The sequence below is a fragment of the Rattus norvegicus genome, chromosome 1 (assembly GCF_021556685.1).
Source record: "Rattus norvegicus strain SHRSP/BbbUtx chromosome 1, alternate assembly SHRSP_T2T, whole genome shotgun sequence".
In the NCBI taxonomy this organism is placed as follows: Eukaryota; Metazoa; Chordata; class Mammalia; order Rodentia; family Muridae; genus Rattus; species Rattus norvegicus.
Genome location: NC_141534.1, coordinates 105317738 through 105387867, shown reverse-complemented (window position 1 = coordinate 105387867; position 70130 = coordinate 105317738). Strand labels below are relative to the sequence as shown.

Genomic DNA, 70130 nt, shown 5'->3' with positions numbered 1-70130 from the left:
ATCATTATATTTTGTGTGCCTCAACTGTACTCAGACCCTATTGTTGCCTCTCATTCCTCTTCACCCAAAAATATACTATATTTTCTTTCTTCCTTCCTTCCCTCTTCTTTCTCTTTCTTTCTTTCTTTCTTCCTTTCTTTCTTTCTTCCTTTCTTTCCTCTTTTTCTTTTCTTCTTTCTTTCTTCCTTGATTTTTTTTAAAACAAGGTTTCTCTGTGTAACAAGCTTGGGCTAACCTGGACTTACTTTGTAGACCAGGCTGACCTCAAACTTACAAAGATTCACCTGCCTCTGTCTTCTGAGTACTGGGATTAAAGGTGGGAACCACTGCACTCAGCCAATACTCTCTATTTTCATGTCTTAATTTCACTTGACAAAATACCATGCTGGGATTAAAGGTCTGCACCTCTGCACCTGGTTTTAAGGTCTGTTTCGTCGCGGTATTCTGGAGAGTACTGGCCGAGCGTGGCGCTGCACACGTTGCAGAGACTGGTGTTTCTAGGCTGTGTCACAATGCCTTTCTGAAACCTGGCTTGTCATATTTATTTCTCGGCAAACAGTGTGACTTCATTCTCCAAGTCTTAATAAAGCTACAGCAATGCACATACCACATTTTCTTCATCCACTCACCTGGATGAACTTTAAGGTTGATTCCACATCTTGGTTGTTAGTAGTACTGCCTCAATAAATGTGAGTGGGAAGGTGTCTTTGTGCTTTGTTGGCTTTGAATCCTTCAGGTATACTGAGATCTATTTTAGTTGGTCTGCCTGCCCATCTACCTTCCTCTTTTTTCTTTCTTTCCTTCCTTCCTTCTTTCCTTTCTTTCTTTCTTTCTTTCCTTCCTTCCTCCCTTCCTTTTCTTCTTTCCTTCCTTTTCTTCCTGGCTCAGGTCAGAAACAGGTCCTTCCTTTTCCTTCCTTCCTTCCTTCGTTCCTTCCTTCCTTCCTTCCTTCCTTCCTTCCTTCCTTCCTGAGCATTTTTGAGACAGGGTCTCATGTAGCACAGCCTGTCCTTGAACTTTCTGTGTAGCTAAGGACCACTCTGGGCATCTGATCTCCTGCCTACACCTCCCAGGCCCTGGGAATACAGGTATGTGCACCTACACGCAGTTGATGCAGTGGTAAGACTCGAACCCAAGGTGTCATGGATGCTAGATGATCAATCTACCAACTGAGTTTCATTCCCAGCCCACGTCTTTAGTTTCTTCAAGAATCTCCATACTGACTTCTGTAGTGACTGCCCCATTCTCATCAGCAGTAAACAGTAGATATTTTTAAAAGACCGAAATCAGTAGACACAGCCAGCAAGTTCCCAAGCCCAAGCACCTGTGTCTCAACGGAGTTCCCATGCTCACCTTCCTGAGGCCTCCCAAGTGTTTGCCAATGACTAGCCTTTCTGAACTTGGTCTTTAGGGGGTTAAGTTATTGGCCATTGGTGACGAATTCAACCTTAAACCAGAAGTTTCAGCTTTGAACTGGGAGGCTTGACCCTCTAATAACTAATCTCATACCACCTCAACTCTGATTTTGTAGGGATTTTTCCACAAACCTCTCTAGTAATGTATTTGGAGTATGGTGAAGCTGGGTGTGGTGGTGTACACCTGTAATCCCAACACTTGGAAGGTGAAAGGAAGATTAGGAGTTCAGGGCTAGGGCTGGAGAGATAACTCAGTGGTTAAGAGCACTGTACTGCTTTTCCAGAGGTCCTGAGTTCAAACCCCAGCAACCACATGGTGCCTCACAACCATCTGTAATGGGATCTGATGCTCTCTGCTGGTGTGTCTGAAGACAGCTACAGTGTACTCATATATAATAAATAAATAAATGAATAAATAAATAAGTAAATCTTTTTTTAAATAAAAGGAGTTTGGGGCTAGCCTCTGCTTGAGGTCAGCTTCAGCAATATAAGACTATTTCTCAAAACAAACAAAAAACACAAAACAAAAACTAAGTAAGTGCATTTGAACAGACTTGTGAGTATATTTTCCTGTGTGTCCCAGCTAATAGAGGGTATCTTCAGGAACCAAGGATGAAGGGACACTTTAAGGAAAACTTATTATGCATATGTTCAGATAGTAGTCATCAGAGTCTTAGAACCCATAAAGCAGGAATCAGACACCAGTCATGGTGGCACACTTTGTAATCCCAGCACTTGGGAGGCTCATGCAGGAGGATAAAGTTCAAGAGCTGCATAAATGAATCCAAGGCTATTCTGGGCTATGTAGTGAAAGCCTATCACAAAGAGAATAGAAGGTATACTTCACAGTATCCTATGTTCCTGACCTGTCTCTGTGTCTTAACGCTGTAGCCACTGATCATCCCGTGACTTTCCCAGAGAGATACTCTTCACACTTTATAAAACCAGCACCCTGGGACTGGCAAGATGGCTCAGAGATTAAGTGCAGAGTGGCTCAGGTCAGAAGCAGGGTTCTTGCCTACCCAGGGAAGTTCTCAAACCGCCATATTTGATCCCATAATGAAAACCCCATCCTTCTTTGCAGAAGTGACTCATTCCCTGAGTCCATAGAGATCACCACAACACATGACAACAGGGCAGCTTTCCAGCTGAGTGTCACACCTTGGATTTTCTCCCCCATAGATCAGCCACCTCTGTTTGGTCAGGCCAGTTATTATTGGTCACTGATCAACTCAACCGTTAGCCTCCCTCCTGCTGCAGGGAAGAACTTCAGCCTTGGAGCAGGTGGCTGGTTCTTCTGGAAACTGATACAACCCATAACCCATCACACATTTGGTTTTCCAGTCACACATTGGGGGTTGTTATTATTGTCCAGTATCTTTTTAAACTTTTTTTTAAAGGCAAAGTGTCACTTTGTATCCCTGGCTGGCCTGGAACTCTATGTTAAGCAGGCTGACTGCAAAGTCATGGAGATCTGACTGCCTTTGCTTCCCAAGTGCTGGAATTAGAGGCATGAGTCATTATGCCTGCCCTTTTTTTTTTTAAATCAAATTTATTTTAGGTGTATGAATGTTTTGCCTGCTTACATCTTCTTCTTCAAGAACAAGTACTCTTAACTACTAAGCCATCTCTCAAGCCCCTCTTTTAAATTTTTAAAATTACATTTGTGTGTATGTTTATGTTTGTATGTGTATGTGTGGTGTTGTGTGTGGCATGTGTATATGAGCATATTGGGCATGTATGTTGGGTATGTATGGCCTGTATGTATGTGTGTGTATGCATGGCATGTATATATATATTGGATGTGTATATGTGCGGTGTGTGTATTGTGTATGTGTGTATATGTGTGATGTGTGTATGTTGTGTGTGTGTGATGTGTGATGTGTGGCATGTGTCGCATGTGTATGTACATATTGGGTGTGTATATGTGTGATGTGTGTATGTTGGGTGTGTGTGGAATGTGTGTGTGTGTGATGTGTGGTGTGTGACATGTGGCATGTGTATGGACATACTGGGTATGTGTGTGTGTGTGTGTGTGTGTGTGTGTATGTGTATGAGTACGCATGTGGTATGTGTGTTATAGGACACCTGTGTGGAAATCAGAGGACAAGCTGCAGGAGTCAGCTCTCTTTTTCCACCATGGATACTTGAATTCAGGTTGTCAGACTTGGCAGCCAAAGCCTTCCCTGTAGAGCCCATTCCCTGGCCTCTCCTACTGTTGTTTGAGGCAGTTTTGCTTTGTAGCTGAGGCTGACCTCAAACATCAATTTCCTGCCTCAGTCTCCCAAGTGCTGGCATAACAGAGGTGTGCCACCACATTCAGGACCACCTCCTATTTTAGGAAATTCTGTCTTTCTTGTCACTTGGAATTTACACTCATGACAATGCTCTCAGGGTAAATTATTAACCCATTTTAAAGGCAAGATAAAGGAGAGGTGGTTTTGGGTGGCACACGCCTGTCATACTCACACTCTGCAGGGTGAGGCAGGAAAATGGTCATTAACATTCCTGTGGCCATCTTGGATTCTGTTGTCTCTCTCCCACCTCTTCAACCCATTCACATCCAACATGGCTCTTCCTTCCTGGTGTTTGGAGAGAGGGTCTCATGTAGCCCAGGATAGCCTCAAACTTCAAGGTCAATGGTGACCTTGAACTCCCCATCCTCTCCCTCCATCTCTCGAGGTGAGATGACAGGCATGCACCACCCTACCCTTACAATTTGCTTTCTTACATCTTACTCATTGCTTTTCACTTGTGTCTGCCATGGTGCCTGACCCTGGCTGGTGCCAATATTTACTGAACAAATAAAAAATTATATCTTTAGCACCCAGCCCAGTATATACAACCTACACTTTCTGAGACACTGCAAATTCAGTGGTGATTGTACAGGGTGACTATTAGAATTTACCCTTGTGACAATGCTCTCAGGGTAAATTATGAACCTGTTTTGAAGGCAAGAGAGCAAAGAGCTGGGTTTGGGTGGCACATGCCTGTCAGGCTCACACTCTGCAGGGGGAGGAAGAAGGACAGTCAGGAGACTTCCAGGCCAGCGCAGGCCATCAGCAAAACCGATGCGTCATTCAAAACAAACCAACAAAACGAAAAAGGAAGCAAGGAAGTTGTGAGTTTTATGACTTATTCATAGCAGGGATTAGCATTACGCAGATGCGGGATAATAGGCAAAGATTTGAAAGCCAGGACTGTTGAGTAAGGATGTTCGTGGGGACGATAACAGATTTGTGAGGTGATACGATCTAGGAGGGAGGCCCTTTGGGTCCTGTAACTATAGGAACCAGAGAGCTGTTGATCCATGTTGGTGGCAACTCAGAGAGGGGCAGAGTTGGCAAGGGCTGGGTCTTATAGAATGTAGGATGTTGTTTGAGTTAGGGCATCAGAGTAGGAATGGGTGCAAAGGGTGTAGAATACCTGTGGCGAGTCACCTTGAAGTACATAGGATGTGCTCCAGGCAGAAGATTCTGGACTAGAAAGACTTTTAGAATGAAATATCCCATGAGCCTAGAACCTTCTTGAATATAAAAATGCATTGTCAAGGGGTAAATGGTTTGAGGGTTCCTAGAATCTGTCAGGGAGGGTCGTCTACAGACTGCTGCTGAGGTGAGTTCATGATGGGGCTGAGTGGCACCAAGAGACTGGAATATGCAGCTATCAACGCCAGTTTATGGTGGTCATGAAGATGTAGCAGTGGACTTGGATGCCCTTTGGGTTGGAGCACCCAAGTTACTGGGGTGTTCCAAGGCTGGTGGAGGGAATGTTGCTGTGAATATGAGCCTGCTGTTCCAAAGGGGCACTTCAGGCAGAGGTGACAGAGAAGGGAGAAGCACACAGTGAGAGAGGCACAGAGGGGAGGGAGGCAGGCAAACGAACACAGTTTTATTGTGTGCCCTTTGTCCATCCCTGCTCCGGAGTGTTTCTGATGGTCCCCTGGATCCAACGCAGGTATTTTGAGACTCGTGTGTAAACGCCAGGTCGGTTGGGCTGTCCACATGGAAAATCCCCCCATGAGATGATGCCGTAGAGTTTGCCATTGCAAATCAGTGGACCCCCGGAATCACCCTGGGGTGGGGAGAGAAAGAATTGTTGATAAGGCTGAGCAGAAGGTAGAGATGAGGCAATGTGGGGAGGAAAAGGAAAGATGGAGAGAAACCAGCAGGAAGAGGGAGGGCCAGGGAGAGGGAAGGTCAGGGAGAAGGAGGGTCAGAGAGAGGGAGAGTCATGGAGAGGGAGAGAGACTCAGGGAGAGAGACTCAGGGAGAGAGAGTCAGGGAGAGGGAGAATCAGGAAGAGGAGGAGTCAGGGAGAGGGGCAGAGAGATAGAGAGTCAGAGGGATGGACTGCATGCCCTGAACGTTCTCCATGTCTTACCTCACAGGAGTCCTTTCCCCCTTCTTTGGTACCAGCACAGAGCATGTTGGCAGTGATCTTCCCGGGATACACCTGCCGGCACTCCTCATCTGAGCGCAGTTCAATGTTGGCGCACTGCAGAGTTTTGGGGTAATTCACTGGGGAGGAGAGAGACCATCTGAGGAGGCTTGTCCTGGATGTTAAAGAGTCAGAGTGGGTAGGAAATTGAGATGGGATGAGTAAGATGGCAGAGAAAGATGAGGCAGAAAGTGGTAAGGAGACAAAAATATGGAGAGAGATGTGGGGACAGCTGAGGAGAAAGAGGAGGTGTGGATAAGAGGGCTGAAACAGAGGGACAAGGGGTGAGGAGAAATGAGAACCTGAAAGTGGGAACTGGGGAAGTGGCCCTGTAGTTAAAGTGCTTTCCTTGCAAGCATGAGGTCAGAGGGCAGATTCCTAGAACTATGTAAATGCTGGGAGTGGGCACAGTGACCTGCCTATGTTTCCAGCCCCAGAAGGGCCTCCCCAAAGCAAGCTAGTTAGCAGTCCCAGCAATGACAGTTAGCTCTGGTTGAGAGCTTGGTTGAGAGACTGCCTCAATGAATAAAGTGGAAGAATGATCAAGGATGATTCCCAACATCAACCCTGAGGCTCTTAATACGCATACAGTCACATGCACACCACACATGTGTGAAATATGCATGCACACCACACATGTGTGAAATATGCATGCACACACACATGTGTGAAATATGCATGCACACCACACATGTGTGAAATATGCATGCACACCACACATGTGTGAAATATGCATGCACATCACACGTGTGAAATATGCATACACCCACCACATGCACACCACACATGTGTGAAATAGAGAGGGGGCAGGGGGGAAGAGAACTAGCAGGGGCGGGGGTCCCGGGAGTAGTGGGAAGAGAGCCAGAAAAACTCAGTGGTGGGGAGAGGAGTGTGACGGGGAAGGACACAGGAGGGACGGCGGGGAAGGACACAGGAGGGACGGGAGGGAGCGAGGGATTGCTGAGGAAATGCCTGCTCATGTACATTACACCATTGTTAGCCATATGTATAAAGCACCTGGAAAGCACAGTTTGTATAGTTCACCCACCTCCACAAGATATACTTACTAATGCATTACGTATGTTACAAATATTCAGGTCATAAATATATTTATTACAGTGAGTATATAATAATGTGTTAGATATTACATGATAGGTGTTTTCATACCCGTGTAGCTCTCTGGCTGTCTTTTCTGCAGCTTACGCTGCCCCTGAATTCATGACCCTACAGACTGAGTTTCCCAGGCGACCGACTGTACAGGGATGTGCCACCAGACCCACCTTATTACATACTCATTTATTCTGAGTCAGGAGAGATGGCTCAATGACTAAGAGTACTTGCTGCTCTTCTGGGGGACCAGAGTTTGATTCTCAGTACCCATGTCAGGCAGCTCCCAACTGCCTGTGACTACAGTTCTAGGGAATCAGGCCCTCTTCTGGCCTCTGAGGGCACCTGCACTCATACACACAAACCTATAAACACACACACACAGAACTAATATATATACATATATATATGTATGTATGTATATTTCCCAGTAAGTATTTGGGAGGAAGAGGCAGGTGGATCTCTGCAAGTTCCAGGCCAGGTCAGTCAGGGCTACATAGTAATACCCCCATTATATAGTTCATATATTCATATAATATATTTATCATATATTAATATATTATATATTCATATAATATTTGTGATATTAATATTAAGGAGATATGTACCTTTGTTTACTTTTATAAAGCAAGCCTAGGACTGGCAAGATGGCTCAGAAGGTAAGGTGCTTGCAGCCAACCCTGAGGACCTGAGCTTGATTCCCAGAACCCCAATGGTGGGAGGAAAGAACAGGAATCCTACAGTTTGTTTCCTGACCTCTCTTCGGATTGCCTTGGCACGTGCACCTTTCCTCCAATGCACACACACAAAACCAATACCAAATATAACACAAAACCAGCACACAATACAAAACCAAAATGTAATAAAAGAATCTTCTTCTGACTTCTGCTTATGGCTGCCTGTTTCCTCAGGCATCTGTGAGGACTCCAGCAACCATGTAAGCACTCACCCTGGGGGCTGGTGGTGGTGCCCCAGCCAGAAACACGACAGCAGGTGCCAGTGGGCAGGCAGTCGTCTGCCGAGAGCTGCAGAGTACGGACGTGGTTGCTGAGCTGGACAGGAGACTTCAACTCCAGAAGCATGATGTCATGGTCATGGTTCAGGTGGGTGGGGCTGACCTGGTATTCAGGATGGGGGATAGAGCGGACCACCTCCATTGCCTGCTCGCCATTCTCCACACGCCCCAGGGCATGCTTGCCCAGATGAACTGTGTACCCACTGTGGGTGCAGGAAGTGGTGGGTAAGAGACAGCAGATGAGCCCACCTCTATCCCCATCCCAGTCCCAGCCTCTTCCCCATCCCAAACTCAATGTCTCACATACTCTTTCCTGCAGTGAGCTGCTGTGAGTACCCATTTGGGGTGAACCAGAACCCCTCCACAGAGAAGTCGTCCACGGACCAGTAGAGCTGCCTGCCAAGGCTGAGAATGGGGAAGGCAGGTGTAGCCACCTGGGAGAAAACCACTGGTCCCATTGGTCCCATTGAGAATCTTGGGGTAGTCCCGGGAGATTCCTGTCAAAGACAAGAAACTTTTAGAGAATCTGGGCTAAGGAAGAAGAAAAGGCCGGAGTTATAGCTCTGGATTTGTGGAGAGGGTCAAATTATTGTTTTGGATAACCAAAGACTGAGGATTCATTTGCTGGCTTCTAAGTTGCCATATTCTATCCAGTGGGGATGATTCAGGTAGACATCTGTACTATAGAAATGCCGGCCTGTCTAATTGCACTGAGAGGAGAGCTTATGGAATGAGCAGATTGCCAGGAAGTAAGCGGGGTTCCCTCTCTCTCCATCTGCATTTTCTTGAGCTGAAAATATTGGCTTACCTATTTACCTAGATAGCATTCATCCACTTGTTCATTATGTCATCCACCTATCAATCCATCTACCTATCTATCCACTCACTCACCCATCCTTCCAGCTATCAACCCATCAATTTACCATCCATATATATCTAACCACCCATCTACCTATCCACCAACATGCCCACACACTCATTCATTTACATGTCCATCTATCTACCCACCCATCCCTCTATATAGCATCTACTCATCTATTTACCCACCCATCTTTCCATCCATTCACACATCTACCTGCCCATGTATCCATCCATCCATCCATCCATCCATCCATCCATGTATTCATATAGACATCAATCTTCCAATCTATCCATCTACCCACCTAACCACTAATCTACCTATCCACCAGCCAACTGACTCACATAATTCATCCATTTACTCATCCACCTATGTATCCATCCATCTACCTGTCCATACACCCATACACTTACCCATCCATCAATGTATCCATCTGTCCATGTATCCATATGTAGCTTTCAATACTATCTATCCACCCTTGTGCCCACTAATCTACCTATCCTCAGTCAATTGATTCACATGTTCATCCATCTACTCATCCATCCATTTATATCCATCCATCCATTCACCTACTAACCCAACCATCTATCTTTCCATCTATCCACTCACACACCTACTTCCATCTATCCATCCACTTGGATACTCATAAGGTGAAGAATGATAGAGGAAGACACCTAATGTTGATCCACTCACAAACACTTCTCAAATATGCCAGTAGTCCAGTTCACGCGCGCACACACACACACACACACACACACACACACACACACACACACACACAGAGAGAGAGAGAGAGAGAGAGAGAGTAAGATAGAGTGAAAGAACGAGCATCATTTAAAAACTTCTATGTCCAAATCCCTACCTTTCCTCTTGGTCCACTCTGTTCCACATATGTATACATACATACATACATACATACATACATACATACATACATACATACACACACACACACACACACACATACACAAACCTACCCATCTATTCATCCTCCCAAGCACCAAACCACCTCACCCATGTATCCACTCAACTACTACACATCCATCCATTCTTTCAACACAAATTTCTGGGCACTTTTCTTGTTCAAAGACCATCCACAGGTAGCCATGCCCAAATTCATATTTCTATCTCCAATCTTTCCAGTTGGAAGCTCAATTGCTATCAGTCTAAATAACTTATACGTATCATGATGTTTTTGTCTACAGACCGATCTTTCTTACCCAAACTGGTCTTTTCGGGCCTTCTCATCTTGATGTTCACCCCAAACCTGGGCATCAATCCTTGTTTCCCCTCCTCCCTTGATCATTTACAACAGTCTTGTTAGTTTGTCTCCTAAATACCCAGTTGAAAATGTTTACGATTTATTTATTTTATGTGTTTGAATGTTTTGCTTGCATGCATGTATGTGCACCATGTACATGCCTGATGCTTAAGGAGGTCAGAAGAGAGCATCAGGTTCCCTGGGACTGGAGTTATGGATGGTTGTAAGTCACCATGTGGGTGCCAGGAACCAAACCTGGGTCCTCTGCAAGAGCAGCCAGTGTTCTTAACTACCAAGATATCTCTCCCACCCTCCAATATCCAATCTTTGCCAATTCCCTGCCACCATCTTGGACCAAATTCTGCCTGAATGCTGAAATCATCCTAAATGTTTTGTATTTTTTTTTCCAATCCGGTCTTTCCAATTTAGTTTAAGGAATCTTCAAACAAGGAATGACAGTCCCTGTTGTTCCAACTCTTGATTTCCCCTAAAATGAATTCAACAATGCTGAGGAGAGGGCTATGCTGATAAACTGCTTGCTGCATCTGAGTTGGACCACCTCCCCTCTGTCAGTACCAAGGTTGAAATCTAGGACAATGTCACAAGCCTGCAATCTCAGACCTAGAGCGAAGAGGTGGGAAGCTGGGGTTTGATGGCAGCCAGTCCTGCTGAATTGGAAAAATCCAGGTCCAGCTGGAGGGACTGCCTCAGAAAATAAGGTGGAGAGTGATAAAGACACTTGATGTTGTTCTCTGGCCTACACACACACACACACACACACACACACACACACACACACACACACACACACACACACATCCTGTGTCACTTGGAAGATTCTTTGTCCAAATCCCCAGTCTTCTCTTGGCTCACTCTGCTCTGGCCTCATGCAACTGTTCTCCCAACACACTGGAGCTTCTCTTTGTACTTGCTGTTCTGAAGGGGAAACTTAAGGTTTCTTTGGAAAGTCAGTTCTGTTGGATGGTGTTTTGCTGGGGCCAATGCGTGAAGGAGTGTTTCAATGAAGCAGACACGGGTGAAAGGGTGTTCTGCTAAAGCAAGCATGTGAAAGGGTATGTGATGAAGGATTCTTCACTAACAGCATGTATGTCTTGGTTCGCCTTCCATTGCATAGCTGAGTTCTGTTTGTCGTGACTCCATAGAGAGAAATGCACCAAAAATCTTCTAGTGGGGTTCTGGTGGCTTCTTGCCATTTCCTCAGGCTTAGGCCAGTTGGCAGAGTGATGTCAACTGATACAGACTCTTGTGGAGTTTGCTAAGACTGACTCACATGTGGAGGCAAGACATATGCTAAGGCAAAACCCATGGAGGTTTGGAGGGAGTATAAACAGCCAGTGATGGGGGCTTGCTTCCATAGCTAGCTTTGCACGGCTTCATTGGTCTCGAGTCTTTGTCTTTGCTGATCTTTGCTTTATTGAGAGAGGCATGGAAAAGAACTTTTGGCATCCATGCTGGTCATGATCACTCCCACTGACTCGTGCTGAGTCAGCTGAGGCCTGGCTGTTTCTGCTAGGTCATGCCACTGCTGCTGATTCATGTTTGGTACCCCAACACTATTGAACTGGACTACTAGCATATTCGTGAAGTGTCTGCGAGTGGATCAAGCTGCCACTGTTGATATCTGTACACTGAACTGCTGCTTTCCTGACAGTGCAGATTAGACTTGTTCCAAAGAACAATTTCTAAACAGGTCCACTTCCTCCATATCCCAGGAACCTTTCTTTTCCATTACCTCTGGTGGGTGGTGGGCTAGAAAGGAGGTTAAAGCATTTAAGAACCCATAGTAAGAGTAGGTTTCGAAAAATTTAAACTACACTGCTCCCTCCTACTTAGGACTTCTTCTTTATGCCAAACTTATACCTATATGTTCCAATGTGTCAATTCTAGCCACATGTGGGTCTTGAAGTCAATTAAAACACAAGCCAAATCTCAGTTCCTTCGGGATGCCAACATGTCTCAGATATTCATTTATCCACATGGTCAGACACAAGGATGTGGTACAGATAGAGGATATTTGAGCTGATGCATGGAGAGTCCAGAAGGCACATGATAGGGTTCTTTCCCCTGTGAGAGCTAAGTCCCTATATCACTTTGTCAGCAAAGCTTCCTGGGCCCCTGGTCTAAGGGTTCCCCTCCTGGACCTCAGGCACCAGCAGGACATGTTCTGTAAAGATGTTTATCAAAGTTACAGCTATCCATCTCTTCAGGCGCTTGGTAACTCCCTCTTCCCCATCTCGTCCTTATCTTCCCTATCCACTCCCCTCTTCTCTCCTCCTCTTCACTTCTGCTTTTTCTTTCCTTTTCTCCATATGCCTCTCCTCTCCTCTTTCTCTTTCTCTCCGTTCCCCTATCTTCTTTTTCCTCTCTCTTCCCCCTCCTTTCACCCTTACCAGAAGCTCCACTGACAGCAGCCTTCTGAAACACTCTGTTCAGAGTCTCATTCCTCAAATCTAGCATAGGTGACGCAACAACGGAGACACAGCTGTGGGCGGTGGGGCAGAGCATCTAGTCCTGAGTGGGATACTTCCTTACCGAGCAAATTACCAGCCTGTAATTTGCTAGCCGTCAAGTAGAAAAAGCACAGTCCTCCCATGGGATCTGTGGAGAGCTGGTTCTAGGGCCCTACAGATATTCCAGCCCAGGAATGTTCAAACCCTTTACATAAAGCATCCTCGTGTTTACAAATAACCTCCACACATCTTTCCATCCCATTAAATCACCCCTGATGACTTATAATAGCTAATAAAAGCCAAATGCTGTGTAAACAGCTGCTACACCTTGTTTCTCAGGGAATGCTGCCAAGGGGAAAGCCTCCACGAGCTCAGTACTGACAAGAATGGCTCTTTGAGTGTCGGGGTTTGTTTTTTTTTCCCCTTCTTTTTTCAATGATTAGTTTGTTGGATCCTCAGATGGGGAGCGGTGGGTTCAGAAGGACAGCTGAGGGTGTTAATCAAGCATCGGGGAGTTAGGAGACTCATTAAGTAAGATGCTGCCTCTGAACCTCCATCCTGAGCATCCTGCAAATGCTTAGCCACAAGGGAGGCCCCTCATCCTCCAGCCCATCTTCCCACCTGCATATGCTGGGATGGGCCCCATGGTTTTAAGAGTTTTAAGGGCAGGAACAAAGGGTCATTTTGGTGGAACCAAAAATGAGGCAAAGGTGACATTTACGGCAAGCCTGGGCTACCTACTTGAGATCCTGTCTCAAAAAATGGAAAAAAAATGGCAAAATCAGAAGCTGAGCTATGGTATGGTTCTCTCTTAAGTCTGGGTTGCTTATGGTGCAAAAGGTTCATGAGGATGGTGGTCAGACTGAAACCCTCACTCTTTCCAAGTTCCCTCTAGTACCAGAAGAGAGTAAATCGTTATCCAGATACCTAAGCTTTGGGGTTCTACCATCTTTAGTAGCAATTTTACAGAAGCCCAAAAGGGCCAATTATGCCAAGCGTGGTGGCACAGGCTTGTTAGCCCAGCTCCTTGGGAAACTAACACAGGAAGATTGCAAGCCTAAAACCTGCCTAGGGTACAGAAGTTCAAGGCTGGCCCGGAACTTAATGAGACTCGATCTCTACATAAAAAGTAAGAGGGGGCCTGGGAATGCAGGCCAGCCATACAGACTTCCTTAGTTCTCATGGCTTCCCTGGGGAAGAGGGGAGGAAAACAGAGAAAGTAAAAGGAACTTGTATCCCCAATTTGAGGTGGTCCAGCAAATAAGCAGATTATTTTGTTTCATGTATACATATACATATATGTATATACATACATTATATACTCATATGTATGATATACATTAATATATTATATATAATATCCAAGTAGACATTAGTGTACTAAGGATATAGTACAATATTTATTGTCCTAGGGATTTGACCCTAAAGTCTTATCTCAAATGCACTAGAAAAGCACTATACCCCTAAGCTGTATCTCCAGCCAATAAACTTCACACACACACACACACACACACACACACACACACACACACACACACACACACTTAAATAAATGAATAAATAATGCAACTAGAGAACAACAGGAAAGCTAAGCCCAAGCACTGAACTTGAAAAGCCCTTTAGGTCAGAAGTTATGCACGCAGCCCACTGGAGCAGGGCACGGTGGACCGGGTGGACAACTGGATTAGTATCCTGGCTCAGGTGTGGCAGTGTCTGTGGGGCAGGATCCTTCTGTCCCTGAGTCCTGGAAGTAATTATAGCACACCTACCTCATCAGGCTCTGGAGGGTTCCACAAGACGCAGCATGTGGGGCTCCTGGCCCAGGGTGAGGCACCAGGAGGGGCAAGGGTGTGAATCCTGGGTGTGGCACCACAGCAGTGCAGCCACCCCATCTCCCTGGGAGGACTGGTGCAGGGTGCAGGGTGCTGGGTGCTGTGGACCTTCCCCCTTTAAGTCAAAACAAAGCTCTGGGGAGGCCTTCCTGAAGCCTCCATTACATATCTAGGCTCCTGATAGACTCCTCCTTACCTCGTAATGATAATTACTATTAATCATTATTAATAATTAATTATTAATTAATTATTTGGGTAGTTCTTTCAATCGTGTCTGCACAGCTCCCCCAGATACGCCATGGCTGCTGCAGACAGAATGCTCACAGTACCTACTGTGGGTCCCTGGTAGAATAAGCGAAAATGCACACATACCTGGGGTTTCTAGAGAGAGTATATGGGAAGGCAGAGAAAAGAGCCGGGCTTGTAGCTCAGCTGGTGTGTGTCTAGTACACACAGAGCCCTGGGTTCCATCCCCAGAATCCCATAAACAGAGCCTGGTAGCACACACTTGTCATCCCTAATGCTGGGAAGGTAGAGGCGGGATTATTAGGAATCCAAGGCCATTCTCAGCGAGATAGTAAGTTTGAGGTCAGCCTGGTCTGCAGGAGACGCTGTCTCAAAAAGCAAACATCAAAGCCAAAGAAAATAAAAATCCACGACTTTCAGAGCCCTTTCTGTCGAAGGACAGGCAAGTCCCTGTTCTTATCCAGAGCAATCAATGTTGCAGAAGAAAACAATTGTAGGCGCATGAACCTTCGGTTTTGCTCAAAGCAGTGTTTGTTAATATTTGAAACCGTGCACTAGTGAGCTTCCTGCTCTCAGAGGGGCCGTGTGTGTGTGTGTGTGTGTGTGTGTGTGTGTGTGTGTGTGTGTGTGTGTGTGTGTATTTAGGGGTACGGTGGGGAATGGGGCGGCTGCAAAGAGCCAAGAGAGTCAGGGAGAGTTGGGGCTTCTGAGCTGGGACACCTCTGAAATCAGAGGTGAAGCATTGGTATTGGTGGGCTGACCCCAGCTGGGAAATCAGGTCACACACCAACTAGCAGGAAGCTATCAGGGTGTTTTCCCTGGCCTCGAGTGGGCGTGGGGCGGAGCACGCGGGTCCCACGCCCCCTCCCCGTGGCCTGACCCTTCCCACTATTGACTTGAGTGGCTTCCCTGCCTCCACCCCGTGCCTGAGTACTTACCTCCGGACAAGGCCAAGGTCAGGCAAGCGATGGTAGCCACTAGGGGCCACATGATAGCTCCGGGATGGGGGGTGGGCAGGGTGGGCGGGGCCTGGGTTGAGAGGCTGAAGTGGGTATTGCAAAGCAAGCCCGGAGACTGAATTTCTGTGCTTTGTAGTCTTGAACTTTCCAGCTCTATTCACTCTGAAATCCCTCACCCTCGAATCTTGCTCTCTCCATCCCCAATGTGTGCGGGATACCTCGGGAGCTGGTGGAAGGGCAGCATGCACTCCTCTGAGCTCCAGGACCTGCCATCACCTTACACGGGTCACCCCTTCTTCCTCTGCAATCTGAGAGCTGCGTCCACAGAGCATTCTCTCATCCATCACTCTTTCCCCGCCTCTGACCCCATTATCCCCTCTCTGGGCCTGCCCCGGACCCTGGGTCTCCTCCCTGGCGTCTAGTCTTTCTGCAAGCTTAGGCTCCCTGCATCTCTGCAAGTTTCTGTCTCCACCTGCGCCTCACGCTGATTCAGCTGTCCTGTATCCCAAAATTCCCATCCCTCCTCCTTTCTCCTCCTTCCTGTCACCTTCCAACGCCCCTTCCCCAGGCCTCTGCCCCTCTCCCACCCAGAGACCCTACCTGAGTGAGGGGCCAACTTCAGCTGCCAGCTGCCTAGAAAGTTCAGCTCTGACCCATGGCTTTTAACCCCTGAGCTCCCTCCCCCAGCGCGCGCACCATTTCCCGGTGCTGGCTCCCCCTCTCCACCCCCAATGGCTCAGCTTGTTGTTGACAGGCACCCCCTAACCTGGGCTCGGCCCTCAGCTTGGAGGCGGAGCTTCTGGGACAAGCTGGGACCCAGATCTGGCCCCGCCCAAGCCCGAATTGAACCCACTGTGAACCTTCCTGTGGCAGGAACAGACCTAGAGAGGGGTAAAGCCCACTTTCCTTCTCAAACTCCTCCCGCCCCCATACTCCTTGCCACGCGACACCTCACTCTTTACCTCACCTCGGCTCTCAAGATGTGCAAACTCTTACTCTGCCCCAGCTCCCAAAGAGCCATCACTGAGCTGTCCTGAAATCCCACTTTTACCATAGGATCGCCCCCCAGCCTGTCTCAATGCCAGTCCCTTCACCAGGCTAACCCAAGCTTATCTCTCAACATCAAAACCAACCCAGCCTGTGAGAGTCTCACCTCCAACCTTTTTTTCTTCTGAAATTTAAGGATATGACCACATTTGTTCATCACCTCTTTCCCAAGACATAAGCCACCATAGGTGCCAGGCCTAAGAGGGTATCTATCAAGTGCCCCTGGGCTCCTGTCAGGAGGAGCCCGAGCCTGGGAAAGTAGTTTGAACTAGGCAGCCTTTCAGGAGCAGAGTTGACCGAGTGCAGAGCAAGGCGGGTGGAGAGGGAGAGGGCAGGTGGGGGAGGGGAGGCCAAGCCCGGATGGGATGGGGTGGAGGAAGAGGAAGGAGGAAGGGATGGTGTTTGGGGAATGAGTAGGTGGCTTCTGGAACTGTGGCTAGGTGGGGCCCCGTGAGTTAAACCCAGGGGGTGGATCAGGCAGGATTAGGGATTAAGAAGGACAGAGGTGGGGTCAGGATTTGGAAACAAGCCAAGGATGGGGATGCTGTGATGTTTGGAAAGAGGGAGCTAGTAAAGATGACATCATTAAGATAGAGGCTGGTGGGGTGAAGGTTCACAGGATGGGAGGTGGAGATACGGCCAGGTATAGGATTAGAAAGTTCAGAGGTCCGGACCAAGGGAGTTAGGATTTGGATGTTGAGATCAAACCTAGTGTTCAAAAATTAATTTTTAAAATAAGGTGTCATGGAACTGGGAATGTAGCTCCCTTGGTAAAGTGCTTGCCTAGCATGCAGCATGCATGAAGTCCTGGGTTCCGAATCTGAGCCGGGGTACACACCTGTAAACACAGCATTAGGGAGGGAGGGGCAGAAGGATCAGGAATTCAAGATCATCCTTTGCTACTTGATGAGTTTGAGGTCAGTATGGACTTTAAAAAAGAGAGAGAGAAAACTCACAGCATATAGGCAATAAGGAATGCTAATATGAATGTATAAATCAATGCATTGTTCAGCCCATTGGTCCTTAGTGGTACTTGCATCTAGCAAATTTCATTTGTTTTGTGTGAGTTTAAAGAAGAATGTTTGCATATTACTAGCTACCCATAATTTAAAGTTATAAAGTAGCACTGTATATCATAGGGTGTTACAGCACAGTTCTATCATCCTAGATACCTGGAAAGGCTGGGCCAGGAGGATAGAAACTTCAAGAGCAGCCTGCATTGAAGAGTTCAGAGACCAGCCTGTGCAACTTAGCAACACTTTGACTCACATGCAAAGTATGAAGAAGACTAGGGGTGTTGCTCAATGGTAGAGCCCCTGCCTAGAATCCCCCAGTGAGGGCCTGGGGGTGTTGCTCAGTGGTAGAGCCCCTGCCTGGAATCCCCCAGTGAGGGGCTGGGGGCTTAGCTCAGTGCGTGGGAAGGCTCCATGTTCAAGCCCCAGTACTGTTCAGTGTTGTAAAGAAGCTCCTCAAAGACAATAAAACAGATGCAGAGATGTCCCTAAATCAGGGTAGTGTGATACCAGGTTATAACTGGGGATAGGGTTGGGTTGCAGATGGGAGGGACATGAAGATAAGGGTGCTGATAGAGTCCTGTTGGGTTCGGGTGGGTTGGAGAGCAGGATGGAGGGGCAGAATGGTGAGATGGTTGGGGTGGACACCAGTGATGAGAACTAGATACAGGCTGCACATCTGTGTTGGGGTAGATCTCGGTGGGGGACTGGGTCACACCTATGAGTTCCTGTTAAGGTGACTGAAAGGCCAGTGACCTTCCCCAACCTGGGCTTCCTCCACCTCCCTGGGCAGGGCTTGGAGTGGGTGCTGAGCCTATTTCTTTCCGGCAGAGTTGGGTTCAGGTGGGGTGGCAGGAGGGAGGATGCTAGGTTAAATGAGGTGACAGCTTGTGTGGGAAGTTGGGGTACCTGTGCCCTCTTGTGGCCTAGGCTCAAGTTTCCAGTAAAGCTTTCTCACTTGGGAGGGGCTGGAGCCTGGTGCTGGCATTTGTTGAGGGGTGATTGCCAGGTCAAAGTTGATGTTCAAGGTTGATTGGCCAGGACTCAAATAGCCTACCCATATTGAAGTGAGGTCATGGACCCACCAAAGGCTTTCACCCCCTCACTTCATTAATATGGCAACAAGGAGCCCATGGTTGATAATCACACATAAACACTGGACCAAATCCAGGGGTACCATCTCATAGCTCGTCATCTTCCCGTGTATTGGCAGCCTAGCAGGAGAAAAAAAAGAACTAGAAGAGGAGTCAATGTTCCTAGTGGCTCAGAACTTGAGACCTATACATAGATAGGCTGCATTCAGGTGACACGGTTGCTCTGTGCCCCAGTGACTCCCATTTGCAACATGGCCCCCATCCACAGCACTTATGTCATAGAAAAGAGTTATGTGAATTAGTATCTCTTTAGGTAAGCAAATGCTTGGCAAGGACTGTGGGTCCCAGAGTACTTGTTAAAGAACCAAAGCTGGAGGAGGTTTCCAGAGGAGGCCCCACCCTAGCTTGGCTTCAAAATAGGATTCTTTGTTAAGCATAAACTGGAAGTTCTGGTTGGAAGTGTTGGCTTAGACAAGAAAGCCTGCCCCACACCCAGAGCCTGACGTAAACACAAATTGACAGAGAGGATACAAAGGAAAAGGGGCCAGAAGGAGAGTTGACATTCCTAGTGGTTCATAGCTTGGGTCTGAGTACAGGTGATATAAGTACACAGAGACATGAGTAACTGAGGTGGGTGTGTGAGTGGATAGAGCCATGGAGAGAAAGATTATGATACCCCCAAAGACAGCAGACTCTTGCAAGACTAGATGTCTCGTCTGAGTCCTTGTCATTAGGAATGCTGAGTTTGGTCCCCACCATCCTCTCTTTACCATCAGGACGGAGAGAGTTCAGAAGGTCTGTCTTACCACCTACCTGCATCTGCACCACGTCCTTTGCCTCAGCCTCTCTACACTTGTGGCTAAGACAGACTTCTCAGGATCTTGTCCTTCCTGACACTTCAAGAGTGCTGTCCCAACACCCTTTTGACAGGATCATCAATAGTTCTTTTCTTTCACCAGGAAAGTCCCATAAGCATAAAAATGGTAGACTTTCTCACATCTCTCATTAAGAATAGAGTGATGGTGTGGGGGTAGGGCACACCACCTTCTCCCAACCTTGGCACCCCTCTTCTACTGCTTGGCTCATCTCTGCTCCCATTTCACTCAGTCCCATCTCTAAAATGTCGGCTCCTAGTGTGTAAGTTCTCTGTGCCTATTCCATGAGTGTTTGTTCTCCCTATACCTCTGTTAAGGGCACTGGTGGCCTCCATGTTGTGAAGTCTGACTGTCAGTTCTTCATTGGCATCTTACTTGAGTTATCAGTAGTGTTCAAAGTGTGGGTCACTCCCCAGTCGTCAGAAGGGTTCTCTTTCTTGATGTTCTAGGACATGGTTGTTCTAGGACATGCATCCCTGGAGCTTCCTCAGCTATGTTTGGCTCTGTCTCCTCCCTGCCCCGAGCTTCTCTCTTCTGTCTATCCTCACTCCCTTGCTGAACCCATCCTGTGCCATGGATTTAAATATTATCTACAGGTACATTGTGTTTTATAAAAAAGAAAAAGAAGTCAGGGATATGTTGGGTGGGGGAAGGGGTACCTCTGTGAGCCCATGCTGAGGCATCCCTTCCCTCTGAGATAGCAACCAGCACACGACAGGTATAGTATAGAATAGAGTTTATGTAGGGCATGGGGAGGGGAGTTGAAGGATAGTAGAGATAGGAGAGAGGGAGAGAGGGAGAGAATGTTAAGGAGTAGAGGCAGGCCATGAACACAGGGAGAGAGAGGGGAAGGGGAGAAGGAGCTGAGGGGGAAGAGAGTAGGGGAGCAAGAAAAGAGAATGAGGAGGGGGCAAGCAGCCTTGTCAGGCACATCTGGCTGTTGCCAGTTAACTGTGAGGCAGAGCCAACAACCACTTTGAAATTTAATGTCACTGGACTCTTGCTCTGGGCTTTTAAGTTTAGCATCTCCCTGCCCACTCTTGATCCTCTCTGTTGGTGGTCACACCATCCTTTCCTTACTCAGCCAGAACCTCATCTTGACCCTGAGTTCCTTTTCTCACTCCGAATATCTGTTCTGCTATCAACCCTCCAGGCTCTACCTTCAAAACAAACCCAGGTTCTGACCAATTCTCACCACCCTCTTTCTTTGTGCTCTTGATGTCTTCTGGACTTTCCTAGCTCAGCTGGGTCACTTCAGGTTCCTCGTGTGGTCTCTTGCTTCTATTTCTATCTCAACTCTGTATTTTAAATATCTGTGTGTCACTGGGCATGGTGGCACACACCTTCAGTCCCAGCACTCAGGAGGCAGAGGCAGGCAGATCTGAGTACACCCCCCACCAACACACACACACACACACACACACACACACACACACACACACACACACAAGAGAGAGAGAGAGAGAGAGAGAGAGAGAGAGAGAGAGAGAGAGAGAGAACACACACACACACAGAGACAGAGAGAAAGTCAGATGCGGTGGCACACACTTGCAGCTCTTTGGCAGCGTAGGCAAAGACACGTAGATCTCAGGGATGCACTACTGGTCAGCCAACCTAACCTAGTATGGTGAGCTTCAGACTACTGGAGAACCCTATGTCAAAAACCAAGAGGATGGACTGGGAAAATGGTTCTGTGGTTTAGAGTACTCATTGCTCTCGCAGAGGACCTGAGTTCAAAGCCAACACAATCCTCTGCAACTCCAGTTTCAAGACTCTCTCTTCTGACCTCTTTGTGCACCAGACATAGGTGCACATGTATACAAGGAGGCAAAACAGTCACTCACATGAAATATAATTAACAAAGCAAAGCAAAACAAACATAAACCAAGGGGAGTCTGAAAGGATGGTTCAGTGGTTAAAAGCCTTCATATAGAGGACAGGAGATCCATTCCCAGCACTCAAATCCAGCAGCCCATGGCCACTGGTAACTGCAGCTCCCTCTTCTGGTTTCTGCATGCACTGTATTTATGTGCACAAGCCCTTCTGCAGGCATCATGTGCATGCAAAGCTTCCAACATGAACAACTGCACACACAGAAGAGCCCAACTAAAAAGCATAGAAGAGGAAGCTAGAAAGGTGGTTCAGTAGTTAATAGCACTTGTTACTCTTTCAGAGGACCCAGGTTTAGCACCTAGCACTCACATGGTGGTTAGCGCTATGTACAAGTCCAGTTCCAAAGGATCTGCTAACTTCTTCTGGCCTCCACGGTCACTGTACTCACATGGTACACAGATATACTTGCCAGTGAAATACCTACACATAAAATAAAAATAAATAAATCTTTAAAAATTATAGAAAAGGTAGAGTTCAGAAGGCCCTGTGAATGAACTTCCCTCTCCTCTTCCTGTGCAGTCTCCTGTGCCAGGTCCTCCGGCAAGTAGGGATGCAGGATAGCCTGTCCTGCCCATGGGACTGAGCAGGATGGTGAGTGTCAGCAACCCAGATCCCCTCCTTGGTGCTGGAGAGAAACCACACTGAATCAGAAGACTTGTCGAAGCAAGATCTCAGTTTATTGCATCAGCTTCGTGCTTTTAAAGAAAAGGGGAAGGGGTCTGGGGGTCCCAGAGTGGTGTGAGATGATGTGTAGGGGGGGATTTGGGGGGGGCAATGTTTTTATGTCAGCAGTAACTGGGCAGAGGAAGTTTTAAGCAGGTTGTGTAGAGTCATTCCTATTTGGAAGTGGTCGGTCCAAGACAGGTCTCTAAACTTGAGTCAGGCTGAGGAAGCTGCATTAGGCCTCATGTCTGGGTCCAGCTAGGCCCAATAGAGCCCAACACCTATGGACAGTTCTTCACTCTCTCAGCCATGATGCAGGTTGTGTATGGAGTGTTGCCAGCCAGGGACACTCACAGAAGCCTTGATATCCAGGGTTGGTACTGGAGAAGTTGGTCACACCCACATGTCTGCCCAGTTACGTGTTTTCAGTGTCTTTTCACACTCTCTGAGGCCAAACTGACACACATTCCTACATTCCCTACTGCTGATCACAGCATCAGTCGAGACCTCTGGTTCTCAACCCTCCTAATGCAATAGCCCTTTGATACAGCTCCTCATGTTGTGGGACCTCCAACCATACATTTATTCTTGTTACTTGCTACTTTATAACCGTAATTTTGCTGCTGTTATGAATCATAATATAAATATCTGTGTTTTCTGGTGGTCTTAGGTGAACCCTATGAAAGGATCATTGAACCCAAAAGGAGTATGACCTGCAGGTTTCTGGCAGCCTTTAGAACATCCTGACTGAAGACAGTACCTTTATTTACCTTGGCTATACCAGATCATCTGTACCAGTGGTTCTCAACTTGTAAGTAACAATCCTTTTGGATGTCTCAAAAGCAATTCCATCACCAAAAAATCCTACTCCAGCATGGGTGACAACTCATGAAAGTTGCATCCTTGGAACTCTCTTCAGGACTTACAGGCAACTCCACAGGACAGAGAGTCTCCTCTGCAGCCCTAACTGCTGTATGACCTGGTTAGGGACTGTGTGGGTCTTGTAGGTTTTTGGGACTCTCTGAGACTTGTGAGTTGGTTACTTGCTAAATTTTAAAAGAAACTCTTTCCAGAATTGAATGTTTCAATTTGAGCAAATTTTTGTCACATAACCTTGCTCAGGCTGGTACTCAGGCTTATTCTTTTTATAAAAAGAGATAGAGCTGGACACCTTTAATATCAGCACTCAGGAGGCAAAAGCAGAATCTCTGTAAGTTTGAGGCCAGCTTGGCTTACATAACAAGTTCTAGAACAGTTAGAGCTACATAGTCTCACCTGTCTCAAACAAACAAACAAAAGAATGAGAAGAATGAAGGAAAGAAAGAGGGGGAAAAAAGAAGGAAGAATGGTAGCGGAGGAATGAGGATATAAATTAATGGCACAGCACTTGCCTGGCATGCAGAAAGTCCTGGTTAAATTCCCAAAACTAGGAAAGATAAAATAAAAAGAATGTACCGACCCGCGGATCCCGGCCCGCAGCAGCTCTCTGCTCCCAAACCCCGTGGGAGAGAGACCTCACCGCCTGATCAGGTGGGCACTCCTGAGGCTGCAGAGCGGAAGAGACCACCAACACTGCTCACCCCTGCCCACATCCCTGGCCCAAGAGGAAACTGTATAAGGCCTCTGGGCTCCCGTGGGGGAGGGCCCAGGAGCGGCAGGACCCCTGCCTGAGACACCGCCGGAACCTGAAGGAAACGGACCGGATAAACAGCTCTCTGCACCCAAATCCCGTGGGAGGGAGAGCTAAACCTTCAGAGAGGCAGACAAGCCTGGGAAACCAGAAGAGACTGCTCTCTGCACACACATCTCGGACGCCAGAGGAAAACACCAAACGCCATCTGGAACCCCGGTGCACGGAGGCTCCCGGAAAGAGCGGCACAGATCTTCCCGGTTGCTGCCACAGCGGAGAGGACTTAGGCAGTACCCCACGAGCAAACTTGAGCCTTAGAACCGCAGGTAGGACCAACTTTTCCCCTGCAAGAAACCTGCCTGGTGAACTCAGGACACACAGAGGCAAAATTCCTCTACGACCGGGCACTTCCTGTGTTTACCGGAAGTCCCACACCCGCGGATCCCGGCCCGCAGCAGCTCTCTGCTCCCAAACCCCGTGGGAGAGAGACCTCACCGCCTGATCAGGTGGGCACTCCTGAGGCTGCAGAGCGGAGGAGACCACCAACACTGCCCACCCCTGCCCACATCCCTGGCCCAAGAGGCAACTGTATAAGGCCTCTGGGTTCCCGTAGGGGAGGGCCCAGGAGCGGCAGGACCCCTGCGCCTGAGACACCGCCGGAACCTGAAGGAAACAGACCAGATAAACAGTTCTCTGCACCCAAATCCCATGGGAGGGAGAGCTAAACCTTCAGAGAGGCAGACACGCCTGGGAAACCAGAGGAGACTGCACTCTGTGCACATCCAGACGCCAGAGGAAAACACCAAACGTCATCTGGAACCCCGGTGCACGGAGGCTCCCGGAAAGAGCGGCACAGATCTTCCCGGTTGCTGCCGCCGCGGAGAGGACTTAGGCAGTACCCCACGAGCAAACTTGAGCCTTGGAACCACAGGTAGGACCAACTTTTCCCCTGCAAGAAACCTACCTGGTGAACTCAAGACACAGGCCCACAGGAACAGCTGAAGACCTGTAGAGAGGAAAAACTACACGCCCGAAAGCAGAACACTCTGTCCCCATAACTGGCTGAAAGAAAACAGGAAAACAGGTCTACAGCACTCCTGACACACAGGCTTATAGGACAGTCTAGCCACGGTCAGAAATAGCAGAACAAAGTAACACTAGAGATAATCTGATGGCGAGAGGCAAGCGTAGGAACCCAAGCAACAGAGACCAAGACTACATGGCATCATCGGAGCCCAATTCTCCCACCAAAGCAAACACGGAATATCCAAACACACCAGAAAAGCAAGATCTTGTTTCAAAATCATATTTGATCATGATGCTGGAGGACTTCAAGAAAGACATAAAGAACTCCCTTAGAGAACAAGTAGAAGCCTACAGAGAGGAATCGCAAAAATCCCTGAAAGAATTCCAGGAAAACACAACCAAACAGTTGAAGGAATTAAAAATGGAAATAGAAGCAATCAAGAAAGAACACATGGAAACAACCCTGGACATAGAAAATCAAAAGAAAAGACAAGGAGCTGTAGATACAAGCTTCACCAACAGAATACAAGAGATGGAAGAGAGAATCTCAGGAGCAGAAGATTCCATAGAAATCATTGACTCAACTGTCAAAGATAATGTAAAGCAGAAAAAGCTACTGGTCCAAAACATACAGGAAATCCAGGACTCAATGAGAAGATCAAACCTAAGGATAATAGGTATAGAAGAGAGTGAAGACTCCCAGCTCAAAGGACCAGTAAATATCTTCAACAAAATCATAGAAGAAAACTTCCCTTACCTAAAAAAAGAGATACCCATAGGCATACAAGAAGCCTACAGAACTCCAAATAGATTGGACCAGAAGAGAAACACCTCCCGTCACATAATAGTCAAAACACTAAACACACAAAATAAAGAAAGAATATTAAAAGCAGTAAGGGAAAAAGGTCAAGTAACATATAAAGGCAGACCTATCAGAATCACACCAGACTTTTCGCCAGAAACTATGAAGGCCAGAAGATCCTGGACAGATGTCATACAGACCCTAAGAGAACACAAATGCCAGCCAAGGTTACTGTATCCTGCAAAACTCTCAATTAACATAGATGGAGAAACCAAGATATTCCATGACAAAACCAAATTTACACAATATCTTTCTACAAATCCAGCACTACAAAGGATAATAAAGGGTAAAGCCCAACATAAGGAGGCAAGCTATACCCTAGAAGAAGCAAGAAACTAATCATCTTGGCAACAAAACAAAGAGAAGAAAAGCACACAAACATAACCTCACATCCAAATATGAATATAACAGGAAGCAATAATCACTATTCCTTAATATCTCTCAACATCAATGGCCTCAACTCCCCAATAAAAAGACATAGATTAACAAACTGGATACGCAATGAGGACCCTGCATTCTGCTGCCTACAGGAAAAACACCTCAGAGACAAAGACAGACACTACCTCAGAGTGAAAGGCTGGAAAACAACTTTCCAAGCAAATGGTCAGAAGAAGCAAGCTGGAGTAGCCATTCTAATATCAAAGAAAATCAATTTTCAATTAAAAGTCATCAAAAAAGATAAGGAAGGACACTTCATATTCATCAAAGGAAAAATCCACCAAAATGAACTCTCAATCCTCATCTTCGGTTGGTTTATACACACGTGTGCAATTTCTAGGCTTGAAAGTAAAATGATGCTATCTGGTGCTGGATAGAGGAGCCTTATTTTTTATTATGGCAGCTCGTTATTTTTGTAACATAGTGATTTGGTTGAACACAGTAAAGTACAGTAGTAACTGATCTCCCCTTCTTCCTGGATGAGTGAGGAGATGATTAAATGTTGATGTCAGCATCCTTGAGCATATTCAGATGAGCTTCTGCTTCTGTTGAAAAGGATGCTGTGTTTGATTGTGGTCCGAAGCTTTGAAGCACTACTTGGCATCTCCTTCCTTGGAGGTCTCACTGTTTAAACATAACAGATTTGATAGCTTGTTGGTAAGGTGAAGTCCAGCTTGTCTCCACTAGGTCATCTTCATGTGAATCCGGTGGTTATACGGTTTTGTTCTAGGGATATTTCATTTTTTTAATAATGGTTATAGCTGACATTCATGGAGAGAATGAATCCTTAGAACTGTGCCACTAGTGAAAGGAAATCCTGTCTAGAGTATGTTTCTTTACAAAGCTGTGTCACACCATCATTTGGGCCCTCTGCTGGAAAAGTAGAATCAAGTCTCAAATAATGCCTTTTAAATTGTATCCTCTAGTATTATAGATGTAGGACAGTACTGTATCATACCTCTGTGGATGTAAAATAGCTTGTACCTGCTTTATGATACGTAGTAGTGACCGTGCTTTATCAGAGCTGTTTTTAATGATGTTGCTCAGAATGTTTTCTTTCCAGATGATGATTGAGAAGCTAATTTAAAAAAAAATGGTGCCAGGTACCACAAGAGTAACAGAACTGTGCTGTTTTCTCGGGTTTTGTTTTTTTACTTTTTTTTTTTTTAATGGAGTGTGCTGGATGTCTCTACAGTTTTGTTCAGATGACTGCAGAACCTGGAAAAGCGGTTGCTGCTGTTGATGCATAACACACTGCTATTATTGGTCTTTTTATATAAATATAAATATATATACAGATAAAAAAAAGAATGGAAAATTTCATGAAACTGAAAAGTTGTGAAGAAGTGATCTATTACAGCCAGTTATTTTCAGTCTATTAATAAAATAATATGAGGATAAGTAAAAAAAAAAAAAGAATGTACCTATTAGAATCCATAAAATAAGGTATTCAACATCATAGGTGGGTTGGCAAGTTGGAAATCAGATTGAAGTCATCTTTAATATAAATGCTTTTGTGCTTAGTTTTGTAGAAGAATGCAAGATGAGAATTACAGGGTAAGCTGTGTGTACTATGTAAGAAATAATTGTCTACTTTCAAAAGTGTATTAAGTCAGCTCAGTTCCTGCTTCAAACAGACAGAAGGCAATGGACCCCATTAATGTCTGGTAGTCTACATAGCCCTCTAAAACTAAAAATTTAGAGTAGAAAATTAACAGTCAATCTTGCTTGCAGATGTGACATGGTCTGATATGATTTAGGAAAAACAGGATGGAAAATATAGAGGTGAATCCACAGAAATTAAAACGGACAACATTGGGGGCAAATGGAAAAATAAACTGCAGATGATGTTTGAGATTGAAGCCTCCATATTACTCAGCCAATGAGGAAAAGGGGAAAGGCCTGCATCAGAGTTATAAAAACCTATCTGTGCTCAATCAGCACACCTGCCATGGGGCTGATACCCAACTTTGCAAAATCATAAACGTCCTCCATTTTGCTGCTCTGAGTCTCCAAAGCCATTATTATAAACCAAGGGTCCAGGTTTCTCCTATAGGTTTCATTTCCTTGGGCTCCAAAGCTACCAAGCCTGCAGTTTCTTATGTCTCCTTTTCCCCATAGGGCTTATATGACTGCTACATATGTGAGTTGTAATGTGTGCCTATCATACTGTCACAGGCTTTTCAGCCTCCACAGACCAGGCATGCACCATAAGACAAGAAAATCATGTACAGATATTCCTAATGAATAGAGATACTGATGTTCTCAAAAAAGAAACCAGAAAACACAACTCAATAGCATCAAGGAATCACATGTCCTGATCAAGTCAGATTTATTCCTGGGAGGAAAAGATATTTTGATATACAAAAATCAATAATGTGTCACATTAATTGAATAGAGGATCAAAACTATTGTATTGCCCAGATTTTTTTTAAAAAAGAGAGAGATAGAGAGCTGGAGTGCTGTCTCACAGCCCTCTGGATGCAAAACCTGCCCGGAGAGAGCTAGTCTCCCAGGAGTACTCTCACTCCTAAGATCACCGGCTCCCAGGCCCACAGAAGGGACAAGTTCCAGTCAGAGACAGCATGACCAACTAACACCAGAAATAAACAGATGGCTAGAGGCATGCACAAAAAAATAAGCAATAGAAACCAAGACTACTTAGCATCATCAGAACCTTTCCCACCACAGCAAGTACTGGATAACCCAACACACCAGAAAAACAAGGTTTGGACTTAAAATCACATCTCATGATGATTGTAGAGGACTTTAAGATCCCTTAAAGAAATACAGAACACAGGTAAACAAGTAGAAGCCCTTAAAGAGGAAACACACAAAAAAAATCCCTTAAAGAGTTACAGGAAAACACAACCAAACAGGTGAAGGAATTGGACAAAAACATCCAGGATCTAAAAAGAGAAATAGAAACAATAAAGAAATAACAAAGAGACACAACTCTGGAGATACAAAACCTAGGAAAGAGATCAGGAGTCATAGACACAAGCATCACCAACAGAATACATGAGATTGAAGAGAGAATTTCAGGGGCAGAAGATACCATAGAAAACATTGACACAATAGTCAAAGAGAAAGCAAAAAGCAAAAAGCTCCTAATCCAAAACATTCAGGAAATCCAGGACATAAGAAGACCAAACCTAAGGATAATGGGTATAGAAGAAAGCAAAGATTCCCAACTTAAAGGGCCAATAAATATCTTCAACAAAATTATAGAAGAAAACTTCCCTAACCTAAAGAAAGAGATTCCCATAAACATACAAGAAGCCTACAGAACCCCAAATAGATTGGACTAGAAAAGAAATTCCTCTTGTCACATAATAACTGAATGCACAAAACAAAGAAAGAATATTAAAAGCAGTAAGGGGGAAAAGGTCAAGTAACATATAAAGGCAGACCTATCAGAATGACACCAGACTTCTCACCAGAGACTATGAAAGCCAGAAGATCCTGGGCAGCTGTCACACAGACCCTAAGAGAACACAAATGCCAGCCCAGGCTACTATATTCAGCAAAACTCTCAATTAGCATAGATGAAGAAACCAAGATATTCCATGACAAAACCAAATCTACACAACATCTTTCCATAAATCCAGCCCTACAAAGGTTAATAGATACAAAACTCCAACACAAAGAGGTAAACTACACCCTAAAAAAAGCAAGAAAACAATCTTCTTCCAAAAAACCCAAGATAGTCACGCAAACATAGTTCCACGTCTAACAACAAAAATAACAGGAAACAGCAATCACTGTTCCTTATCTCTTAGCATCAGTGGACTCAATTTCACAATAAAAAGACACAGACTAACAGACTGGATACGTAAATAAGCATTCTGCTGCCTACAGGAAACACACCTCACTGACAAAGACAGACACTACCTCAGAGTAAAAGGCTGGAAAATTCTTTTTCCAAGCAAATGGTCCAAAGAAACAAGCTGGAGTAGCCATTCTAATACTGAATAAAATTGACTTTCAAGCAAAAGTCATCAAAAAAGATAAGGAAGGACACTTCATATTCATCAAAGGAAAAATCCACCAAGATGAACTCTCAATCCTAAATATCTATGCTCCAAATGCAAGGGCACCTATATTCATAAAAGAAACCTACTGAAGCTCAAATCACACACCGCACCTCATACAATAATAGTGGGAGATTTCGACACCCCACTCTCATCAGTGGACAGATCATGGAAACAGAAATTAAACAGAGACATAGAGAAACTAACAGAAATTATGAATCAAATGGACTTAACATTTATTTATAAAACATCCATCCTAAAACAAAAGAATATACCTTCTTCTCAACACCTCATGGTACCTTCTCCAATATTGACTATTTAATCAGTCACAAAACTGGCCTCAACAGATACAACAAGATAGAAATAATCCCATGCATCATATCAGATCACCATGGACTAAGGCTGGTCTTCAATAACAATGAAAACGACAGAAAGCCCACATACTCATGGAAGCTGAACAACACTCTACTCAATGATAACTTGGTCAAGGAAAAAATAAAGAAATAAATTAAAGATATTTTAGAATTTAATGAAAATGAAGGCACAGCATACCCAAACTTATGGGACAAAATGAAAGCAGTGCTAAGAGGAAAACTCATAGCTCTGAGTGCCTCCAAAAAGAAACTAGAGAAAGCATAAACTAGCAGCTTGACAGTACACCTAAAAGCTCTAGAACAAAAGGAACCAAGCACACCCAAGAAGAGTAGAAGGCAGGAAATAATCAAACTCAGGGCTTAAATTAATCAAGTAGAAACAAAAAGAACTATACAAAGAATCAACAAAACCAGGAGCTGGTTCTTTGAGAAAATCAACAAGATAAATAAACCCTTAGCCAGACTAACGAGAGGGCTTAGAGACAGTATCCAAATTAACTAAATCAGAAATGAAAAGGAAGGCATAACAACAGAAACTGAAGAAATTAAAAAAAAAAAAAACAGATCCTACTACAAAAGCCTATACTCAACAAAACTGGAAAATCTGGATGAAATGGACAATTTTCTAGACAGATACCAGGTACCAAAGTTAAATCAGGAACAGATAAACCATCTAAACAGTTCCATAACTCCTAAAGAAATATAAGCAGTCATTAAAAGTTTCCCAAACAAAACAAACAAAAACAAAAAAAAAAAAAAAAAAAAAACCAGGACCAGATGGGTTTAGTGCAGAATTTTATCAGACCTTCATAGAAGACCTCATAGCAATACTATGGAAACTATTACACAAAATAGAAACAGAATGAATACTACCCAATTCATTCTATGAAGTCATAATTACACTTATACCTAAACCACACAAAGACTCAACAAAGAAAGAGAACTTCAGACCAATTTCCCTTATGAATGTCGATGCCAAAATACTCAATAAGATTTTTGCAAACTGAATCCAAGAACACATACATCAAAACAATCATCTATCATGATCAAGTAGGCTTCATCCCAGGGATGCAGAAATGGTTCAATATATGGAAATCCATCTATGAAACCCACTATACAAACAAACTCAGAGGGGGAAAAAAACCCACATAATCATCTCATTAGATGCTGAGAAAGTATTTGACAAACTTCAACACCCCTTCATGATAAGTCTTGGAAAGATCAGGAATTCAAGGCCCATACCTAAACATACTAAAAGCAATATACAGCAAACCAGTAGCCAACATCAAGCTACATGGAGAGAAACTTGAATTCCCTTTAAAATCAGGGACTAGACAAGGCTGCCCACTCTCTCCCTACCTCTTTAATATAGTACTTGAAATCCTAGCCAGAACAATTAGACAACAAAAAGAGGTCAAAGGAATACAAACAGGAAAAGAAGAAGTCAAAATATCACTATTTGCAGATATAATAGTATACTTAAGTGACCCCAAATTTCCATCAGAGAACTCCTACAGCTGATGACAACTTCAGCAACATGGCTGGATATAAAATTAACTCAAACAAATCAGTAGCCTTCCTCTACTTAAAGGATAAACAAGCTGAGAAAGAAATTAGGAAAATGACACCCTTGACAATAGTCACAAATAATATTAAATAGCTTGGGGTGACTCTAACCAAGCAAGTGAAAGATCTGTATGAAAAGAACTTAAAGTCTCTGAAGAAAGAAATTGAAGATCTCAGAAGATGAAAAGAGCTCCCGTGGCCACGGATTAGCAGGATTAATATAGTAAAAATGGCCATCTTGCCAAAAGCAATCTACAGATTCGATGCAATCCCCATCAAAATCCCATCACTTTTTCACAGAGTTAGAAAGAGCAATTTGCAAATTCACTTGGAATAACAAAAAGCCCAGGATAGCAAAAACTATCCTCAACAATGAAAGAGCTTCCAAGGAATCACCATCCCTAATCTCAAGCTGTATTACAGAGCAATCATGATAAAAATTGTATGGTATTGGTAGAGACAGGCAGGTAGATCAGTAGAATAGAATTGAAGACCCAGAAATGAACCCACACACCGATAGTCACTTGATCTTTGACAGAAGAGCTAAAACAATCTAATGGAAAAAAGACAGTATTTTAACCAAATGGTACTGGTTCCACTGTAGGTCAGCATGTAGAAGAATGCAAATTGATCTATTCTTATCACCCTGTACAAAGCTTAAGTCCAAGTGGGATCAAGGACCTCCACATCAAACCAGATACACTCAAACTAATAGAAAGAAAAAAATGGGGAAGAGTCTGGATCACATGGGCACTGGGGAAAATTTCCTGAACAAAACACCAATGGCTGATGCTCTCAGATCAATAATCGACAAATGGGACCTCATAAAACTATAAAACTTCTGTAAGGCAATGGACACTGGCATTAGGACAAAAAGGGAACCAACAGATTATGAAACAATCTTTACCAATCCTACATCTGATAGAGCGTTAATGTCCAAAATATACAAAGAACTCAAGAAGTTAGACTCCAGAGAGCCAAATAACCCTATTATAAAATGGGGTAGAGAGCTAAATAAAGGATTCTCAGTTGAGGATTATCAAATGTCTGAGAAGTACTTAAAGAAATGTTCAGCATCCTTAGTCATCAGGGAAATGCAAATCAAAACAGCCCTGAGATTCCACCTCACACCAGTCAGAATGGCTAAGATCAAAAACTCAGGTGAGAGCAGATTCTGGTGAGGATGTGGAGAAAGAGGAACACTCCTCCATTGTTGGTGGGATTGTGAACTGGTACAACCACTCTGGAAATCAGTCTGCAGGTTCCTCAGAAAATTTGGACATAATAGTACCTGAGGATCCAGCTATACCACTCCTGGGTATACACCCAAACAATGCTCCAACATATAACAAGAACATATGCTCCACTATGTTCATAGCAGCCTTATTTCTAATAGCCAGAAACTGGAAACAACCCAGATGTCATTCAAGAGAGGAATAGATATGGAAAATGTGGTACATTTACACAGTGGAGTACTACTAAGCTATTAAAAACAATGACTAGAGCCAAGAAGTCGTTTTCCAAGTATAAACCTGCACCCCTGGCCACTCTTCCCAGTACCCTTGACCCTGCCGAGTATGACGTGTCTCCGGAGGCCCGAAAGGCGCAGGTCGAGCGCATGAGCATAAGGGCCCGGCTTAAACGGGAGTATGTGCTTCAGTACAACAACCCCAAACGCCAAATGCACATCGAGGATCCTGCCTTGATTCGTTGGACCTATGCAAGATCAGCAAATGTTTATCCTAATTTCAGACCCACTCCCAAGAACTCACTTTTAGGAGCGGTGGCAGGTTTAGGGCCTCTCATCTTCTGGTATTATGTTATCAAAACAGACAGGGACAAAAAGGAAAGACTTATCCAGGAAGGAAAACTGGACAGAAAATTTAGCATCTCCTACTAAGTTCGGCAAGGGTGCCTCTGTTCTTGCATCAATAAATCTCCTATTAATCACTGAAAAAAAACAATGACTAAATGAAATTCTTAGGCAAATGAATGGAACTAGAAAATATCATCCTGAATGAGGTAACCCAGTCACAAAAGAACACACATGATATGTACTCACTAAAAGGTGGATATTAGCTCAAAAGCTTGGAATACTGAAGAAACAATTTACAGACCATACGAAGCTCAAGAAGAAGGAAGACCAAAATGTGGATGCTTCATTCATTCTTAGGAGGGAGAACAAAATATTCACGGGAGGAAATACAGGGACAAAGAATGGAGCAGGGACTAAAGAAAAGGTCATCCAGAGACTGCCGACCTGGGGATCCAGTCCATATGCAGCTACTAAACCTATTGCTGATGCCAAGAAGTGCTTGCTGACAGGAGCCTGATAAGGGTGTCTCCTGAGAGGCTCTGCCAGAGCCTTACTGATACAGATGAGGATGCTTGCAGCTAACCATCAGACTGAGCCCAGGAACTCCTATGGAGGAGTTAGAGAAAGGACTGTAGGAGCTGAAGGGGTTTGCAACCCCATAGGAAGAACAACAATATCAACCAACCAGACCACCCCCCCACACCCAGAGCTCTCAGGGACTAAACCACCAACCAATGAGTATGCATAGAGGGACCCATGGCTCCAGCTGTATATGTGGCAGAGGATGGCATTGTCTGGCATCAATAGGAGGAGAAACCCTTGGTCCTGTGAAGGCTTGTTTCCCCAGTGTAGGGAAATACCAGGGCATTGAGGTGGGAGTGGGTGGGTGGGAATGGGAGAATCTTCATGGAAGCAAGGGGGAGGGGTATGGGAGACGGGGAATAGGGGCTAACATTTGAAATGTAAATACATAAAATATCTAACAAAAATAAGAAAGAATTAGTAAAGGCTCAGAGAATGAAATAAATACTTGTTTCAAATATTAAAAAAAAAGAGAGCTAAAGCACAATGTCTTCTTGCTAAAAACAAACAAACAAACCAAGCCAAACAAACAAGTAAACAAACAATCAACATTCTTTGGGGGCTAGGGAGATAGATGGCTCAGAGCTAAAAGCCCATAACATGATTTTTTATTAATTAGTTTATTTATTTTGTATGTGGTAGGGGGTAGGCATGCATGGTCCACATGTGACGTCAGAGAACAACTTGCAGGCGTTTTCTTCTTTCTCCACATGAGTCCTAGAGATGGAATTCAGATTGCCAGATGTGACCTTGACCTGCTGAGGCATCACCCCAGCTTCGAATGACCTTCCACTTAGAATAAAAGAACTCAATAAAGTTGCAGGATACAAAACCAAAACTAACAAAATACTACAAGAAAAAAGAAAGGAAAAGAAAACCCATTCATAATAACATCAGAGGTAATGGACTGCCTAGGAGTATATTTAAGTATAGAGGTAAAAGCCTTTTCACCAAAAACTATAGCAATATTGGCCAAAGACATTGACAAGAACTCAAATAAATGGAAAGATATCCCACGTTCATGGATGTGAAAGGAATGATGTCACTGTAATGTCTGTCCTACGAAGTGATCAGTTCTATTCTTATCAAAATTCCAGTGGGTAGACGGTTTGGTGAGTCAAATGCTCGTTGTGCTAGCCTGAGGAGTTGAGATCGGATCCACAGCACATATGTAAGAGGTTGGGTGTGGGAGCATGTCCCTGTAGCCCCAGCATTGTGCCTAGTTGGAAGAAGTGGCAGCAGTAGGATACTGTGGAGCTCAGTGTGAACTCCGGGTTCAAAGAGAGAAACTATCTGACATAGGATGGAGATGTAAGTGGTCAAGAGTTTATACTGCTCTTGCAGAAGACATGAGCTCAGTTCCCAGACCCCACGTTAGGTGACTCATAACCTCCCGTACTTTTAGCCCTAAGGGATCCAACAACCTCTTATGGCTATGTCAGGTACTGCATCCATGTGGTGGATGTAAGACAGACAGACAGATGATAGACAGATAGATAGATAGATAGATAGATAGATAGATAGATAGATAGGACATAGAGATATAGATATAGATATATAGATATAGATATAGATGGTTGTGTGCAAACACATACACAGAACATGAATAAACCTTCAAAGAAATAATTGCAAACCATAGGTCTGATAAAGAATAAATATCCACAATACGTAGCATAAGGAGCTCATGCTGATAGCAATGACAACAACAACAACAACCTTCCTGGAAATGCACAAAGGACTTGAGATATTTTTCAATGAGGGATTGTCTACACTGGGCTGGTGGGATTGTCTACATGCTTGTGTGGGATTTACTTAATTAATTTTATTGATGTAGAAAGACATAGCACCATCCCCTTGGTAGGGGTTCTGGACCCATACAGGGTGAAGAAACATGCGAGAAGAGAAATGGCTCAGTGGTTAAGAGCACTGGCTTCTCTTCCAGGGCACCTGTGTTCAATTCCCAGCAGCCACATGGTGGCTTACAACCATCTGTAATTCCAGTTCCAGGGGATATGATACCCTCTTCTGTAGACAACAGGCAGGCAGCTGGTGCACATGCATATATACAAGCCAAACACCCATTACAATGAAAAGGAAAAGAAAAGGCTTTGCCTTAAAGGGGCTGGGGATGTCACTGAACTAAGCACAAACAAGCTAGCATCTGTTTCTCTCTTCTATTGACTGTGGACTTGATGTGAACAGCTGTTTGAACTCCCTGCCGCCTTACTTCCCCACAGTGATGGACTGTAACTTGGAATCATAGGATGAAATAAAGACCCTTTCTCCTAAGGTGCTTTCTGTTGGGGTATCTTATCCCAGCAACAGAAACAAAATTGTGACTATGTGCGAATGGCCAGTGGGAGTTTGTACCACTAACTTATCAACAGATAAATTCAAAATAGAAGCCATAAGTAGAGACTACCCGACACATGTTAAGAGATAAGTGTTGACAAATTGTAGAGGAAGAGAACCCTTATGTGTTGTTGGTGGGGATATCACTAAATGTGACCATTATGGAAAGTTATACATAAAGTGACTGCATGAATCAGTAATCCCACTTGTGACTGTATATCCCAAAAGAAACAAACTAGTTTCTCAAAGATCCATCTGCCCTCCATGTCTTATTCACAGGAACCAAGACATGAAAACAGCATAAGCTGGTGAGTGAGTGGATAATGAATGGCAAATACATGTGAGGGGATATTAATCAGACATATAAAAGGCTCGTGTGGTGCAATAGGAACAAGCCAGGAGCACATATGAGATAAATCAGCACGACAAGACAAACCGTTGGGTTGGAGAGAGGATTCGGCGGTCACGATGCTTGCTGTACAAACGTAAGGACATGGAATTTGAATTTCCAGGATCCGTATACAAGATGAATATAGTGGAGTCTATCTGTTAGCCCAGTTCTGGGGTTGAGAACTGATGTAGAAAATATTCAATCTCAATCCATGCCTTCTACCCTACTGTTGATCATTTAGCTTCCAGATAAAAGATACACATGACCTTGTATTTATAATGTCTTTATTAGCTCTAATGCTGGGCCGATATCTACCCTCTATGCTACTGAAATCTATTTTCTGTTGCCCGAGTTATTATTTACTGTGTTCCATCTAGGCTGCTCTTGACTCCAGTTGGCCAGCGGTCAGGGCCATGCTTTCTTGACTCCAAACCCATAGCATCTTCTCCTCTCTACACCTTCTTCTCCCTGCTTGTGGTCTCCTCCGACCCCAACCCTGGGAACACCAAGCCCCCACCTATCTCAAGTCTACCAAGCAGTAGGCTGTAGCATCTTTATTAGCAAATCAGAAATAACTTGGGGAAAAGGTCACATAACATCATTTGGGTCTGCAAGCCAGTGGACTCTCTTTTCTCTGTGGTAACCAGGCCTTGGAGATCTGCCCTTAGCATTACAATAGCAACAGACAAAACCTTAACAGGAGACTATGGGGGATGGATCTCCAGATCTCACCAGTCAGGCAGCCTACTCAAAACTGCAAACTTCAGGTTTAGTAAGAGGCTTTGTCATAAAATATAGGTAGAGGCTGATAGAGGAAGACAGCTGACCCTACTTCTGGCTTCCACACATGCACACAAAGACGAGTACACCTTCTCTCATACATGAGACAGGAGCAAGCGGACACAATCATTGCATTTTGGGTTTTAAAACTTTTATTTTATTTTATGCGTGTAAGTGTTTTGCCTGCATGTATGATGTACATCACATGCATGTCTGGTACCTACAGAATTCAGAAGATGTGGAGTTTTCTGAAATTGGAGTTATGGATGGTTGTGAGTCACCATGTGGGTGCTGGGAGCTGAACCCAGGCCCTCTGCAAGACCACCAAGTCCTCTCAACCACTGAGCCATCTCTCTGGCCTCTATTTTTCTTTCTTTTATTTTTTACTAAAGACAATTTTAATGTATATGGGTGGTTTCCCTGCTTGCGTGTCTGTGCACCATCTGTGTGCAGTGCTGACAGAGGCCAGAAGAGAGTATTTGATCCCTTAGAGTTGGAGTGGTAGGCAGGTATGAGCTGCCATGGGGGTGCTGAGAACTGACCTCTGGTCCTCTGCAAGAACAGCCAGTGTTCTTAACCACTAAGAACACTTCTCCAGCTCCCTCTCCCTCTCTCTCTTCCCCTCTCCCTTCCCCTCCCTCCACCCCTGCCATCCTCCTCCTCCTCCCTCCCCTACCCTCTATGTGTATGTGTATGTGTGTGGTGTGGTGTGTGTGTGTGTGTGTGTGTGTGTGTGTGTGTGTGTGTGTGTGTGCCATGCAAATGTAGTACCTACAGAGGTCAGAATAGAGCAACTCCCCTGGAGTTGGTGATAAAGGTGTTTGTGAGCCCTCCGATTTGGATGCCAGGAACTGAACACAGGTTCTTGGAATGAGCAGCAAACATTCCTAACCCTGGGCCATCTTTCCAGTTCTGCTCCCTGGAAATTGCTTTAATAATACATGCCACCCAAGAGCTCCAAACCCCCATTCTGTCTCCTACATAAAGCCAGTGTCCTGCATCCGAACCACGTCATGTCCAAGACATACACAAAGCTTGTGAGCTCATTCCTACTTAGACATTTGTATGGCGGAGCTGGTAGAGGATTGATGTCGACTCTCTGAGAACCAAGCAGTCTGTTTGTCAGTTGCTGTGATATAAATGTTCTCACTGTAATGACGTGTTACTGGCATGTTCTAGTTTCACTCTGCTGCTGTGACAAATAACATAACAAAAGCAACTTAGAGAAGAAAAGGGTTTGTTTCACCTCACAGGTTAGTCAGCCATTGAAGGAAGTCAAGCAGGAAGTCAAGGAGGAGCTTGAAGGAGAGACCATGGAGTGACACTGTTCCCTTACACAGGCTCATGCTCAACCCAGGACTACCTGCCCCGGGATGGCACCTCACACAGGGGCCTAGGCCTTCTACCTACACCGACTAATAATCAAGAAGATTCCTCACAGAGATGTCCACAGGCAAATCTACTCCAGACAATTCTTCAGTGAAGACTTCTTTCTTAGGTGTCTCTAGACTATGGTAACTGACAAAAGCTAACGGGGTGGGGGGGAGTTAATTCACCGGGTGTGCATTGGGATGACATATTTGGAAGTTCATTGTGGTGGTTAATTTTTATTGTCAAGTTGTGTGATTTAAGAAACACTTAGAGGGCCTACAGAGATGGCTCAGAGGTTAAAAGCACTGGCTGCTCTTCTAGGGGACTCTTAGTTAAATTCTCAGCACCGCACACTGGCTCACAACCATTTGTAACTCCAGTTTCAGTGGACCTGGCACTCTCTTCTGTCCTCTACATGTACCTGGCATGTGCATGTACAGATAAATGCAGGCAAAACACTCAGGCACATAACCTTTCTGAAATAAAAGAAAAAGAAAAAGAAAAGAAAAGAAAAATTCCTAGGGGAGCTAGGACAGTAGCTCAGTTGGTAAGACCTAATTTTAATTCCAAGAACTCACATTCTCACTTTTTTGTTTTTGGTTTTTGTTTTCTTTAATTCAGGAATTCACTTACAATCCCAATCCCAGTGTTGGGAGATGGACACAGACAGTTACCTGGGGCTTACCTTCTGGCCAGCCTACCTTAATCAGCAGGCTCTTAACCAGTGAGAGACTGTACAAAATAAAAAGGCGAATACCTCCTGATGAATGTAGGCTTAGATTCTTCAAAAATCTACTATAATAAGGGTTCTTGAACACTCTAACCTCCCTTCTCATCCCACCATCCACCAGAGGTAGTGGAAAGGGAAGGTTATAGGGCCAAGGGGGACGTGTACCTGTTTAGAAATAGTTCTTTCAGGGTGATTCCAATATCCACAGTCAGGATATCAGCAGTTCAATCCAGTTCGAATCAGCAGCAGCAATTGGATCCGCTCAAAAACACCACTCAAAAGTCAGCAACAGCAGTTTGATCCAGAGGAAACAGAGGCTCTGCCAATCCGCCTGAGTCTGTGGAAGCATCAAAAACCCACCAGAATACCACGAGAAGTTCTTTGGTAAGTTTCTCTCTCTATGAAGTCACAACAAACAATGATCAGCAAAGGAGGCAAGGTGAAGCAATGCCACAGCATTGTCAGTGAAGACCAGCATCAGCAAAGCCCCAGGAAGACCAGCAAAGAGTGGCAAGGCTGACCGGTGCCACGGGGTCAGCCACGGTCTGTTGGGCTATACTTATACTATTTCCAAAATCATGTGTTCTCTCAAGCCCACTCTAGCAAAACATCACATGCCCTTCTCCGAGGCAGCTTCCAGAAAACCATCTGATCTCAGTAAAACATCCTCCCACGTGTCTGCCTCAGCAAAACATTGGCTCACAAGACAGTTTTCAGAAAAACACCACATATACCAAATAGATATGAATCTCCAAAGAAACCAGAAATTTTCACTTCAATACCTGAAGCTAACCTTTGACCTCCACACATTACACACACACACACACACACACACACACACACACACACACACACCATGCATGCCCCTGGGTTGAAACATTCGGTCCTGGAAAAAGGCTCCTTAAGGTTCAGGAGCTTTAAATCAAAACATTCATTCCTTTTTTGTTGATTGGACATAAATTAGAGTAATTTGGGAAAAGGAATCTCAATTAAGAAAATGCCTCCATTGATTGCCTGTAGGCAAGAATGTAGTGTATTTCTTGATTGCTGTGTGATGGTCCAGCCTGTGCAAGGTGATCCTAGGGTGGATAAGAAATCAAAGTGAGCAAGCCAAGGGGAGCAAGCCAGTAAGCAGCATCCCTCCATGGCTTCTGCTTCAGTTCCTGCCTTGAGTTCCTGCCATGAATTCCTTGGATGGACTGCAGATATGAAAGTGTAAGCTAAATAAACCCTTTCCTTTTCAAGTTGCTTTTGGTCATGGTCTTTATCAGAGAAATAGAAACTGACTAAGACAAAAGCTGGCACCAGAAATGGGGTCTTGCTGTAGCAGACCAGACCATGTTTTGGGGAGAACTATGAAAGGACTTCAGAACTTTGGATTATAAAAGCCATTGAGTGTTCAGAGTTTAATGAGCTATTTAAGGACTTAGAGGAGAATGCTGAGAACAGTGCAAACAGTGGGGACCCGGCTTGTGAAATCTCAGGTGGAAGTCTGAGAGTTCCTCAAAGACACTATTGGGGCTGTTTGATACTTCGAATTAAGATTCTGTGGTTCTGGTCAGAGGGGGCTGAAGCTGTGATTAACAAGAGACCAGAAACACTAAAGTGAAACCTTTTCTTTACTGGAACAATTGATGCTGGTCAGTTAGGACTGAAAAATCAGCAGTGGTTAAAAAGAGACCAGCATCGTTAAGGTGAAATCTTCTGGAAGTGTTTCTCAGAGTCAACAAACAAAAGCTGTGGTTCAGGGAGGGTCACAACTCTGTCTGTGCTTGTAGCCATACTTAGTAACATAGGAGAGTCTCCCAGGTGATACTGGTTTTGAAGGCATAGAGAGCAAATAAGATTTGGCACAGTGTAGCAAGACCAGAGTCCTTGAAGAGAGGCCATTCGTGAAGGTGCAGCTCTAGTTTGTCCCAGTACTGGGGGAGCCAGGGAGAGAGCTGAGTGAGGCCTGGCACTGGGTGGTTGGGTCAGAAACACTGAAGAGAGAGCCCAAGAGAGGCTATTGGTGAAGGTGATGTTGTAGCAGAGCCTGGGTGCTTGTACTATGGATGGCAGACTCAGAGAGGTGGAGCTGTCCAAGCCCTTTGGCGCTCAGAAGTGAGTCCAATATGTCTGACACTGAGCTTGACATTGTTGGACTGTGGTTCTACTTTCATTTGATTGTGACTGTGTTCTAGTTCTTCCCTTTGAGAGTGAGACATCTGTAAAAAAGCAGATGTCTGGGAGCTGGAGAGATGGCTCAGTGTTTAAAGAACTGACTGCTCTTCCAGAGGTCCTGAGTCCAATTCCCAGCTACCACATGGTGTCTCACAGCCTTCTTTAATGGGATCTGATGCCCTCTTCTGGTGTGTCTGAAAACAGCTACAGTGATCTCAGATACATAAAAGTAAATAGATAAATAAAATAAATAAATCTAAAAACAAAAACGGAAGTCCACAATTAAGAAGCATTGATGTATTAGAGAAAAATTGAGCATTTTTAGTGACTGGATTTTTAGAGTGTTTGAATTTTTAAAGACTGTGGAGCCTTTATATTGGAATTTCAAGCTGGAATGTCCTATATTGCTTCAGTAGTAGTAATATGAGATCTTGAAGACAAACAAGAAAGGGAGCTTTATGGTTTAATCGTGATGTGTCAGGTTGATAATGGACCACTCTCTATGGAGGACGAAGAGATGACTCAGTGGTTGAGAGCTATGTTATTCTTGAAAAGGACACAAGCTCAGTTCTCAGCACCACACAGAGGACCTCACGATCACCTGTAACTCCAGCTCTGGGATCCACCCCTGAAGTCTCTTCAGTGTTCGTAGGCACCTGCATGAGTTCATACATCCTGACCCCACACACATACACGGAATCAAAGATAAAACACACCAGACCTGTGCGTTTGATCCCAGTACTCAGGAAGCATATGCAGGCAGACCTCGGTGAGTTCAAGGACAGCCTGATCTACACAATCGGTTCTAAGCTACACAGGGATGCATAGTAGAGCTTGTCTAAAATAAAATCAAGATTTTAAAATTGCATACACATTTTCTCCAGGAAGGAGAGGTGCAGGGTATTCAAGAAACTCTAAAAGTAAACAAATGTCACCTGTCTGCGAAAGTAAATATTCCCAAGATTCACAAGGCCTCTCTCCAAGGTTCTAAAAACAGCAACAGTGGTCAGAGGGGGGATTTTCCCACCTGTCCAGTTGCCTGCAAGCTGTGGGAGGAAGCTCCTTGGCTGCAGCTTTTGTGAGTCCCTGTTCTGCAGGATGGAGAGTTGACACTCCAGGCAACTGCCTTTGGGTAGTCCTGCTCATGTAAGGAACCCCCACAAATTCTCTCCCCCTCCCTCCTTGTTTCTGTCTCTCTCTCCTTCCTTTCCTGTCTCTGTCTCTCTAACTCTCCCTTCTTCCCTCCCCTCCTCCCTCCCTTCCTGTCTCTGTCTTTCTCCCTCTCTCTCCTTCTCCCTCCCTTCCCTTCTCTCTCTCCCTCTCTCCCTGTCTCTCTCTGTCTCTCTTCCCTCCCTTTTCTCTCTCCCTCCTTCATTTCCTCTCTCTTTCCCTCCTCCCCTCCCTCCCTCCCTCCCCACATCTCTTGAACCACTGAGCTGTGAGAAGGCAGCACTGACTCCAGGGCTTCCTCACCAGGATAGTCAACATCCCCTAATCTGTGAGCCAAAATAAGCTGTTCCTGGAGCAGCTCACACCACCTACTCTCTTAGAGTAAACAGAAAATGCACAGTTAGGATAAGCACAAACGGCCTCAAACCATAGCTATTAACTTAAAGCATAGGAAGGCCACTGTATAGACTGATTTATTAAAATTTACTTACTTTTATATGTGTGTGTGTTCTGTGTGTATGTGTACTGGTGGGCCGTGTGCGTGCAGTGCCCACAGCCACTAGAAGACAGCATCAGACCCGCTGAATTGGAGGTACAGATGGTTGTGAGCCGCCATGTGGGTGCTGGGAAGCAAACTCAGGTCTTCTGCCAGAGCAGCTAGTGCTCTTAACTGCCAAGCCCTCTTTCCAGCCCCTTGACTTTATTTTTAAAATTGTTTCATCATAAATAGATGTCTCTTGAGTTTTGACCATGGTTGCTTTTATCAACCAGCTCTTAAAATATCTGAAGTGTCTCCAGTTGTCTCTGTAAGCATCAGCGGACACTGACATCCAGCGCTAGTTAAATGGCCTCTTTAATCACAGCAACTTTGCATGACTTTTGTGATGTAGGGTGCCTGCCGCCAACATGTAGGTTGCACACGCAGGACTTTATAGTGAACTTTTGACCATGTCTCTGCATCATTCAGGTCAAGGACTGCTGGATAGTAGGTGTCCAAAATAGACAGATAGCTTATAGTAGGTGTGCAGTAAGTACTACTTGGGATATAGTAAGAAAAGGAGATTCATAATGTAGCAGTCTTGCAGAAGTTAGGGATGGCTTGCATGAGGCCAGCAAAATATGTTATGTCTGGATCGCACTCATGGTTCTGTGTCTGAAGGAGGAGGTCTGGGCCTGGACTCCTGCTCCCAGGCTAGTTTCAGGTCTGGATTCCAGTTCTGAGGGAGGAGAGGTTGATATGTCTGAGATATAGGGACTGGAGCTGGACTCCTGGCATTCAAGGTCATCTGTGTCCTGCCTCTGTGGGGATTGGAGTCAGGGATGCAAGTTGGAGATGAACATACAGAATGAGAGATTGACTTTGCTGGGACTTTAACTCAGCTGCCCTCCCTCCTCTGACTAGCAGAAGGAAGACTCTCTATGTGCACAGTTAGCAAGGATGAGGCAGCTCAGAGGTGGGGAACCCAACCACTGGTGGACAGATTGCGACAGGCAGACTCGAGTCAGTCACTTTTGACAGCACAGGGTGCTCATGGGAAAAGACTAACGAAGAAAGCATGGGGGAAATGTAGGGAGAGTCCATTTTTGTTTTTATTTATTTGGATTTTAGAGACAGAGTTTTGGAAGCAGCCTTCTTTGGATGATGATATTGACCCAGAGCATTTGTACTCCAGCCTCTGGGCTCAGTGAGTCTCAAACTGTGACAACAAGCTGTGAGAAAGATTCCAGAGCCAAGACCCTGGAAAGGAAGGTGGAGCCTGGAATAAGGGAAAGGATATTGGGTCTGAGGGAGGAGCCTGGGGGCTTGGGTCTGAGGGAAGAGGCTAAAGGTTGGAGTCTTAAGTGAAGAAGGAGGGCTAAAGAGGACCTTAGAGTGTTGGGAAGGACTCAAGTGTCTGATGGAGGAGGCCGTGAAAGTACAGAGACAGCTGGTGATGATCAGATGGTAATGGATGATCAGTTGCTTTGCATTGTCCTCTGGATCCAGCTGTGGTAATTGCACAGATTGGTGTAGACCCCTGGGTAGCCAGGCATAGCACAACGTTCCATTCCCCAGGACACGAGACCCTGGAGCTGTCCCTGACACACCAGTGGTCCCCCAGAATCACCCTGTAAGGAGGAGAAATGGGAATGGAATCAGTCATAGGAGTAAGCATCAGAGACAATAGCCCCCCTCACCTCTGACTCCAGCCTCAGGCAGGGGCAGAGCTCCCCTCTGCAACATCCCCACCTAGCCTCCCTCTGTGAATCTGATATGGTCTCTCTTCTCTCTCAGCCATATCTGTGTCTCTTCACATTCCCTGTCTCTGTCTAAGAAGTTTATCTTTATTAAACAGAAAAGGAAACTGAGGTATAATAGAGTTAAGTCCAAAGGGTCATGAGACTACAAGGCACAGCTGAGTTATTCCTGTATCTCTGTGCCCTGAGCTCTCTGACTTTTCTGTTATTGAGACACAGTGGTACCCAGCTAAAAATTGTCCCAGAGTCAAATCTGAGCCTCACCTGACATGAATCCTTCCCGCCTTCGGGGACCCCGGCACAGACCATGCCAGAGGTTATGGTTCCAGGGTAGGCTCGATGGCATACCTGCTCCGGCATGATGTTGACATTCACACACTGAAGAGCAGTGGGGTACCTGACTGGTGGGGGTGGGAGCACAGAAAGGTTACAACTACAGTGCTATGGATCCAGGAGCCCAGCATCAGCCTCCTCCCTCAGACCCAGAGGTCCAGCTTTGCATTTTCAGGATGAGGGCTCCTTACCAATGGGACTGGCTGTGGTCCCCCAGCCTGACACTCGGCATGGAGTCCCTGGGCTGGCACAGGATCTGGCCACTGGGATGGTCCTCACTGCTCGTCCCAGCCGCACTTTCCTCTGTAGCTTCAGCAACATGAGGTCATTGTCATGGGCCTGGGGTCGGTACTGGGGATGAGGCACCTGGCGAACCACACGCAGCACCTGCTGCGTCGCTTCCCACCTTCTTAGGTTGTGCTTGCCCAGGGCTACGTGAAGAAGCCTGTCCCACAAAGCCAAAGAGTAAAGACTGCTTAAAGTCTGACCACAGACCATGTTCCAGCCCCATTTTCTTCCATAGTGATTAAGTTTCCCTCAAAGTCTAACCCCTGATTGTGGGCTGAGCATTCTGTGGCCTCTTATGTCCTTCCTTTCTTCACGGCCTGGACATTTTCTCTTTACCCAGCCTCATTTGATGTCCTTTTGGAGAAGATACTCAAGGGCCATTTAAAGTTTTTGACTCAGTTCCTAAGTCCTTGATGGTTTCTCAGAGGACTAATCTCTAGACTCTAAATGAGAGTTGATATTCTAGGGAAAACACAACTATGATCTCGGTTCTAGACATTTTCTAGGCAAGGGTCAGGGTTCTAGATTTAGTCTAGATTATGGCATAACTTCTGGATTCAGATGTGAGCTTAATGTTTCAGAATAAGCTACGGGCTCTGCGTTTAGCTCTGTATTGCAAATTGACCTTGAGTTCTAGATGTCAATGTAGGTTCTCAGTTCCAGAATCATCTTGGATTCCACTTTGAGCAGTGACTTATGATATTAGCATATTGATTCTGGATTCTAGACATGGATGAGAGCTCATGTATAGATAAGACTTCTGTTTATGAGCCGGGTTCTAGACAATGGTTTTAAGTTCTGGGCTCTGGCTAGGCTCAGATTTCTAAATAGTCATCTGAGCTTATAATCTAGACAAAGCTGTCTCAAATCCCACAACAGGTGATGGATGGTTCTAGACTCTGGTCTGTGTCCTCAACTATGAAGCTTTAGGTTCTAGACAGCTATACATTATGACCCACATACAAGGAAATAGAGTCTGGTTTTCATCCTTGACTCTCTGTGTTCTGCTAGACTTTGTTCTGCTCTCAAGTCTCTGGGTTCTAAGTTAAATTTTTCGTTTTTGACAGTCACCTAGGTCGCAGTCATTGTATGAGATATAGCCTTGACTTTCACTTCAAGGCTGAAGTCTGAGCTCTAATTCTGGTTGCAAATCATGGAGGAGCTGGGCTATAAACCACAAATTATGGTCAGTATTCTTGGATTCAAACTCAGGGTTCTAGGATGCTCAAAGAGGATCTGGTAAATAGACTCAGAGTTCAAACATGGCTCTAGAACAAGTTCTAGGTCCAAGACTATTCTGTGTTGTCTGTGTAGGGTGTGCATGCAGTGGCACACGTGTGTAAGCTTGAAGCCAACCACCTTGTGTGAGATAGGGTATCTCTTGTTATTCAGTTCTGCGTGTTTATAGCTGGCCCAAATGCTTGAGAAAACTCTTCTGATTTCACCCCCAACTTCACTCTCACTAGGAATGTCGTGATTACAGACATGTATGCTTCTACCTCCAGCTTTCAGATGAGGTCTGAGGATTCCAATTCAGGTTGACAAGCTTGTAAACACTTTACCCACTGAGTCATGTCCCTTGACCCTGACTTTTCTTACAGTTGTGTGTTTTCACTGCAAAAATAATTTCCAGAGTCATGTCTGTGTCACGTGCTCTGAACTGGGTTCTGAGTTTCTAAATTTAGACTGTACTAGTCTGGGAGGGACCTTTGCTGGTCCTGATGTGCCAATTGGTAACTGAATGAATAAGTGTGTGACTTAGATTCTAAACCAAATGACTGGCTTTCATTATCTAAGCATACTTCTAGCCAGATGACCTCTCAGCCTAGATTCCTCTCTAGTCTCCAAATCAAAACCTAGCTTCTGCACTAGGTCCCTGGGATCCGGAAGTCACTGATTTAAGAACAAGAGAGATTACTCACGGGCGGGCACAATGAGCAGCAGTGATGACCCACTGGTCTGACAGCAGGACTCCTCCACACAGGAAGCGACGCCCAGGTCCTGCTTGCAGAGCAACCTGCCATGGCTGGGAGTTCTGAACACATGTGTAGCCACCAAGAATTTTATCATCTCCTTGGCTCTGGACTATGGCTACAGGGAGATGGGGTGGGGAGGGGAAAAGAAATGAACAAATGTCCTCTAGTCTCCAATGGTGTAAAATGCCCAGCAAACATCCTGCTATATGGCTCAACACCTAAACCATCCACCTCTTTCTGCTCCACCAAGTGCAAGTGTGATACACATTCAACAATGTCCCCAACCAAACAGAGACTTTTCTGACCCCTCTTTCAACTGATCTTCACATTTGTGTTATTGTGTCCAGAGGCACCTCATCCAGGGCCTGGCTTCAGCTACAGCCTTAGATTCCACCCTTCCATGAGAACTTTATTTCTTTCCTTTAGGTTGAGATGAAGTCTCACTATGTTCCAAGCTGGCCTGGAACTCCCAGCATTCTTCCTACCTCAGAGTCCCAAGTGCTGGCAATCTCAGCACACAGCCAGCAGTCCTGGTTCTCATGAATATTTTTGTTTTTCCATTTTCATGTGCGTGTGTGTGTGTGCATATTTGCAAGTACATGGGTCCATGTCTGCATGTCTGCATGTATACTCATGTGTTTATGTGTATGTGAAGGCCTGAAGTTATGTTGGGAATTTCCCTTGATCACTTTTCCATGTTATTCCCTGAAGCAGAAGTTCTCAAACTAGTCTAGAGCTCTCCCTTATGGGTAATCTCGCTTGCCAGCTTCCCTTAGGGATCCCATTTTGCCTTCCAAAGTTGGAATTAAAGGATCTCCATCACAAACAGCTGCTGTGTGTGTAGGCTCTGGGAGTCTGAATTCTAGTCCTTGTGGCGAGCGCCTTAACTGCTGTGCCAGCTCCCTGGCTCTCTGGTGATCCCCTCAGAGCACCAGATACCATTTTAGCCCTTCCTCAACACACCTAAGGAGTTCCCATGCCCTTCCAATCCCTCCTACTCAGTTAGACCCCAGACTCCCTCCACCCTTCCACACCCCACTTTCATCTTCGCTGACACGAGCAAAGGCAGCCCCATGAGCCTCTTCAGATAGAGCCCACTTGAAACATCAGAGTTTTCTCTATTTCCTCATTTTCTCTATCTTCTACAGCTGCCTCTCTCTGGAATCCTATTTCTTGCCATCTCCAGACTTAGAATGTGGATATGAATTCCTAGTTAAGTGAGGTCCTCAGCATCAGTCCCCTCTCCTCTGTGCGTATCCAAACGCTCTGTGTGTGTGCCCTGCTACCTCCTGCTTTGCACGTGCACCCTTGTGAGCCCACAGAACTCAAAGATTAGCCTCAGGTGTCATTTATCAGGCATTGTCCAGCTTTGTTGTTTTGAGACAGTGTCTCTCAGTGGCCTAGGACTTGCTGACTAGGCTAGGCTGGCTGACCAGTAGGCCCCAGGATGCTCCTGTCTTTGCCTCCCCAGTGGTAACTCCACTGCTTCCATTTTGTTTTAAAGGAAGGAGCTCTAGGGGAAATCAAACTCAGGTCCTTGTGCTTACAAGGTTGAGCCATCTCCCAGCCCCTCTGGATTTTTTCTTACAGGGCTGTCCCTCAGAGCATAACGATACCCCAGGACACATCCCTAGCTTATCTCAGAGTCTCCAGGGGACCACAGTGCTCTTACCTACAGCCAAGGCTTGGAGTATGGTCAGTAGAAGGAGCATTCTGGAGCCGGAGGTCCAAGTCTAGAAATGCAGAGAGCACATGGAAGGGGAAAACAAACAACAAAACAAAACAAAACAAAACAAAGGCAGAAATAAGACTCAGGGGCAGTGAGTAGCAGTCACCCTAAGGCCTAGACCCTCAGTGACATGGAGTCGATGTAGAGAGCAGAGTTGGAGAGGACGGGTGTCACAGGCTCCCCAGGCTGTGAAGAAGGATACCTACCAGGATCCTGTCGCTCTGGCTCCTTGCAAGCTTGAAAGAGGGAGGGGTGGTGTCTCTTCCAGCACATGCCAGCAAAGCCTTTTATCCATGGTCTGGGCAGCTGGCCCCGCCCCCGACCGTCCTTCTTCCTTTTGTTTTTATTGCCTAGTTTCCATTCCAAGATTTTTCTGCTCCCTTCCCTCCCATCTTTGACCAGAGAAGCAGACATGATTATTAATGGGAGCCTGCCTGGTGAAAGATGCTATAATCTGGAAAGAATGGGGGAGGGGGAGGGGGAGAGGAGGGGGCTGGCCCTGGGCAGGGAGAGTGAGAGAAGTGCCCAGCCTGGTCAAAGAGCACGCAGTGGATGGAGAGAATCTCTGGGTGGGGGCCCTAAGGATGATACTTGGAGGGACAGAGGGGAAGAGAGGAAAAGGGAGAGGAAGAGAGAGAAGCAGAGACCCAGAAACAGAGGGACACAGACCCAGAGAAAGTAGGAGAGATGGAAAGTGAATTTAGGGGAGCCTGTAGTGGGCTTTGGACCAGGGTCCCAGTGCAATCTGCCACCTCTTGGTCCCGCCCCCAGCCTTTTAAAATACCTAATGATTATAATTTGTCCCTGGGCCTTGGCAGCCCCATTCCTGGACCACGCAGTGACTCAGCCTGCAGCCTCTCCCCTCACCCCACCTCCCTTCTCAATGACTTTCCTCCCAGAGAAGCTGCTTTATGGCTATCTCTCAGGGATGGTGCTCCTCCAGGTCCCATCTCCACACCTGTGGAAATCCATGTGCCTGGCTTCCCTTGAACTATTTCTGATAACAGGGGGCTTCACTTACTAGTTGATCTGAAGGCCCAAGAGTAAGATGAGTGTGGAGACATACTATGCTTCGAGAAGAATCGCTGATGATTTAGGATCAGAAGCAAGTCCCACCATGACAATTCATGTTGGGTTCTACACAGAATATTCATCTCTAGGCCTTGTACTGAGACCCAAGTAGACCAGATGTCACCATTGGGATACCTCAGGGAAAGGAATGTGGGTTTCTCCTTCATGTCTGTGAAACTAAGGCTGAGTATATAATCATCTCCACTAAAGCCTTAAAACACAATAAAATTCTTTTTCTTCAGAAGAATACCTGAATGGTAGTTATTGTGTCTCACACCTGTAATCTCAGCACTTAAGAGGCTGAGGCAGGAGGATTGCCATGAGTTGGTGGCATTTTGGGTAATATAGTTTCAGGCCAGAAGAAGAGGAAGAAGGAGACCAGAAAGAAAGGAGGAAGAAGAGGAAGAGAAGGAACAGAAGAGGATGGGACAATCAAGGAGGCATGGTGCCCACAGGGCTCCTGGCAAGAAGTTGGGGATGAAGCCATAAAGGAGAGAAGTCACCATGACCTGCTAACCCATCACGGCCTTGTTCCAACAGGATTTTCTTCCGCCTAGATTCTCAACTCCCTAGAATCACACCCAACCTGCTCAACATCGTTTTGATTTCCATGGCATGGTTATTTAACAATTTGTGATGAATGAATGAATGAATGAATGAATGAATGAATGAATGCATTAATGAACAAGTGTATGGCCTCAGCTCCAAGCTCACTGTCCGGTGGGACAGGTCAATACAAAACTTAGTCCTGTTAGAGCCCCCTAGGAGTTTGTCAGGGCGGCGAGTGATGTGAGGAAGCACAGGGAAGGTTGTCAAGAGGAAGATGCTGTGCACAGAGGCCGAGAGACACAACAAGACAAACAAGGGCTCCATGCTGCAGGGGCTGAGGTGATAGGATGGCAGTAGGGTTCTTAGAAGAGAGCGTGGGGCACTTCAGCATGTTCGCTGGGAACTCTGGGAAGGTGTCTGGCTAGAGCCAGTGATGTCATACATTCCAGGGCATGTGCAGTCCATCCATGAAGGAGAAGGTTCATCATGGAGACCCAAGGAAGCCCACACCTTAGAGGGCAAGATGTGACCTGGATGCTAGGAAGGAACACAAGGACAGTAGGAGGATGAGGAAGATAGAAGTGTCCTGGGAGCTGAAATGCATCGTTTATTTTGGTAATCTGTTGTATGTATGTGTGGTGCAGGTATGGGGTATGCACACATCTGGGTGCACACATCTGTGTACAAGAGGAGGCCAAAGGAGGATGCCTGCTGTCCTGATCTAGTCTTCTCTTTTAATTCCGTTGAGGCAGGCTCTCTTGCCGAGCCTGGTGCTAGGTTGGCAACCATTACATGCCCGTGGTCTTCCTGTCTCCACCACTAAATTGCTAAGGTTGCATGCTTACATGTGGTCAAACATGGCTTTTGTATGTGGACAGTGGGAGCGTGAACTCAGACTCTCATGCTTAAGCCATGTGTGTAGAACCATCTTCCCTGACCCCTAAGCGTCTTACCTGTAAGAACCCCATGTGTTCCTGCTCACCACAGAGGCCAGAAGAGGGCTTTGGATCCCGGAGACTGGAGTTACAGACAATTGTGGGACACCATGTGGGTGCTGGGAACGAAACCCGGGTCCTCTGGAAGAGCATAAGTGCTCTTAACTGCTGAGCCATCTCTCCAGTCCCGGCCCTGATGGCTTCTAAATGGGGTAGTGGCCTTGGAAGACAAGAGGACAGCAAAGAGACATCTTAGGAGACAAAGGGCTTTGGGGTGCGTTGGGTGCCGAGGGAGCTGAGGAAGCTGTGATGGGGAAGAGGAAGGAACAACTGGGTGTCCTGGAATATACAGACAGCAGTGCTGCCCTGTGCCTTTTCCTCTTAACTGCTTTTCAGGGCAGGTCACTGGGATGAAGTGTATCCACACTGCTGTGCTTCATGAGCACTACCCAGCTCACCCACAGGCTTCTCTTCCTTTCCTCTCTCCCCCCCTCCCCTCCCTTGTTCCCTCCCTCCCTTGCTTCCTGTATGTGATGTATGCATGTGTCAGTCTTCACGTGTGTCTTCCTCCATTGCTCTCCACCTTAAAATTACATTTCTCTCTGTCTCTGTGAGTGTGTATGTGTGTGTGTCTGTGTCTGTGAGTGTGTGTGTATGTGTGTGTTTGTGTATGTGTGTGTGTCTGTGTGTGTATTTGTATGTGTCTGTGTGTGTGTCTGTGTGTGTGTCTGTGTGTGTCTGTGTATGTGTGTGTCTGTGTGTGAGTGTGAGTGTGTGTGTGTCTGTGTGTGAGTGTGAGTGTGTGTGTGTCTGTGTATGTGTGTGTCTGTGTGTGTCTGTGTGTGTGTCTGTGTGTGTGTCTGTGTGTATGTGTGTGTCTGTGTGTGAGTGTGTGTGTGTGTGTGTGTGTGTGTGTAGGTACATGTGTGCAACTCATAGGAGAACTTATAAGTTATATCTTTCTACCATGTGGCACCTAGAGATGAGGTCCTAGGACTCAGGTCCCCAGAGGTCCTCAGATTTGGTAGCAAGTGCCTTCATCCACTGAGCCACCTTGCCGGCCCCACCCCTGAATTCCTACGTAGATCAGGTTTGTCTTGAACTCTTTTCCTTGGCAGCCTCAAAAGTGCTGGAATTACCAGCATCGTCTACCATGCCCAGCATTCCCACCTTTGTTCTGTTTTTTATCTCGACAGGGTCTCGTGTAGCCCAGGTTTGCCTCAAATTCGTTAAGTAGCAGAGGATGACCTTGAACATTCTGATGCTCCTGTCCCCATCTCCTGAGTGCTGGGATGACAGGTGTTTTCCACCATGCCTGGGGTCGCTGGTTCTGGGGATGGGACCCTGGGGAATTAGCATGCTAGATCAACACATGCTAGCTAGGCACTCGATCCACTGACCCACATCCTCAGCACTCTAGCTCTGTTCCTTAGCAAGCCAGCTTCTTTCCTCCCTCTCTTTCTGTTGTCCAATCTACTTTCTTCCTCCTGCCTCAACACTCACCACTAATATTTACTAAGCACCCAGGTACCTGAGGCACAGTAATAAACAAAGCTGACCAAATAAGGAAAAAGAAACATTAAATAAATAAATTTATTTATTTATTTATTTATTTATTTATTTATTTATTTAAAAGGGGGGTGGGACTGGAGCGATGGCTCCATGGTTAAGAGCACTGCTCTTCCAGAGGTCCTGAGTTCAAATCCCAGCCACCACATGGTGGCTCACAACCATCTGTAATGAGATCTGTTGCCCTCTTCTGGTGTGTCTGAAGACAGCTACAGTGTACTTATATATAATAAATAAATAAATCTTTAAAAAAAAGAAAGAAAGAAAAATCCTGCCTTGGATAAATGTAATATGTAATTCCAACTCTATGTCGTATAGTATTAAGAGACAACATGAAAAGAAGCAGGGGCTGGAGAGATGTCTTGGAGTGAGCACAGCTCTTGCAGATGGCTGGAGTTTAGTTCCCAGCCACTTTCTGCTGCTCAGGACTGCCTGTAACTCCAGCTCCCAAAGGATCCAATGCCCCCCTCTGGCCTCTCGGGACACTTTACTCAGATGCACATACACAGACAGACAGACATGCCTCCACAAAATCAGAAATAATCACAACAAATCTTTTTTTAAAAAAAAAAAAAAAAAAAGGAAGCAGAGTCCTTTAAGGTAGAAAGGTCGTGCAGATGTGAGACCACAGGGAGGAGACCACCATGCTTGGAGGAGAGTGGAAATCCAAGGGGTGTCATAGGAAGTCTGTAGACACTATCTCGGGTCAGGATTACAGATTGGGAAACCGAGGCTGGTTGAGAGGAAGTTGCACGTTTACCTAGCTGAGAAGAGAAGGAAGCAGTGTACAAAACCCACGACTGTCCCGAATCTTTCTTCTGTCACCAGGGCAACTGCCAACTTGGTCAGCACATCTGCTTATGTGACCAATAGGATTTCACGCATGTTGAGCAAGTTAACTCGATGGATCCTTCCCCTACCTGCGTGAGAACTGAAGCATCCCGGCGTCACTCTGACCCTCCATTGTACTAGACAAGGAAGTCAAGATGAAGTCAGCTCCCTTGCCCAGGGTTGCACAAATCGTGTAGCCACATGGGGATCTGAACCTACATGAAGGGCTCTTCCCAGCTCTAGTTGGGAAATACTCAAGTGGACGGTACAGCCGGCTAAGTGGTGAGATTAACCCCAGATAAGAGGAAGGACGCCTATTCCATTGTCCGCGGAAGGAAGAGGAAAGAAAGGGCGAGGTTCTCTGTGGGGCGTGGGCCAGGTGGCAGGAAACGGAGGACGTGCCTGTCTAATGGCCCAGTTGGTTTTTTTGTTTGTTTTGTTTTGTTTACTGAGAGAACTCACCCTGATCTTCTTCAGGACCACACACAGTCAGGTGAGGTGGGACGTACTGGAAATGACTGGAATCGGTTCCTGCAAGGGCACACTGTTTTGGCAAGCGGCCAGAACAAGGAAACCAAGAAGGCACCTGCATCGGTACTTCCGGGGAGGTGAGGATGGTCAGGGATTAGGTAGGGGTGAGGGAGAAGTAAAGAAGTAAAGATTGAGGGCTTCGTGGGCTTGGTGGTGAGACCTGCCTTGGGACGTCTTGACGACCGCTCCATCTTCTCTGGGGGGGGGGGGGGGGTCCAACAGACTCCTGATTGTTCGTTTGCTTGTTTGTTTGTGGCAGCATCCCAAGCACCCAGGTGGGTCTTGAACTCTCCGTGCAGCTTGGACTTCTGCTCTTCCTGCCCCCACAGGTATGATTTCTTTTGGAGGCGCAGGGTGGGAGTCTTCATCTTCCCCCGTGTTAGGCCTCAATTCTCCTTACACATGCTGACACATATTTCACAGGTGAGAAGACAAATTTCAGTCCCGGCCCTCCTGACTCAGTGTCTCTCTCTGGCTCTAGAACTCACGTGGCTCTCTGATTACTCAGACTCCCTCTGGCTAAGGAAGTCTCTGCACAGCCCTGAAGAGTGTCCTGGAACTGTCGTTACAGGTGGTTGTGAGCTGCCTGAGGTGGGAGCTGGGAACCGAATCCTGGTCCTCTCGAGGAGCAACATGTGCTCTTAATCACGGGGCCGTCTCTCCGGTTCCACCTCTAGATGTTTCTAAGTCGGCATCCATCCGTAGTTGCGAATGTCTGCTGACACTGGGCATCCCTCAAGGTGGCAGACGCCCTCTGATTCCTCTGTCTGGAGTGCCTTCTATTGAAGCTCCATGGTCCATTAGAACCCAACCCTATGTTTGTCGCCTCAGCCGCTTAGGTCAAAAGCTGGGAGTGGTCTCCAACTGCTGCCCTGAGAGTTCCCCCACTTACCTCCTCTCTGCCGCATCCACCCAGCCTCCAATCCCTCTCACCTGCACAGGCCGAGTAGCACACGGCCTGGTCTCTCTGCTTTCCATACCCACTCAACCCCTCCACCTCCCCCAAGCCAAGCCCATTCTCCATGTAGCAGCTTAAAGTTCAAAACAGCACCTTGTCAGAAGCTGCCTAAAACCTATCTATGTCCTCGCTGGAATTATACTAAGTTCCAAATGCCCCAGGCAACCAGCATCTAGATCTTCCTCCACCCTTACCTTTCCACAGTCTTCTGTCTCAGACCCCTTGCTTTGATGTCCTCAACATGGTTGGCGCCTTTGCACCCCAGGGGCTTGGTCATTGCTGTTCCCTCACCCTGCCCAAGTCATCCCTCCAGTCACCTTCTCCGAACTGTGCATTCTCTTCTTGTCTCTGCCATTCTCACACTGCGTGCGAGCATCTTTTGCTGTTGAATAGCCTTCATGTTTTTTTTTTAATTTACGTTTTGTATTCAGAATACAAGTCTGTCTCCAACAACTTGAGTGTCAGCTCTGATGAGGAAGAATATTCAGCCATGTAACCCCCTGCCCCCTCCATTAGAACTCTTATAGAAGGAAGGAATGTGTCTCCCAGAGGATTCATGAGGGCAGGGACCTTTCTACCTGGTCAGCCACCGTACTAATCTGGTGTCTGGTGCACGTGATGGGATTACTCAGGAGCAGGCCGAACAGATGAGATCATCTTCAAACCTAATTCTAGGACTTCGGCACCCATCATTTCTTTCTCTTCAGACTTGAAATTTGTCTCATTTCTCAGCTTTGAGACAGTACACAGCTGAAACCAAAAAACTGTGGAATATTTGCGGGAAAAGACTATCATGGTCAAGTCCTAGGAGATAGGCTTCTGAGCTCAGGGCATAGGATCTGGAATTAGGAAGACCTATCACTGCATTAAAAAAGAATGCTGGGCTCTCTGTGTTTCAACGGGGTTGGGGTGAGGGGGGAGCTGCAGGCATCCTTAGGGATGCCCAGGTCTTCCTCCTGCCTTAGTGAGCCCCTGGCCTCTCAAATACCCTTCAGTATCTGCTAAGCCCACCTGAGGGGGAATCTGTTTGCTCTGCTCATCGGGAGGGGCCTCTCTTGTGTTTATATCACCTTTTAACAGATTTATTTATTTTAAAGTGTGTGTGAGAGGGGGGAGGGGGAGGGAAGAGAGAGACAGAGATGAGAGAGAGAGAGAGAGAGAGAGAGAGAGAGAGAGAGAGAGAGAGAGAGTCCTTCAGAGGCCAGAAGAGGGCATTAGATCTTGGAGTTAGAGTTACAGGATGTTGACAACCAGCCATCACACCAAACTCAGGTCTTCTGCAAGGGCACTATTGGCATCTTGTCTATAAAAACACAACAGGCAGGACTTGCCCTCAGTGGCTATGCTACCTCTCCAGCCCCTACTTATATAGTCTTTGAACTCACACTGGAATTCTTTAAAGTTTTTAAAACATACCTAATGTCTGTAGGATTCACAACTCTTGGTGAGAGGTTTAAGCCCTTGCACCTGTTCATTACCAGGCCCTCCACTCTCTCTAGTTCAGATTCTCAGCCTGCATGGGCCTGGTCTTAGTCTCCATGGCCTCTCCCACAGAGTCCTTGGTGTTTTGAGACAGGGTCTCCTCCTTACCGTGTCCTTAAATTCATGATCCTTCTGCTTCTACCTCCCTGGTGCTGGGATTAGGGCTGTGTGTACCAACGCACTCCATTTATGCAGTGCTGGGGATGGAGACCAGAGCGTTGTACATGCTAAGCACACAATCTACCCACTGAACCACATGCCCAGCCTAGCCCTGTCTGCCTTGAGTCTTTCCTGGCAAGCCTTGTTCCCAGCTAGGGCAGCATTCTGCCTCCTGCACCAGGAGCAATGCTTCCCCACAGGGACAGGTGTCCCTTGTTGGGGACTCAGATCCACCACCATCCTACCAGACTCCACTTCCCCCTCTCATGTCTTTCCTGGCCTCAGTCTTACTCAGCTCCTGGGTCTTGGTTCAAACATCACTCCCAGATTCTATGACGCCCGCACCACAGTGAGCTGGGCGCCCCACCTCTAGGCTCCCTTCTGAACTCTCACAATGGCAACAGTGGCATGTAACCCTCTGGTTCTGACTTGTCAGTGCCTGCGCCTGCTTCCTTCACCAGCGGGAGAGCCCACTGAGGGCAGGGACCAGAGCTGAGTCAGTTATTTCCTCAGCATCCTAGGTTGGGCCAGGCTCTGCGAGATGTTAAGAAATGTCTGCAACCAAGATTCTTATCATCCCCTGCTGGGAGCGCTTCAGGGCTTGCTTCTGCATCTCAACCCCTGCCCCTCACACTCTCTCCTCTATCGCCTCTGTCCTGTCCTCCAGTCTCAGATTCTAGGCTCGCCATTCCCTCCTCCAGGAGCACTTTCCAGCAGTCAGCCAAGCACTGTCCCACTTTGCCTGGTTCTCTGCTGGGATAGGGCAGTCTCCCTCAGGCCACTCCTTTTCTGCTTAAATGGACAGGATGCAATCCCCACCGACACCTGTCAGATTACATTCCGCTGTGTGTACCTTCTCTTTACCTCTTCTCTCTCTCCTCTGGCCTTCCTCCATCTTCCCGGCCCCTTTCTTCTTCCTCTCCTCAGGCTCTGTCCTGAGCGGTTTCTGCAGTTAGCTGCGTTACAGGTCTCCCGCTCAGAACCTGTGCTAGGCAAGGACACATGCATCTTTGTGGAAACTCCTCCACTTCCACTTCCAGGGCTCTTTAGATTTGGAGACCAATGTTGTCTGGGTCTGGGCTGGAGACCCAGTTTTGGTGCGCAGGTGTGGTCACGGCGCCCTCTTGTGGTCAAAAGTGAACACAGCACCTTTCTCATACCAGAGGCCCAGGAGCAGGGATGCTACAGAAATGATTCCAAAAACCTGCTCTGCATGCTTTGTTGTTGTTGTTGTCGGTTGTTTTTTTTTTTTTTTCTTTTTTTTTCTTTTTGGTCTTCTAGCTTCCAGCTTAAGGACCTAGAGCTTCTGCTCCCTCCCTGAGTCAAGTCTTGGCAAGGTACTGGGGTGCATGTTCATCTACCATAAATGAGTATTTAAAAAGTATTACTTTCATATTATCACACCAATGAGGGAGGAACGCCCTGTTGGCACAGGGCCAGCCCCACAAGCGGAAAGCGCGAAGCTGGACAATTTGCCTAGAGAGTCTTCAGTCGCCCCCTAGCCACCTCCAACCCCTCCTCTGGTCCCTCATCCGTGTCCACAGCCATTTCGCTTCACAGCAGCCAAGGAATTTTTTTTAAGTGGTTGTTGGATGGACGCAGAATAGAAGTACTCAGGAGACTGGCCTTCACTGTTAGAATAAAACTCTTGACTCCCTACACCTGGTGCAGCTGCAGATGCCTGGAGAGATCAAGGTTATTCCTACAACCTCGCTGCTGAATTGGCGGTTCCCACCGCCAGAGGGAGCTCTTCCTCCAAGCTACTTTTAAGCGTTGTCTCCCTAACTTTATGTGGGTCACTGCTCAAAGGCCACCTCCCCAGAGGCCTTTCCTTGATGGCTTCTTCTTCCTTCCCTCTATTCTATGTTTAACAATCAAACCTTTAAGCTGGGGATGTTGCTCAGAGACAGATTGTTTAGAATCCCCAAGAGGGGCTGAGGGCGTCTCGGCATGTTAGGTCCTTAATTCAATCTCCAGAATTAAGAAATGAAAAGGAAAAAAAGTGACAGTCTTGGGGTTGGGGATTTAGCTCAGTGGTAGAGCACTTGCCTAGCAAGCGCAAGGCCCTGGGTTCGGTCCCCAGCTCAGAAAAAAAAAAAAAAAAGTTTAAAAAAAAAAGTTAAAAAAAAAAGTGACAGTCAATGACCATCAATGACTGGATGTTATTTGTTTCCGATTGTCCTCTTCCTCCCGGGCTGTAAATTTGTGGAAGGGCTCCTGTCTCTGCCCATTGCAGTTTCCTGGCACCTGCGGGAGGACAGAAGGGGTGGCTTTATAAGCCCAGGGGAACCCGATGGAGGCAGTCTTTCAGCCCTATCTCACTTTGAAAAATAGGGACCTACAGAGTTCAAGGAGTGAACAGGTCACTTCCATGAGGACAGGGCCACAGAGGCTAAGGAGCACCCGCTGCACCTGGAGGTGGAGCCTGCCCCTAAGTCTCTTTCCTCAGCCTCTCAACTTCCTACTATGGCAAGGCGGCACCCAGATGCCTAGAGCCCCCTGGTGGCCAATCCCCAGTATGCAGAGCCAAGCTGGACATGGTTGGCCAACTACTTTTGACCACTGGACTCTCATGTCCCAAGATGGGGGTAAGAGCAAGGCAGTTCCATTTTCACAGGAGGAAATGGTACTTTAGGGTAAGGCAGAGACTCAGCACAAGTTCTGTATCCAGAGTCCAAGCTTGGGGTGTCCTCCTCACCCACAACAGATACCAGGAGTGGGCAAGGTAGTCGTCTTATTATAGATAGGACTGGTGACAACCCCTGTGGTCCCTTGAAGTTGCCATGGGGGAAGGAATAAGAAAGTACGTATAAACACCCCAAAGTAAAGATGAAGTCCCTTGGAAAAAAATGTGTGTGTTAAAGACCCACATGTGGACACTTACTTTCCTATTGCTGCGATAAAACACCATGACCAAAAACACCTTGGGAAGAAAAGATTTTATTTCAACTTACATTTTAGGTCACATTCCATTACGGAGGGAAGTCAGAGCAGGAACTGAGGCAGAGGCCATGGAGGAACACTGCTACTGACTGGCTTACTCAGCCAGCTTTCTTATAGTCTCCAGGATCACCTGCCTAGGGACTGCACCACCCACAGTGGACTGAGCCCTTCCACATCAATCATCAATCAAGAAAATACCACACAGGCTTGCCTGTAGGCCAATCTTATGGAGGCATTTTTTCTGGGATGATCCCAGCCCTGTGTAAAGTTGACGAAACAAAAACAAAAATGGCCAGCCAGGACACTGACAACCATGTGAAAACCACAGATTTGGTTCCTAATGTATCAGCTGAGCAGACCACTGGCTTCAAAAGACCCAAAAGCTAAGAAAGTCATCAGATAGTGCCTGAGACCTACGGAAGGGGTTTCAGCTTTGCTGTAACCTGTCTACCTAAAGTCCACACCGATGTACTCGGCCAATGTCTTGATAAATGACTTTCTGTTGTTCTGGGGGTGTGTTTGTCTAACTGCTTCTGAGGCAGTATTTCTAGGGCAACCTCAGCTCATGCGCCAGGCCACCGAAGGTCCCAATCAGTTCAGAATAAATTGTCTCAGACTGCCGTAAGTGCAAGAGCTGTGTCTGGATGAAAGGTATCTAGTGATGACTGTGAATATTCCTATTCCTCATGACTTGGGGAAACAGAAAGGGAGGGCCAGGGCTGCCTGAGCCCACAGAGGTGTACAGGAAGGCACGGTTGTTGGTCCCTTCTTAGACCTGGTAGCTCTGCCTGGGGCTCCCTACACTTCTTCAAGGTTCGGGTTGCTGTACAGGACACATCCCTCCACGGGGTACGGTTACTCCACAGGGAAACCGGTCAGTCCTAGAGTGCAGTGCACTGAAGGGAAATCACTTCACAGTTGCAATGCACTGGGGTACAATCACTTCCCCGGGCACAGGGCAATGGAGAGTGCAGAGCTCAGGTCACTCCGCCACGGGGCTCAGGTCACTCTTCGATACACAGGTGGCTCCTGCCCGGTCCCCTCCATTTCCGCATGGGTTGGATTCATCTTTGGATTGCTTGCAGGTGCAGGGTTCTGGTAGGGCCACAGGGTCACTGGTGACCCGGCTTGGGTTCCCTAGAGGTGGCGGCTCAACTTGCAACACACGGCGGCCCTTGCCGATGGCCAGGCGCGGCAGGCCTCGGTTGAGGCCATCCAGGAGTGCACAGGCCTGGCAGAGCTTGTTGCTGGCCAGCGCTCCGCAGCGGGAGCAGGTGCCTGGAGGAGGGGGCTTTGCTGCCGGAGCCAGAGCTAGGCGCTCTGCCGAGTGCACGAGGTCCAGCACGGCCGATGGTCTGGCTGCCTCCAGGAGCTTAAGCAGGTCCCGAGCATGGCCACGGAAAGCCTCAGGGGCATACACACACTCCTCGGAGAAGTAGCGGAGGTGGCGGAAATGTGCGTACAGCACCACCTCCTTCTGCGAGGCAAACTGCAGAGGCCGGCACCGGGGAAGTGCGCATCCTTCGCCTGTGGAACCCAGCACTCCACCCCTCGCCAGCCTCCCAGCATCACCACGCAGGAAGTTCATGAGCACCGTCTCAGCCATGTCGTCAGCATTGTGACCTGCGGGAGAGAGCTCAGGTGAAGGATAATGACAAAGAAGAGGAAGTAAAGGGTCCCCGTTCATTTCCTGGTTTAAAAAATTTACCGAAATCCACTGAGCCTGAAAACCCACCAATCGAGATTGGCTTGAAATTTCACCAATCCCCACTTTAGCAATCTTCACCATGAAAACTCCTCCCCATTAAATACACCCAGCACTCCGTGGCTTCTCACTGGAGGAGAGTCAGCCACCTTCTTGTGTCACTCTCAATCAATCTCTTGTGTGAGAATTGATGTATGGTGTGCCTTTGTGGTGTGACTCTGTGGTATTCCTTGGCTTCCGACTGCCATGATAACTTTCCCTTCAGAGCTGTAACACAGCACTTAGTTGTTCTTGCCAATGGCCAGACTCAGTTGAGGTCAGCCAGGAGTGCACAGGCCTGGCATTTACACGAGGAGGAGGAACCCAAGAACCCTGGGACAAGAGGAAAAGTGGAGAAGAGGCAGGAAACCCCTAGAGCAGGAGATGAGAGGACCCTGTAGACATCCCTAAGGAGAAAATATAAAAGGTACCATAGAGACACTGGGGCCTAGGAGAGTGGAGGAGCGTGTTGGAACACCCATAAAAAGAGGAAGGACAGTGGAAATTCTTGGGACGACAAGAGAGGAGAGAGGAAAGTGGAGACCCCACCCCACTCTCTTGCACTTCTTTGCACATCACATTGTTCCTGCAGGACCAGTGCTCACCTGTCACAATGTGAGTAGCTCCCACAAGGCGGGCACCCTCCTCCAGCGCGCGCCTCCGCAGCACCCCGCAGAAGGTGCAGCAGGAGCGACTGCGGCCGGAGCCTGCGGTGCTGCGGGCCACAGCGTCCATTGTCCAGCCTCCGAAGAGATCTTCATAGGCCACGATGGTGAGCGGCAGCTCCCAGCGCGCTGCCTGACTGCGCACCGCCTCCAGCGCAGCGTCGCGGTAGCCGCCTATGCCCTCATCCACGGCCACCAGGTGCAGTGTGATGCCCAAGCGTGGTGCAAGCTCACGCAGCACGTGTGCCAGCACCGTGGAGTCCTTGCCGCCAGAGGCGCCCACAGCCACTACAGCGCCCTGCGGCAGCAGGTGCCCAGCAAGCACCGTACGCAGCACCTCAGCCTCAAAGGCAGCACAGAAGCAGGGGCCACACAAAGCCTGCCCAGAGCGTGGGCGGCGGAGGGCAGCACGGGCCTTGTGACAGGAGAAGCACGTCGGGGCCGGCATCTTGGAAGAGAAAGTGGGTCGCCTGGGATGTCTACACTGTGGAGAAGAGAAAAGGGAGTTATTTGGGGCATCTACACTTCAGGGTTAATGGGGGAGGGGTACCACACAAGATCCCCAGAAGGGAAGCTGATCATTCAGGATGTCTGCACTTCGGAGCTGAGGGGAGAAAGAAGTGGATCACACGGATATTCTGTGTTGTGCGGAGGCTGTGGAGATGGCGTCCTACTGAGTGACCCTTACACAGGGGAGCCCGGGGAAGGGCAGCTTCTTCCTACACCAAGAAAATAACCCGATGACAGGGTTTCAGAGAGACAGAGAGGAAGACAAGCAAAGGGGCAGACAGAATGGAATTGTGTCTGTTTTAGGAAATGGAGGAGAGTTTTGCACTCACTCTTGTTAACAGCCTCGATCATAGACAACTTCCAGGGCTGACAAGAACCCGGAAGAGCTTGATACTCGGAAGCAGAGGGCCACAGATGTTTGGAGTTTAATAGGGGAGCTAAGATACTGGGACCCCTGCATGAGGTCCTGATTGCTTCCCCTGGAAGGCACGGTGCCCTCCTCGAGGCACACTGAAGATGCCTGCATCACCCCACTGTAATGAGCCAGCTCTCAAGGCTCAGTCCTCTCCCCCAGACCGCCTCATCTCCAGCTTGGGCTACCCAGGAGCCTCTTGCCTTTCAGAACAGGTCAGGCTGCTCCTGGGATTTACCACAATGATCAGAATGATCTGGCAAGTACGTGTTTACTGTCAGGGACTCCCACGAGGACAGGGCCAGTGCCACCGAGCACTCTAAGCCGCATCTCAACTCCGACATCACCAATTCCTTTCACCAAATGGTGTCCTGCAGTGGAGCTCAGGTCTGTCCTTCCAGATGCTCAGACTAGAAGCCCTGAGGTCTAGGACCACCCTGATCACTCTTCCTGTGCGGGGTTCAAAATTCAAAGTCCAGTCTTGACTTGTTCTCCAAATGTCCCTAGTCCATCCTCAGAACTCATGCTCAGACCCCCGAAAGGAGTACAGCCAATCCTTTTGTGGCTTCAAAACAGCCCCAGATGCCAGACACTTCACACCTACTCCATGGCCAGCACTGTAGTAGAATTCTAGTTAATCCCTGGACCTAAGGTAAACTTTAGAATGAAATGGTTACCTTTCACTGTATCTGGAGTAGACATCAAAACGAACAGTTGTTTTCTAGAAGTACTTTGAAGAAATCATGGCAGAAAACAGTGGTTGTTTTCTTTTATCTGTGGAGTTGCTTTCTGAAGGGGCTTAATGGCTTTTGCTTCCTTTGGTCACAAGACAGTCCTGCTACACATGCAATGCCTGGCATTACTGAGTACTGCAAACAGTCCACAATAGGGGCCAAGGTTCCATGGGTGTGATGTTTCCTTCACAAAACATATAGATTGATGTTTAGGGGCTTTGATATGAGAGACTTCTTTTACCCAAAAGCTTTTGTGTTAAAAAAAAAAAAAAAAAAAGGCCACCCCACCTAAATCCTCACATATTATTTAGCTATGCAACCTAAATTTTTTTTTTCATTTTAAATGTTTTTCTGCTGCTCAGAAGCATTTGTCCTAAAGGAGACACAACCTAGAGTAAACGCTAAATAAAAAGAAAGAGCCCAACTTCGGTTCATGGAGGTTGGATCTCCCTGCTGTCTCAGAGGCTGATTGCGTTCTGGAGTGACCCTCTTTCTTTGATTGTCCTGCACAACTCAGAGTACTGATGTAGCTTGTTTGTCTGGGTCACTGGTCTCTGCCTTGATCTCCCCTCCTTCACACTCCTTCACGCTGATCTGCATATAACAACCCGCAGATCCAGCCCAGTTATCTTTTTGACAGTTCTGTGAATGATGTTAGCACTTGCTGACTGGCAGCTTGGGAGGCCCCGTGGCTCCTCCTCGAAATGTTCTCAAGTACCCCAGGGACACTCCTTTTCTCTGGCCCATAGAGTTCTTTCTGATCACTGAGCCCAACAAGCAGCCCTCAGGACTCCTATCTCTCATGGCTGAGCACTGCCCCTTGAAATAGATCCTCCTCAGCCTGGATTAGGTTCACACCTGTGTCTCACCACTTCTACCCAAGCCCCGGCCAGCAAACCTGAGAATCAGTGAGAATCAGGCTCAGAGGTGCCTCCAGGCTTGTCCTCCAAAGGACCCACTTAGGATCCTTGCAGGGCACCTTTCAAGCGCTCCCCAAATCTGTCCCTCTGTCTGGCTTTCATCTCTGTCTCCTGAGAGTACCCACCACCTACTACCCGGCAATTATGCAGAGTGACTTGTAAATGCACCCTCTGTTCTCAGATATCTAGTCCTGTAAGAGGGTTGTTTGTTGTTAGGAGTAGTACAGCAGAAACAGAAAACCGAGAGACCACATCAGTAGCCCTAAGCTGATGGAGAGAACCAGGATTACGCTAATTAAGTAAATATCTGAGACGATGGGGAAAGAAGTGTCTACAGACAGGCTGCAAACCCCAGAGGTAATAATACCAGGCGTGGTGGTGCACGCCTTTAATCCCAACACTCGGGAGGCAGAGGCAGTTGAATTTCCGCAAGTTCCAGGCTAGCCTGATCTACAAAGCAAATTCCAGGAGCGCTTCCGGGTGGCCAACTTTCCTAAAGGGCAGAAGAGAAGTCTCCAGAACATATTTATCAGGTTCAAGAGAAGGCAGATGATCTGTCACCACCAAATGAACAAAGCGGCCGGGCAAGAGACCAGACTAGAAGGAGATTCTAGCCAGAACACGAGTTGACAATCATAAAAGCGAGTGCCAAATCCCTAGAAAGACCTTCAGCTCTCCCGTGGCACCACGACCCCAAGCCCGTCGGACCTGGAGGAAGAGGAACACTAACCTGTGTGGAATGGGCTCTGCACTCTGCCTGCCACGCGGAAGCCTGGAGCGGAAGAATTCCCTAAGACTACAACTCCCATAAGGCCTTGTTCTACTTTGCCTACGACTTCCATAATGCAAGAGGAGCTCCGGTAACTCTACAGCAGCTTGGACTCCAATTCCCAGCAACACTTGAGAGAGTACTTTCCTTCTGCCAAATGCCTCCCCAAACCCAGGGCTCTCTGTAAGGCGCTCTTGTCCTGGCAACGCGAAGTCACCAGGAGGGATGCTTGAAATCAGAAGTGGTTGAAATTAGAGTGGCTGCAGTCTGATTTCCTAGTTTTGACGTTTAATATACGCTTTTGCTGCTTGCTTGCTTTTCTCTCTGTGTTTCTTTCTGTCTCTGTCTCTCTCCCTCCCCTTCCCCCTCCCTTCCTTCCTCCCTCTCTCTGTCTCTGTCTGTCTCTCTCTCCCCCCCCCCTCTGTCTCTCCCCACCTCTCCCCTCTCCCCTCTCCTCCCCTCTTCCCTCTCCCCTCTCTCTCATCTTACCATATAGACCAGGCTGGCCTTGAACTCAGAGACCCACTTGCTTCTGATTCCAGAGTGCTAAGATAAAAAGCAAGTGCCATCTTGCCCCCTTTCTGTCTTCGTTTCTTCCTTCCTTCCCACCTTTCTTCTTGAGGTGGGATTACCTGTCCCAGCCTGACTTTAGACTCAAGCATTTTTGTCTTAAAGGATCTTCCCAGACCAGCTGGCTCCCTGGTCCTGTGAGAACGTGAACAAAGAACAACCCAATAGTCTGAAAGTGAAAACACTCCGTCCTTAAGAACAGGAGAGAGTCTTAGAAGAAAGATAATGTATGCTGAACGCAGATGGGACGGGGACCATTCCCAGATACCTCTGCTACTTCTCATCCATGTGATCTCTGTGGTGGGAATGGCTAGTTGGGAGTCCGTCTACCTGGGATCCTCTTCTTCAGCCAGATGCTTCTCCTGACTGTTGTGGTTCCCCAGCTTCCCCATCCTGTTTCTGCTGGATGTTTGTTACCTGCCGGTGCCCCATTATCTTTCTGCAGTTTGCAGTTTATACACTTGAAAAGGGACTCCTACAGTGGATCATTCTCCAGCTTCAGACAGCTTTCTACCCTGAACCACACTGCCGCCCCTCCCTAGGGGGTTCTAGATAGAAACTCTATTATTGAGCCACTCACTACCCAGGCTCTAACTAGGGAATTCTAGGCAGGGGTTCTACCACAGCATCACACCCTAGCCCCTCTAAGCTGGTGCCCTATTTCTGAGCTATGTATGCTCTCAGCACCTCCCTGGAGAGATTCTAGATATATATATACTGTAGCTGTCTTCAGACACACCAGAAGAGGGCATCAGATTCCATTACAGATGGTTGTGAGCCACCATGTGGTTGCTGGGAATTGAACTCAGGACCTCTGGAAGAGCAGTTAATGCTCTTAACCGCTGAGCCATCTCTCCGGCTCCCTAGGCAGCCATTTTAACAGTGAGCCATGCCCCAAACTCCTCGCTATTGGTATAGGCAAGCACTCTACTACTGAGCTACAACCCCGGAACGCACCACTTCTATGCCTTTTATTTTTAAGGAGGGTCTCACCATGTGGCCAGGGCAGACCTCAAACTTCCAATCCTTTGTCTTGGTCCTGCAGGTAGCTGGGATTACAGCCCTGAGCTACCAGGCTGGGTTCAGTTGGGTGGCTCTCAACCTTCCTAGTGCTGCGACTCTTTAACACAGTTCTTCAAGTTGTGGGGACTTCAGTCATAAAATTATGTTTGTTACTACCTCATAACTGTAATTTTGCTGCTCTCATGAATCATAATATAATTAAGTATCTGTATTTTCCAATGGTCTTAAGCAACCCCTGTGAAAGGTAGACCGCAATAGAGTCACAGCCTACAGGATGAGAACCGCTGGCCTCGACTATGGGACTGGTGTTTCAGCGTCATAGATAGAGTGAGCCCACTTGTCGGCCTGTCTACTCCGTCCTATGGTCCTTGTGTGCCAACCCCCTCTTCATAGCATCCCAGACAAATTGTCTCCATCTAAGTAAGGAAAGAAGGAGAGAGACTTCACCACACTGCAGAGAAGCAAGTACCAATGCAGACATCTGGCTGGTCCCCTCCACAGCCCTGAGGGAACGTGTGACCAAGTACTGAGCAGGCTGCTTTCTGGAATGGGTGTGGTTGTGTAAAACGGAAAACTTCATGTACGAGGCTCAGGGAAGAGCACACTAGGAGGTCCAGAGGACAAGGGGTTCCTAGGAGAGCTCGTGAGTTGACACACTTAAGTCTCAGTTGTTCTGAGTACTTGAGCAAGGAGCGAAAGAAAGGAGTCCAGGTCCCGCCTTTCTTGTTGCATTTATGGCTTCATGTCCTAATTTGCTTCCCTGTTGCTGTGATAAAACAATGACCAGAATCAATTTACATTTATTTTAGCTTAGAGAGCAGACAGTCCATCATTAGGGAAGCCTTGGGAGGAGCTCAAGTCGGGAGCTTTAAACAGAGACCATGGGGGGACACTGCTTATTACGTACTTCAACTGCTTTCGTAATACTGGGAGGACCACCTCCCCAGGAGTGGTACCATTCACAGTGAGCTGAGTCCTCCCCCATCAGTCATTAATCAATAAGACCCAACATAGGCCATTGGGATTAAGGCACTTTCTCCTCAGTTGAGGCTCCTTCTTCCTATGCTGTCTTAGGGTTTCTATTGCCTATCCCCAGTGACACATTTGCTCCAACAAGGCCACACCTCCCAATAGTGCCGGTCCTATGAGCCTCTGAGGCCATTTTCATTCAAACTATCACAAACGTGTTACAAGTTGACAACCTAGCTTGGCTATCACATCGATGAAAGGCCGACCAATATCTGTCCACCAGAGCCGCTTAAGTAAAAGCTATCACATTTCTGCCCCAAATACTGCACTTCGTGGGGCACTATTACCTTTCAAGAAAGTAGCATACGTCAGAGCTGGAGACAAACCTCAACTGAAAGAGTTCTTAGTGTTGTACTTAACCTTTTAAAAATGGTCTTTTATACCCAGTAGTGACCACATGGGGTGAGAGCTGAGATGGAAACGTGCAAGCTCGATGAGGTAACTTTATTTTCTTCCCTTATATACAAAATGTCTTTTTACAAGGCTGATTCTACAACCAAACTGCTAGCTCTTTAGAAATCTCTGTCTGCCTCGTTCTACTGAGCGAGTCTACCTTTCTCTCGAGCTCCTCCAAGCCCATGAGGGCTCCTTAGCTCTGTTTCCTAGAATTCTGTTTTTTAATCACTTCCCTTTTTTTTTAAGACTTATTTTATTTATCTGAGTACACCGTAGCTGTCTTCAGACACA

The 70130-nt window shown here is 46.6% G+C and overlaps 3 protein-coding genes, 1 long non-coding RNA gene and 1 pseudogene across 12 annotated transcripts; 2 read left to right on the top strand and 3 right to left on the bottom strand.

Moving 5' to 3' along the window:
* Positions 1–4523: 4523 nt before the first annotated feature.
* On the bottom strand, positions 4524–16901 carry Klk13 (kallikrein related-peptidase 13). 5 transcript variants are annotated; one of them, XM_087654315.1, is made up of 6 exons: positions 16206–16343; positions 15585–15920; positions 8285–8474; positions 7912–8180; positions 5799–5935; positions 4524–5489 (listed from the first exon to the last, which is right to left on the bottom strand). In XM_087654315.1, exons 2-6 carry the CDS (start codon positions 15634–15636, stop codon positions 5307–5309), a joined length of 831 nt encoding a protein of 276 aa, XP_087510441.1. In that variant the 5' UTR covers positions 15637–15920; positions 16206–16343; the 3' UTR covers positions 4524–5306. The 5 variants fall into 5 exon arrangements, with proteins under 5 accessions (XP_087510441.1, XP_087510443.1, XP_087510451.1 ...); XM_087654317.1 differs by having other exon boundaries at positions 15585–15831; XM_087654325.1 differs by having other exon boundaries at positions 15585–15688.
* Positions 16902–33535: 16634 nt separating this feature from the next.
* On the top strand, positions 33536–34733 carry Ndufb4l5 (NADH:ubiquinone oxidoreductase subunit B4 like 5; annotated as a pseudogene).
* Positions 34734–45043: 10310 nt separating this feature from the next.
* Klk14 (kallikrein related-peptidase 14) lies at positions 45044–59150 on the bottom strand. 4 transcript variants are annotated; one of them, XM_087555259.1, is made up of 7 exons: positions 58989–59150; positions 52613–52814; positions 49983–50043; positions 48257–48425; positions 46238–46491; positions 45978–46114; positions 45048–45584 (listed from the first exon to the last, which is right to left on the bottom strand). In XM_087555259.1, the coding sequence occupies exons 2-7, from the start codon at positions 52769–52771 to the stop codon at positions 45432–45434; spliced, it is 933 nt and encodes a 310-aa protein (XP_087411385.1). In that variant the 5' UTR covers positions 52772–52814; positions 58989–59150; the 3' UTR covers positions 45048–45431. The 4 variants fall into 4 exon arrangements, with proteins under 4 accessions (NP_001414259.1, XP_087411385.1, XP_087411394.1 ...); XM_087555268.1 differs by lacking the exon at positions 58989–59150 and adding an exon at positions 55084–55251; XM_087555267.1 differs by lacking the exons at positions 52613–52814; positions 58989–59150 and adding an exon at positions 50246–50295.
* Positions 55129–59783, top strand: LOC120098456 (uncharacterized). Its single transcript, XR_015651069.1, has 4 exons — positions 55129–55276; positions 55472–55602; positions 55785–55854; positions 56007–59783. It is a non-coding gene; the product is annotated as an uncharacterized LOC120098456 (long non-coding RNA).
* Positions 59784–61047: 1264 nt separating this feature from the next.
* Ctu1 (cytosolic thiouridylase subunit 1) lies at positions 61048–66843 on the bottom strand. 2 transcript variants are annotated; one of them, XM_087654297.1, is made up of 4 exons: positions 66783–66843; positions 65076–65316; positions 63417–63960; positions 61049–62690 (listed from the first exon to the last, which is right to left on the bottom strand). In XM_087654297.1, exons 3-4 carry the CDS (start codon positions 63922–63924, stop codon positions 62050–62052), a joined length of 1149 nt encoding a protein of 382 aa, XP_087510423.1. In that variant the 5' UTR covers positions 63925–63960; positions 65076–65316; positions 66783–66843; the 3' UTR covers positions 61049–62049. The 2 variants fall into 2 exon arrangements, with proteins under 2 accessions (NP_001099721.1, XP_087510423.1); NM_001106251.1 differs by lacking the exon at positions 65076–65316 and having other exon boundaries at positions 61048–62690; positions 66783–66840.
* Between the last annotated feature and the right edge of the window lie 3287 nt (positions 66844–70130).

Bases quoted from the DNA above. Each gene is read 5' to 3' on its own strand.
- Klk13 (NM_001170405.1), bottom strand. From the start codon at position 15,636: ATGTGGCCCCTAGTGGCTACCATCGCTTGCCTGACCTTGGCCTTGTCC. The intron at 8,475-15,584 runs GTAAGTACTCAG...TGTCTTTGACAG, and splicing joins GACCTTGGCCTTGTCCGGAG to GAATCTCCCGGGACTACCCC. The intron at 5,936-7,911 runs GTGAGTGCTTAC...TCTCCTCCCCAG, and splicing joins CACCACCACCAGCCCCCAGG to TGAATTACCCCAAAACTCTG.
- Klk14 (XM_087555268.1), bottom strand. From the start codon at position 55,127: ATGGAGGGTCAGAGTGACGCCGGGATGCTTCAGTTCTCACGCAG. The intron at 50,044-52,612 runs GTAAGACGCTTA...CTGCATTTCTAG, and splicing joins AACACATGGGGTTCTTACAG to ACTTGGACCTCCGGCTCCAG. The intron at 46,492-48,256 runs GTGAGTAATCTC...TTTGTGGGACAG, and splicing joins GCTGCTCATTGTGCCCGCCC to GCTTCTTCACGTAGCCCTGG.
- Ctu1 (XM_087654297.1), bottom strand. From the start codon at position 63,924: ATGCCGGCCCCGACGTGCTTCTCCTGTCACAAGGCCCGTGCTGCCCTC. The intron at 62,691-63,416 runs GTGAGCACTGGT...TCTCTCCCGCAG, and splicing joins AGCTACTCACATTGTGACAG to GTCACAATGCTGACGACATG.